Source organism: Hoplias malabaricus, chromosome 4, assembly GCF_029633855.1.
Source record: "Hoplias malabaricus isolate fHopMal1 chromosome 4, fHopMal1.hap1, whole genome shotgun sequence".
NCBI lineage: Eukaryota > Metazoa > Chordata > Actinopteri > Characiformes > Erythrinidae > Hoplias > Hoplias malabaricus.
In genome coordinates this window covers 41,782,050-41,854,138 of record NC_089803.1, presented here as the reverse complement: position 1 = coordinate 41,854,138, position 72,089 = coordinate 41,782,050, and the positions used below count along the sequence as shown (strand labels likewise).

General features: G+C 41.6%; 1 pseudogene; it reads right to left on the bottom strand.

Moving 5' to 3' along the window:
* Positions 1–18,785: 18,785 nt before the first annotated feature.
* On the bottom strand, positions 18,786–22,613 carry LOC136695027 (uncharacterized; annotated as a pseudogene).
* Between the last annotated feature and the right edge of the window lie 49,476 nt (positions 22,614–72,089).

Here is a 72,089-nt window from a genome sequence, read left to right as displayed (position 1 = left end):
GAAGTGTGTCCGCCTGTGAGTGCTTTGTGACGGTGGAAGGGCTCAGCAGCACCCGCTGGACAGAAACTGCGATAGAAGTCAGAAAGAGTGATAGAAGTCAGTCTCCAAACACAAGCAGCTACAAAAAACCCACCAGAAATAGGAGCTCGATTTGTTGCTAGTCGTTTTTAACAAAGAAAATGCCGCTAAGAGGTTTAAGAAAGTCTCCGGTTCAACTCAGAAAAGAATGAAAATGTAATGCTCCCTCGGATCTTTACACCAAAGGATCGCTGATTCGCTCATTTCGCTGTCAATCAAAAAGGGATTCAGCCTCAGACAGATCATCCAATCATCATGCAGAAGCTGAGCGTCCGGGCCAGCCGAGGCCAGCCCACTGCCCCATAGATCCCCAGAGACGCTGAGTGTCCGATGGGCGGGACAAAGCCCAGCATTTATCCAATCACTCGTCTCGTTTCCCTGCACTTCGCTGCTTCTCCATTGAACTCCGTGGACGTCCACACTGTTTAAATCACTGCGGGAATGATTGAGAGGAAAGCCTCGTCTTTACCAGTTATAAGAAGCTGATTCTGAACAAAAGTTGAGCGCGTTGTTGTGCATATTAATTCAATTACATGTACACACAACAGTATATATTTGATCACTTATTTTTCGACGTTTTAGGGGAAGCTGAGGTTCCCTTGCAGTCTTAGAGCAATCGCCTCTATATATATATATATATCCCAAAGGCTCATTTAAACTCCCTTCATGCACGTAAATTAATGCATGTATATAATGTAATATACACTCCAGTGTACAGGAGGCCTAGAAGAATGTGGGCAGTCATGGTTGAACCATTATCTCCTAAAATACATGAAGGGAGCATAAATGAGCCTTTGGGATGTATGAAAGAGAGTTACAAGCTAGTTCAGTGATGCACTTCTACATTTTTTTTTTTGCTACACCTATAAAGTATTATCATAGGATGTCAAGAAAGCTACATTTTCACGTCTTGCTTTTGTCTTTGTTTTACATACATGTTTTTTTTTCTGTTATAGCAAAAATTAGCATATAGATGCATTTGTTAAGTTGACTATACAGTTTATTAACTTACATCTGCACAGTAAATCAACTGAAAGGGAACACTACTGAAAAACAGATTACTACAAGAAGGTTTCAAAGGGGGTCACACCAGGTATTAGGGGTGGTGGTGGTGGTGGGGGGGGGGGGTTCCACTACTGAAAACTGGAAAGATTTCCCTATGGCATGAGTAGATATTTTGACTATTTTCAAAGTGAATATCTTTTGAAATTTAAATTCTGGTTTCTTCTGCATGGCAAGGTTATAACTATAACGCAATGTGGAACTTTAGAGATATTCAAATTTTCCCCCTCTTCTCTCCTGTGAACAATTTCTGCATGCGTGCATGTTTTTACATGCAGATTTCAGTGACGATGGTGCTCTCAATAACTAGCTAGCTAGCTTCTGGGCATAACATCTAATCCTAGCTGAGCATAGCAGCAGCAGTGAGAAATAATGCTCCTGACCAGACATTTAGCAAATATCATGTGTCCTTGTTCATGCTTCACATGTAAAACATTTACCAGAATCAAGATTAGAATGAGCAGCAGCAATCCTCTCACAAAACCATGCAGTTTCTAAAATGACCCCTAATGTCCCACCTGTGCCTATAGGCCAGTGCACTATACCATTCCATATAGAATATTAAGCTATTGTAATGGGGCAGCAAGGTGGCACAGCAGGTAGTGTCACAGTCACACAGGGACCGCTCTGGGTGACTGTCTGTGAGGAGTTTAGTGTTCTCCCTGTGTCCGCATGGGTTTCCTCCAGGTGCTCCCATGGTCCAAAAACACACACTGATAGGTGGATTGCCGACTCAAAAAAATTCCAGGTAGGCTCCGGACCCACCGGGAACCTGAACTGGATAATCGGTTACAGACAATGAATGAACGAATAAATAATACTATAATGGCCACTAGAGGTCCTGCAGAAAAAGGCTTTAGCTCAAAGCTATAGATAAGCATTTATATATTTTGTAGCTTCACTATGATACAAAATGTCTATAGATTGGAATGATTTCAAAAGGATTTAAAAAATATTGGCCAATGGTTGGCATTGGAAAATAATAGATGGTGCATCCTGGAATGTATTATTTATGTTCTGTGGTATTGTCTTTGTGGGCGGCACAGTGGCGCAGCAGGTTGTGTCGCAGTCACACAGCTCCAGGGGCCTGGAGGTTGTGGGTTTGATTCCCGCTCCGGGTCACTGTCTGTGAGGAGTTGGTGTGTTCTCCCCGTGTCCGCGTCAGTTTCCTCCGGGTGCTCCGGTTTCCTCCCACAGTCCAAAAACACACATTGCAGGTGGATTGGTGACTCAAAATTGTGTGTGTGTGTGTGTTGCCCTGTGAAGGACTGGCGCCCCCTCCAGGGTGTATTCCTGCCTTGCGCCCAATGATTCCAGGTAGGCTCTGGACCCACCGCGACCCTGAATTGGATAAGGGCTTACAGATAATGAATGAATGAATAGTATTGTCTTTGTTAAATGGAATGAAAACCACTAAGAACAGGTCAATGGACTTTATCTTGTCTTATTTCTTAGTGAAATCAGTGTGGGTATTGGCTGTGATGTGATGTATGTATTTTAATCATGGACTCGATTCAATACCAACCTGACCTGCAGTGCTTGATTTTTCTCCTTCTCTGATTAAGGCATCTACTGGCCTTTGTATCCTCTCAATGGGGCATGTTTCAAACAGACAGTGTATGCTGTAGGTTGTATCTACCCAAGCACGACATCTCTGCCCTGGCCTTTTTTTACACAAGATGGGCGAAAGCAACGCTTTGACGCCCAAACACGGAATGGCGGTTTCTGAAAGTTCCTGGCATTTGAGTGAATGTGCGAACTTGAAAGAACAACTTAACAAGCTCCAAATGCCAAGAGAGATGTCACATGCCGTTATTGGCAGCCAGAGCGCCCTCAGTTTGATTGAAATGGACTAAAAGCAATAACTGTCTGAGCCTTTTCCTTATTTCTCTCTCTCTCTCTCTCTCTCTCTCTCTCTCTCTCTTTCTCTCTCTCTCTCTCTCACGATCTCTACACTTCCTTCTCTCTGCAATGCGCTGTACGCTTATTTCTGCTTGCTTGGACTGCCATGGCAACAGGAGGACTGTGATATGGAGGGTTCAAGGATTGCTCTTGTTCCTGCGGCTTTTTAATTATGCCGGGCTACTGTGGAACAGATGCATTCAGGAGCTGTACTGACACCCACAAGCCTGGAGGAGTTCATCTCCTCCTCCTCCACTTTCTCTCTCTCTCTCTCTCTCTCTCTCTCTCTCTCTCTCTCTGTCCCCCTTCTGTGTCTTATCTCCAGTTAGATGATTATTAATTGGGTAAATATGCCTCCATAAAAGAGCCCAAGATAGAGAGATGGAGGGGGCAGCAATTGAGGCAAGCAAAATTAAAGGATTAAAAAATAATAAAAAAGTAATGACGGAGTGAAAACAAGGCTAGAGCAAAGAGAAAGCATGTAGAGAGAGAGAGAGAGAGAGAGTGTTTTGGGGTGGGGTGGCTACAGACAGTAGCAAGCAGACAGTAGCACCTGCAACCAAGCCACTGAGAAAATCTCTCCTTGTGATAACGTGTGAGAAGTGATTACTGCTCATTAGCAGCTCTTAGACTCAAACAGTGCAGGCACAGGAGAGTGATGAATACACTTGGTGAAACCTCAAAGATACAATCACAAACAGCAAAATTTTATTCATTTTTCATAAAGAAAATGAGCAAGGAATGCTGATTCTACCCGATATGTCCAGTGATGTAGCTGTCTCAATAAAATATTGCAGTATATTTTGAAACATCAACAGGCATACCAAGCTCACTTCCAATTGAAGTATTCTATAAGCAAAACTTTACTCCACCTTTAATGGAAAAGGCCCACTAGTAATTGGTTACATGCAGTTTGTTTTCTTATGACCACATGATCACAGTCAGTTATACTTTTTGCTACTACCAGGTCAGTGTCACTGGATTGTTAAGAACTGGGGTCCTATGATGGTCACTTTCCACAGATTGGCTATATTCAGCTGCTGTTATTTACCAAACATATGCTTGTTTTTTCACTTAGTGAAGCCTTTGTGGGCCATTATGCTTTCTAGTTATAAACAGGTGGGTTGTGATGTAGAAAAGGGTTGATAATCCCTGTTCTATTGTGTATGCATGCAGCATACTGTGATATGGGAATCTTGGGCTTGTGGTTATATCCATTCATGTGTTGATGCAGAAAAATTTCTTAAATGTAGGAATAAGAAAGAGTTATGTAAAGTTGGGTATATAGCCAAACTTCTTTTGAGAAAATCTCTGGTGGTGCTGATAATCCTGTTGATATGGTGCATCCCTACTAAAAGTTTTAGATAAACCTCTACTCCTTCTCTGTAAGGTTGTTATTCTGTCAGATGTGTTTAATGAGGCTGAACGCTAAACTCTGCAGAGCTGTGGCCTGGAAGGGATTCAGTTTGACACCCCTGTTATAAATATAGAAGATGTGTTCAGTAAAGCACAGTTAGTCTTGAGTGTACATCATATAATTTATGCCCACGTTCAGTATGGATCTCTAAAGTGCACGTAAGGATTTGAACATAAGGTGAAAGACTGTAGTAGATGGATTAGTCTTTTTCGGAAGAGTATGGAATATGGCATACATCTGTTAATGGTTTGACAAGAATGGCATGTTTACAGCTGCATATTTACCCTGCATTCAATGAGATCAAAGCCCCTAGCCTAGTGAAACAATACGTTAGGCAATGATCTTTTTCATTATGCGTTTGTATGTGTTCAAACTTCTCACACATGTATTTTTTTACCTATACAACTCATCCTCTGAGAGCATTGTGCACATAAATTCATAATGACACACATTCTCTTGCTTGCTTTCACATAGCTAAATCCATTTTTAGAAGCCATTTTAAATAGCCGATAGCTAACATATGTCTATTCTATGTGCCATGTAATGGATTATTACTCATAAACATGCAATTGGCTGTAACCATTCACACAAACTGCATCCATTTTTATGGTAAAGCCCCTATTTTTCTTCCTGTACCTCAGCTATTATTCTTAGTAGACTCAATACTGCTGAAACAGAGGAAACCTCCCATTATGCCATTAATGTGCAATACAAGTGACAGCCTTGCGCATCACTTGCTGTTGTATTCGCTTTCAGCAGAAGATTATGTCAGGATTAATCGTCTATTCTATGCACACACAATATGAATGCTAATGTCTGTTTTATGCAGCATAAAATGGAATACATAAAGACAGCAGGTGCTGGGTTTATATAAGGGATCATCTGTAGCATTGGTATTAGTGTAGTCCTTCATATGTGAACTGAGTCTGGATGCTTGGCACCTTGTCTTAGTGTAGGACTAGCTTTTCCCCTAGGCACTGCTGTTTTAAATGGGGATCAGGCTTCTCCTGCCTCTTCCATCGACGTATGTGTGGAGCTGCTACGTCTCAGACATAAACCATTTTCTCTAAGGCTGTCTGTCTGAGAAAAGGGCATGCTATTAAACAGAAAGACCAAAAGTAAGACTCTCTCTCTCTCTCTCCTCAAAACCATCAGAAAAATGTACACTACACTAGGGTCCCACTGAGTCACTGAAACATTAAAAGAACACTGTGTAGTATGTTGCCCTTACATTTTCAGTTTCAAAGTTATTTGTCACTGACCAGTAATAGGAAGAATAAAGCCTCTGTCATTGTCACTTCATTCTGAGCACTTTAGTAACCTCTGCAGCAGGGTAGTGACACTGACATGGTGTTGTGTATGTGTTGTGTGTTGGCATAAGTGGATCAGACACAGCAGCGCTGCTCAAGTTTTTAAACCCCTCAGTGTCACTGTTGGACTGAGAATAGTCCACCAACCAATAATATAAAGCCAACAGTGTCCTGTGTCCCCAATGAAGGACTAGAGGATGACTAACACAATCTGTGCCTCAACAGATGAGCTGCTGTTTCTGACTTTGCATGTACAAGGTGGACCAATGAGGAAGGAGTGTCTAAGTGGACAGTGAGTGTTTCTAACCCCAGCAGCACTGCTGTGTCTGCACTGAGAATGACCCACCACCCAAATCATACCTGTTCTGCGGTGGTTTTGTAGAGGTCATTATCATTGAAGAGCAGGGTACAAGGGAGCATATGTATGCAGTATGCAGAGCAAGAGAAGGACTACAGTCTGTAATTATAGAACCACAATGTTCTCCTGTTTACAGTGGAGCTGAGAAAATGGATAGAGAGTGTAGAAAGCAGGTGGTGGTCATAATGTTCCACATAATGTTCTGGTTGGTCGGTGTATAATGTTCTACAGAAATCCAGAACTACACTTGAGAAACACGAGGGCAAAATATCTGACCCCAGACTTGCTCATTGGTGTCTCATTGCAATTCCATCCATCCATCCATCCATTTTCCAACACTTATCCGGGTCGGGGTCGCGGGGGCAGCAGTCAGAGTAAAGAAAACCAAACCTCCCTCTCCCCAGCCACTTCTTCCAGCTCGTCCGATACTGAGGTGTTCCCAGGCCAGTCGAGACACGTAGTCTCTTGTGTTGTTCCTCCACTTGAGGCAGGATCTCACTTCCAACCTGGAGAGAGCACTCCACCCTTTTCTGACTGAGTACCATGGACTCAGATTTTGAGGTGCTGACCCTCATCCCTGCCACTTCACACTCGGCTGCAAACTGGTCCAGCAAGAGTTGGAGGTCCTGGCTTGATGAAGCCAACAAAACCACATCATCCGCAAAAAGCAGACATGGAATCCTGAGACCACTAAACCGCACTTGGCTACGGCGAGAAATTTTGTCCATAAAAATTATGAACAGAACCAGTGACAACAGGAAACCAGTTGGACTTACTGCCAGCCATACAAACCAGACTCTCTCTTTATACAGGGACTGGATGGCTCGTAGCAAAGAGCCCAGTACTCCATACTCCCAGAGCACCCCCCACAGAATATCCCGAGGGAAATGGCTGAATGCCTTCTCCAGATCCACAAAACACATGTAGACTGGTTGTGCAAACTCTCATGCACCCTCCAGGATCCTAGCGAGGGTAAAGAGCTGGTCCTGTGTTCCACGACTGGGGCGGAATCCACATTGTTTCTCCTGGATCTGAGGTTCAACTATCAGTCTGGCTCTCTTCTCCAGTACCCCCGCATAGACCTTACCGGGGAGGCTGAGGAGTGTGATCCCCCTTTAGTTGGAACACACCCTCCGATCCCCCTTCTTAAAAAGGGGAAACACCACCCCAGTCTGCCAGTCCAGAGGCACTGCCCCCGATGTCCATGCGATGTTGCAAAGACGTGTCAGCCAGGACAGCCCCACAACATCCAGAGCCTTGAGGAACCCGGGGCAAACCTCATCCACCCCCAGGGCCCTACCACCAAGGAGTTTTCCTACCACCTCGGCCACCTCAGCCCCAGTGATAGATGAGCCCTCCCCAGGATCCCAAACTCTACTTCCTCTGTGGAAGACGTGCTGGTGGGATTGAAAAGATCCTAGAAGTATTCCTTCCACCGCCTAATGATGTCCACAGCCGAGGTCAACAGCTCCCCACCCCCACCATATGCAGTGTTGGTGGAAAACCGCTTTCCCCTCCTGAGTCGCCTGATGGTTTGTCAGAATCTTTTTGGAGCCGACCGAAAGTCGTTTTCCATGTCCTCACCAAACTCCTCCCACACCCAAGTTTTGCCTCAGTGACAGCTGAAGCCACGAGCTGCTTGGCTCTTCGGTACCTGTCAGCTGCCTCCGGAGTCCCCTGAGCCAACCAGGCTTGATAGGACTCTTTCTTCAGCTTGACAGCTTCCCTCACCCGGAACATATGGCCGCAGGTCTGATGATACCACTATAAAGTCGATCATCGAAATGCGGCGTAGGGTATCCTGATGCCAGGTGTACTTATGGACACCCTTATGTTCGAAAATGGTGTTCGTAATGGATAAACTGTGATGGGCACAGAAATCCAATAACTGAACACCACTTCGGTTCAGATCAGCGGGGCCATTCCTCCTAATCACGCCCCTCCAGGTCTCACTGTCATTACCCACGTGAGCATTGAAGTCCCCCAGCAGAACAATGGAGTCCCCAGAATGAGTACTCTCCAGCACCCCCTCTAGGGTCCCCTGGTACTCAAAAGTGCTGTTCGGTGTATAAACACAAACAACCGTCAGAGCTCTTTCCCCAACCCAAAGGCGCAGGGAAATTACCGTCTCGTCCACTGGGGTAAACCCCAGCATGCAGGCACTAAGCCATGGGGCTATGAGTAAGCCCACTCCTGCCTTATGCCTCTCACCCTGGGCAACTCCAGAGTGAAAGAGCATCCAGCCCCTCTCAAGGAGATTGGTTCCAGAGCACATACTGTGTGTCGAGGTGAGCCCAACTATATCTACCTCTCAACCTCACGCACCAGCTCAGGCTCTTTCCCCACCACAGAGGTTACATTCCATGTTCCAAGGGCCAGTTTCAGTAACTGAGGATCAGAACGCCAAGGCCTTCGCCCTCGGCTGCCACCTGATCCACAATGCACTAGGCCGGGATTACTACTTCTCCCAAAGGTGGTTGACCCATGGAAGAGTGGGCTCATGTTGCTCCTTCTGGCTGAGACCGGCAGGACCGCATGAGTGAAAGTCAGACCACCAGGCGCTCGCCAAGGAGCCCCTCCCCCAGGCCTGGCTCCAGGGTGGGACTCCGGTAACCCTACTCCGGGTGAGGGAAGCTGAGTCTATGTTTTTACTCTGTTCATCTGGGTCTTTATGGATCACTCTTTGTCTGGCCCATTACCTAGGACCAATTTGGCTTGGGAGACCCTACCAGGGGCTGTTACCCCCGACAACATAGCTCCTAGACTCACGCAGGCATGCAAACCCCTCCACCACTTTAAGGCATTAATCCAGGGAGGGGGTTGCAACTCATTGCAATTTATCCACCACTAAAAACTGTGCAAATGATGCTGGAACAGACAGCACTTTAAATGTGAATGCATGCAAATGTAGGTATTTGTGCTTAAACTGGAACCTCAGTGAACCCCTTGGAATCTGGAGGATGATTTTTAACATTTTATTTGTACTTCAGCTATTAAACAGTTTGGAAATGAAAAAATCAAATACAGTGCATGTTTTGGTAACTAGATTGGCTGTACAATGTACAATTAGCATGGTCCTTGCTCTATTCAATTTAGCTCTACTCTGTTTATTTTACTTTTCCATCAGACTAATTTAGTATCTGATACCTGAAACAAGGTGCTTTTTTTATTTCCAGCTTTACTCGTGGTTACAAGTGAGCCAAGTAGGGATTAAACTGTGATGTGTAAACCTTGCTGATTGGTCATCATAACAAAATGCAGGGCAGCACAGTGGTGCAGCAGGTAGTGTGGGTTCGATTCCCGCTCCGGGTGACTGTCTGCGAGGAGTTGGTGTGTTCTCCCCCTGTCCGGGTGGGTTTCCTCCGGGTGCTCCGGTTTCCTCTCACAGTCCAAAAACACACGTTGGTAGGTGGATTGGCGACTCAAAGTGACCGTAGGTGTGAGTGAATGTGTGGGTGAGTGTGTGTTGCCCTGTGAAGGACTGGCGTCCCCTCCAGGGTGTATTCCCGCCTTGCGCCCAATGATTCCAGGTAGGCTCTGGACCCACCGTGACCCTGAATTGGATAAGCGGTTACAGATAATGAATGAATGAATGAATGAACAAAATGCAGACATCCAGCACAAACTAGCCATTTGTAAAATCTCCAGGTTACAGTACAGTTTGTTTTTAATCGACAGTGGCAGCACATAAATTCGGCTGTGGTGTTTTGAATGAAACACTCGGTGAAATGGCAGGTGGATAGTGCAACAAGGAACGGTAAAGCTATAATGATCTTTCAGAACTGTTGCTATGTTGAGTCCCAAAAGCAAAGACAATACTTAAATACACAATGAGTAAACAGTGCATGAGGCGAGTTGAGTGGGACAGCACCTTCTGGTGTGCTGTAGTGAAGATACCTGAGAATCTTTTGCTGGACTGACTCTCTGAATTCACTGACAAATGGCTCTTGGATATATCCATCAGAATAAAGTGTCTATTCAGGGCAAGCACTGTAAGAACAACTATGCTGATTGTAAGGATGAACAGAGGGGTCTTGCAGCAACCTGAGTGGTTGGCAGAGAAGAAACTTTGGACTGGAGAGAATGCAGTGAAAACACACACAAACACAATCAAGACATCATTGGTCATAACACTGTTAGCATCACTGAGAAGTATCTAAAGAGACAGCCCAACAGAGCTGTAGTGAGGAAGAGAGGGAATACTATGTTTTTAATTCTGGTTTTCGTTATGGATTTAGCAGATTGGCTTTCTTTTCCACCGTGTATAAATAAATAGCCTGAAGGCCAAACTATCCCTGCTTCTGGCATCCTCCCTCCTGGGGAGGCACGGTCATTGTCACAATTCTGTAAAATTTCAAGAATAGAAAAAGGCTCTCACAGCTGCATCCACTCTCTTGTTGTGAGAATAACATTCTCAGAGTCTGCAGAGCACATCTCTTAGTTGAAGGGCTAGACACATGAGCTGCTACTCCCAGATAAGATCTCAGCATGCAATCTGACCATATGTCAGTAAATACAGAGATATATCTGTGATCTGCTTGACTGGATTTGATAGCATTTTTGACTCTAGCTGAGTTACATGCTTGTAGGTTATGTGTGATCTTGCAGCAGAGAGAGACCTCTCATGATCTGTAGATGGTATCATATGTCTCTCTTAAATGCCAATATACACCTTCACACATAGTTGCCCATGCTATTGGTACAGATGCACCACAGCAAAGTTAGCTTTTACAACTTTTCCAGCTGGGTGGCACGGTGGCGCAGAAGGTAGTGCCACTGATATAATGTTACTGTAATCGGAGTTATGTAATAACATAATTTTGGGGGTAGGACCACAGGCAAACTCCTCCCCTCAGTCCAATATATACCCCCTGCAAACTCAAGTAATTTTGGCATAGGACAAACTATTACACCGACCTCCACCCTTTTCTCACAAATATCTATTCAATGGGGATCCGGCTTCATATGCATTCATAAGCCACCCTGAACTCTTCCCAAAAAACTTTGCCTTCCTGTTTCCCTATTTTAGGGGCAGGTCTTTTCTTGCAAATAGTTTCGTAATGCAATTACATTCCTTTCGGTGGCGCAGCAGGTAGTGTCACACAGCTCCAGGGACCTGGAGGTTGTGGGTTCGATTCCCACTCCGGGTGACTGTCTGTGAGGAGTTTGTGTGTTCTCCCCGTGTCCACATGGGTTTCCTCCCGGTGCTCCGGTTTCCTCCCACAGTCCAAAAAAACACACGTTGGTAGGTTGATTGGCGACAAAACAAAGTAACCATAGGTCTGAGTGTGTATATTGCCCTGTGAAGGACTGGCGCCCCCTACAGGGTGTATTCCCGCCTTATGCCCAATGATTCCAGGTAGGCTCTGGACCCACAGTGACCCTGAATTGGATAAGCGGTTACAGATAATGGATGGAAAAATACAATGAATTACTAAAAATATAATTATAAAGACTATTCAGGCATTTGAATTGGAATATAAAAATTGTTTAAATATCCTAAACACATAAAACCACAATTTTCAAACCTCAGACACCAAAGAAAAAGTACTTGACCTTTTTATTGTTCTCGAAGCTGAATGCAATTAAACCTTGCAGCAAAGATCCAACATCCCTTCCCAGGTAAGAGGTTGTTACTGAGGTAAATGTAGATAAACTTCTTATTCTTTGCTTTCCATATATATATATATATATATATATATATATATATATATATATATACTGGATGAGCCTGTGGCCATATCAGTACATCTGCTGCGGTACTAGCTAAGAAAATTCTTAGCTTCAGTAGTCTATCCATATTCTGTTGTCCCCAAAGATTTACAATCTCCATTAAACCCATCACTTTGATTATCATTTGATAGTCTCTGTTTCTTTAATGAGCATTTCATTATCGACCAAGGAGTCTTTTAACAGCCTCTAGACTTGCAACCTTGAGTCAGAGCCGCTCGTTGGGTCTGTATGACTATCAAAACTCCAATCAAACATTGAGAGGCAAGAATGGGGATTTGATTATCAGTGATAGCCCTGGGCCTGATCCCTATTGAACCTCTGAAAAAGCCTTGTTAGAGTTAATCACTCCAAAAAGCACTGAGCATGATACAGATTAAACCGTTTTAAAAGAGGTAGAGCCAATAACAGGCAAGTATAGCCTGCCCAGAGCACGGGAACAGTAGTGGGTTATTGACGTTGTATATTAATATACTTCTTTATATATATATAACTTTTTAAAGAGGCAAAAGGTACTCAACTTTATCCAAGTGCACTTTCATGATTTCAAAATTGTAGGATCTTTGACAAAATCTCCCAGCCTGGTGACAGTATCTTGAACTCTCCGCTGGCAACTGCAGAATTAGCAAAGAATTATATGAATAATTATAATAAAAAAAAAAACTACAGCATATGTTTCGAGTCTCCAGCTTGGTATGTAATACACACATTTCCAACTCATTCTAGAGGCACTGAATGGATTCCCATCACTCCAGAGAAAGATGCTCTCCACAGTCCAACACTTCATAGATTTATAGCTTTCTATTTGATGCAAGCATTGGGCATGGTGACCATAAACGCATGTGTAGTTGCTTCAGAGCATCCCACTTCAATTCATGCTTGGGTATAATATAAGCTGTGTGTTTGCAATTGGACATCTGTATCCAAAATGAGTGTACATTAAAGTACGCACATTCACATATTTTTCGAGCTGTCAAATATTTGGATATGTAGTACAGTCAACAATTAATTTAACACTTTTCTGTGAATTAGAGGAAATTATAATTCCTCACAATAATGTCAGCTAGTGCACATGGGTTGTAAGCTACCTTTTGCATTGCACTGTGGGATTGTTTGAATGCACTGAAAATGGTCCACTATATTTTCAGGCATTTCTACAAAATGGGGGCGGCACGGTGGCGCAGCAGATAGTGTCAACGCAACTCCTGGGACCTGGAGGTTGTGGGTTCGAGTCCCGCTCCGGGTGACTGTCTATGAGGAGTTGGTGTGTTCTCCCCATGTCTGCGTGGGTTTCCTCCGGGTGCTCTGGTTTCCTCCCACAGTCTAAAAGCACATGTTGGTAGGTGGATTGGCGACTCAAAGTGTCCGTAGGTGTGAGTATGTGTGTGTTGCCCTGTGAAGGACTGGTCCCCCCTCCAGGGTGTATTCCTGCCTTGCGCCCAATGATTCCAGGTAGGCTCTGGACACACCGCGACCCTGAACTGGATAAACGGTTACAGATAATGAATGAATACTACAAAATGGCTGAACTCCAAAATAGTGCATTATATAGTGGATAGGGCACAGTTTCAGACACACCGTTTGTACCTGGCAAGAGGACACAAGCAAGGTTTTAAGATACTAACTAATTTTAATTTAATTTGGGTTCATTTTGAATCTTTAGTAAAGTCATGAAGAGTCAATGAGAGTGAAGTGACAAAAATAATAAGCCTCGAATCTCTGAACTCTCTCGCTGTCTCTCTCACACATACACACACAATGGGACATAGACATTTATTCATATTTTAGAGTTTTACACTCACCATAACCAAAACTTCTACTGCTCTGTCCTAACCATATCCCCCTTAACACATCTTCACCATAAAATTTAATTTACCTCAGAAGTACTAGATTTTTGTCCCTATAAGGAAAATGAGTCCCCAAAAAGAGAACACATACACACACACTCCAGGCTATCATAAATCTCTCAACAGCAATTACAATAATGAATACTACAAGCAGCATCTATCCTGAGAGGAACCAGCAATCAAATATTCATCCTAATTAAGGGTAAAGTCTTCCAGAAGAGCAGGTGATGATCCTGATGTGTGAAATTTTATTACAGAAGATGGTGTAATATAATTATTGAAGATCATCATTGCTAGTGCACTGTTGACGTTGTTATTAACCTAAGTGTTATTAACCTAAGACCCGTCCTGAGCAGCAAAGCACTATCTGGAAGCTGGAATATTAACTCCGTTTTATTTTGCTTTATTACTTTATTATCGTCTTAGAAAAAATCTACACCCCACCGCCGCCCCCATCTTGACGATTGATACAGACCATGCTCGCATGTGCAGTCACTCCAGAGCTGCGCGTGAGCAGCTGAGCATGTCGAAATGTGTTAAGTATTTCTAGATTATCAGCAGTAGCTTGAGGAACTTCAGCAGTTGTGAAAACACATGATTAAGTGTGTGGATATACTGACAACCACTTTGTCCCAGCTTGACACATTCTGTAGCTAACTGTGAATGCTTAAAGGCAATGTGTGTGGTTTTAATCCATTACAATTTGGGTAAGATTTAGAGGATGTTTCCTCACAATTTGCTGGATCTCCAATCTCTTTTCATACTATTCAACATTCTGAAGTCTCTATATGTTCCAGGAGACTTTTCCAGCATGCAAAGAGATGAAGATGTTGCTCTTTCTGCTCCATAGTTGATAATACTTACTTTGTTTATTTTTTCTTTCTTATTCTTCAGATGTATTACTTAAGGTGCAAAAAATATAAACGTGCTACAAAATTAAAGAATAATCTATGTTGCTTTTAACAGCTAATCAAATGTCTGGAAAACCATGATATGTAATTTCAAATACTCCAGTTAGCTTTGGTAAGGGGTCTCATTTTTTTAAAGCATCATACAGTAGTGATGTTTTAAATATTCATAAATATAAATCCATAATAATGTAGTTATTTATAAAAAAATCTGATATTAAAAAAAAAGTTTTTTTCAAGTTTTCAATCTGACTTAGGAATGGCAGCAGCCATGTATTGCAATGCAGATATCTTAACCATAGAGTCAAGATCTTTTCTTGAAGGAATATTGGAACATTTAGGAACAATGCGTTTTTTTTTGTTTTTTTTTGTTATGAGGCACAAGTTCTCAAGGTCACGAGTACAGGTCAAATTCAGGCTTCAATTTCATGCCCTTGCAGACCTCTGTATATCCGCACAGAGTACTAGAATAGCCTCTGGTTTGTAAGAAAAGTGAAGCAAAAGCATAAAAAGGCTGGTCAGAGATGTTACATAAGCATGCTGCTCTTAGCTAGTGTCAGGGCCACTCTGTGTGACTTCTCCCTTTTTCCCTTTCCCTTCTCCTGCTGAAAGAGAATAGCAGGCCTGAGGGGTGGAGACTCACTGCTCTCAGCCCATTTGGAGAAAAGCTGCAAGGTACCGCGAGTAGAAAAGAGGCCAGAGAAAAGAAAAGCACTTTAGCCCCCTAGTGAGGAGATGGCGAGAGGAGCGCAGGCACTCATGCTAATGTCACATTACTCACAGAAGACAAATGGAGTCTGGCAGTGCACTCTACTGGGGCTGAGAGGACAGAGAAACAGCCAGAGGAAGGTTGAGGCAATCTGAAATTCCTTCCAGGGCTTTCGTCACTGGACGCTGTGATCCGATTTGAGAGCCTCTTTGGCAAGAGGAATGACCCTTGACAGTTACAGATTATTTAAACTTCTCTGTGCGTTTATGGGTGTGTGTGGGGGGGGGGGCCCATTTTAAGCAGACAACAGCAGACAGGTCAGAGCTTAAACAGTTTACTGCAGAGGACTGACATAAACTTAATGTTGTGGGCTTTTCATGCCTCTGTCTGACTTTTTACATTGAACATGGAGCACCCAGAGGAATCCCACGTGGACATGTGGAGAACACACCAAACTTCTCACAGACAGTAAGCCAGAGAGGGACTCGAACCCGGGAGCGGTGTGACTGCGACACTACCTGCTGCACCACTGTGCCACCCAACTTGCCTATTCAGTATTATTTAATAACTCACTGTTTTATTCCTTAATGAGTATCAAATGCTAGTGATCTGCTCGCTCTCACAATGGACTATCAATAGATGAGCTTTGTTGGAGAGTTTGTTAGGTTAATAAAAACAACTGCAAAACTGATTTTCACTTATGACAAGCTCCCAGATCTTCTCATTATCACATTTTAAATACTAATTTATGAATATGATGTATTTTTGTTATGCTGATTTTGCTTTTCTAAAAGTGTTTTTAAAACACTGTCCACTCACTGTCTAATATAAACTAATATAAACTTCTGTCAGGTTGGCCCATATTGTACATTCTTAAAAAGGAAGTTGTTCTTCTGTGGCATTGCTCAAAGAACCTTTTGTAGCACCTTTATTTTGAAGCATGTAGATGTAACGTCAGAGACAGTAGCTCATCTATTGCTGCAGTTTGTGTTGGTCGCCCTCTTGACAATCAGTGGTTACTAGTTGCTGCTATCTGGGAAATTTTGAGTTGGTGGACTGTTCTCTGTCCTGCAGAGATACAGCGGGGTTTAAAAATTCTGACAGAACTACAGTTATTGTTTTGGCTGATTGGATTGTGGCTGTATATATGTGTATGTACAGTATACATGTATCTTTTGATGGATGGCTGGAAAATAAGTGGTAATAAAATCATCTTTGCACTTCAAACTGACACATTTCTCAAACCTTATCAAGTGTGTAGACATACAAAAGACATGGAACTGTACAATGTGTGACTTCTTTGAAAGTCAATCCACTCACTCTACGTGGCTTCAGTATGGTATGAGGGAGATTACCTACTTTTTATGAAGTAATAACCTTATATAAAAGCCTATGCTGAGTGACTGTACACATTTCTTGCACAATTATTACAATTAGAATTGCAATTACAACTAAAATGACATTTTCATTTTCAGGCAGCACATCAGTCTGAAAGTCTGGTTCATCTTTATAATTGAGATCATTTCATTATGGACTTAATCCCTGTCAAAAATCCATCAGTCCTGGGCTGTTACTGAGGACCTCTAAATGGAGCTAAATGGTATAAGGACAAATATTATAAGAGCACGGGCAGCACGGTGGCGCAGCAGGTAGTGTCGCAGTCACACAGCTCCAGGGAACTGGAGGTTGTGGGTTCGATTCCCGCTCCGGGTGACTGTCTGTGAGGAGTTGGTGTGTTCTCCCCGTGTCCGCGTGGGTTTCCTCCGGGTGCTCCGGTTTCCTCCCACAGTCCAAAAACACACGTTGCAGGTGGATTGGCGACTCGAAAGTGTCCGTAGGTGTGAGTGTGTGAGTGAATGTGTGTATGTCTGTGTTGCCCTGTGAAGGACTGGCGTCCCCTCCAGGGTGTATTCCCGCCTTGCGCCCAATGATTCCAGGTAGGCTCTGGACCCACCGCGACCCTAAATTGGATAAGCGGTTACAGATAATGGATGGATGGATTATAAGAACACAGTAATATAGATTTTCTGATATCTAAAAACGTTAGGTTATGCATATAACCACTGTTCCCTGAAGAAGAGGAACGAGGTACAACACAAGCTGTATGGGATATTATGCCTCTTCCATATCTGGCTGAAGACACCTCTAATCACGCCTGTAAGGCAGATGACGCATAGTGACGAGGGTAGGTGGGCCCGCCCCTCACCTATAACCTCTGGACACTAGCGTCTCTCTTCAGTTCAAGATGCTGATCTTCACCGAGCTAATAGTGAAGCGGGGCAGCCCGTGTTGTACCTCGTTCCTCTTCTTCAGGGAACAGTGGTTATATGCATAACCTAACGTTCCCTATCAGTCGATTCACTCGGTACAACACAAGCTGTATGGGATCTAAATTCACGCCCCGAGAAACAGACACCGAACCAAGAAAGCAGCCTAGTGCATGTTAGACCCTATAGAAAGGACAGCATGAGCTACTGAAGGGGCCAGCACATCCAGGCGATAAAAACGAACAAATGTATGAGGTGATGCCCAGCTAGCAGCGGCACAGATGTCTCCAACTGGGACACCCTTAAAAAGAGCCCAGGATGTAGCTATTCCTCTTGTGGAATGAGCCCTCACCCCCTCTGGTAAATCCATACCTTTGCTGCTGTAAGCTATAGAAATAGCTTCTAAAACCCAGTGAGAGAGACGTTGTTTAGACAAAGCCCTGCCACGAACTGGTTTAGCAAAACAGACGAAAAGCTGGTCACACCTACGGAAATCCTGAGTACGATTAATGTATGTGCGCAGTGCCCGCACGGGGCAGAGCATGTGTAGTCTTTGCTGCACCTCAGATGTAAATGGAGGAGGAGAGAAAGAATTTAACTCAAAAGCCAGTGAGCTATAAGACATAGGCAACACCTTTGGCACATATGTTGCATTAGGACACAGAGTCACCTTAGTGTCCCCTGGTGCAAACTGGGTACAAGAAGGGTGCACTGACAGTGCGTGGAGGTCACCCACCCGTTTTGCAGATGCTAAAGCTAGGAGTAGAGCAGTCTTATATGAAACGAACTTGATGTCCACAGACTCCAGTGGCTCAAAGGGAGGTGCACATAGTGCACCAAGTACCATACACAGGTCCCAGGGAGGAACAGTGGGCCTAAATACAGGCTTTAGGCGCCTCACTCCCTTCATGAAACGTGTGGTTAGGGGGTGTGCTCCTGGTGACAACCCACCAAAGCCCTCATGACAGGCTGATATAGCTGCCAGATAGACTTTTATTGTTGAAAAAGAGAGCCCTCGTTCAAATAACTCCTGAAGGAAAGTTAAAATATCAACAATGGAACATTGGAAAGGGACCAATTCCCTCTCCTGACACCAAAGCTCAAATGCATGCCATTTAAATGCATACAGACCTCTTGTAGAGGCTGCTCTTGCACTCTGAATAGTGGCAACTACATTGGAGGGTAAGCCACGAGCCATTAACATTGACCTTTCAGTGGGTAAGCGTGGAGACACCACAACTCCGGTCGAGGGTGAACTATTTCTCCACCTGCCTGAGACAGGAGGTTCTTGTGAAGAGGGAGAGGCCAAGGGTCCCCTGCAAGAAGACTGATTATCTCTGCGTACCATGGTTTCGATGGCCAGCAGGGGGCTACCAGAATTAGGGAAAGGTTTCCCTGGCGCACCCTCTCCAGTGTTGGCAATATAAGAGCTACTGGAGGAAACGCATAGAGAAGAGTGTTGGGCCACGGGTGTGCCAGCGCATCCACTCCCAGGGGTGCGCTGTGGTCCGTTAGAGAGAAAAACAGAGGACAATGCGCGTTTTCTCTGGATGCGAAGAGATCTACGTTGGCCCTGCCAAACCGATCCCATATCTGCATTGCCACCAGAGGACTGATTCTCCATTCCCGTGCTGAAGGGCCCCCTCTGGACAGGAGGTCTGCCCCCAGGTTCAGGTGACCTGGTATATGCGTCGCCCTGAGTGACAGAAGGTGGAGACTGCTCCACAACAGAAGGGTCTGGGACAGCTTCAACAGAGGAAGGGAACGTGTCCCCCCTTGCCTGTTTATATAAGACACCACAGTGGTGTTGTCTGTCCTGACCAGGACATGCTGCCCACACAGAACGGGGAGAAAGTGCTTTAAGGCTAGATGAACCGCCAGTAGCTCCAAGCAATTGATGTGATGTGAGCGTTGAGCCAGAGACCACGCCCCCTTCACCGCAACCTGGTTGCACACTGCCCCCCAACCCGTTAGGGACGCGTCCGTCGACACCACTTTGCGAAACAGAACTCTGCCTATCGGCGAGCCCTGACACAATAGGCGGGACTCCCTCCAAGGGGACAACGCTGTCATGCATGCTCTTGTCACAACTATTCTTTTCCCCAATTGACGCGAGGCAATCAAGCGATGGAATAAGAGCCAGCGCTGAAATGCCCGCATTAGAAGTAAACCTAGCGGAACTACCGCTATTGCAGAAGCCATCTGGCCCAACAGCTGGAGAAACTGGCGGACGCGCAGTTTGTGTCCCAGCTGAAACTGAGCGAGGCCGTCGCGAAGCGCACATATTCTGCGCTCTGACAGACATGCTCGGCCGGAGAGCGAGCATATTTCTAACCCCAGAAAAGAAAGTTTCTGACTTTTTTTCTTCTTTAAATTGACCGATAAGCCCAGCCGCTTCAAATGAGAAAGCACAGCGTTTGTATCTGTCCGAGCTTTCACTTTCGACCGTGCTATTATAGCGAGGTCGTCCAAATACGTCCAGCGGGGCGAGAGCTGCTTCCATACACTTCGTAAAAGTGCGAGGAGCTAGAGAAAGCCCGAACGGGAGAACGAGCCACTCGTACGCCACTCCCTCGAATGCAAACCTCAGATACTTTCTGTGATCTGGATGGATTGCTATATGAAAATATGCGTCTGTGAGATCTATGGACGTGAACCAGTCCCCCGGGCCAATCGAGCGAAGGAACTGGCGCAGAGTTAGCATTTTGAAAGTGAAGACTCTCAAATGCTTGTTTAGCACTCTCAGATCCAAAATTGGACGAGCCCCTCCGTCCTTTTTCGGCACAACAAAGTAACGGCTGTACCAGCCCTTTCGTGATTCGGTCTGAGGCACCACTCTTATTGCCTCTTTGCTGAGGAGATTTCTTATCTCCTCCTTGAGCACCGCTGCAGCACTGCCCGATACTCGGGTGAACACCACGCTGGAAAAGCGGGGAGGGGGAATTCGGAATTGTAAACGGTACCCTACACACACTGTCCTTTCTACCCAAGGAGAGACTGCGCATGCGCGCCACTCTGCTGCATGCGCTGCGAGTCGGCCGTGATAACAGCCTGTTTGTGGGGAAATGAGGCCCTCCTGTGGCTGAGCTGGGGAGCGTACAGAATGCTTCCTCAGGCTCACTAACGCCAGATCGTTTATTGTTTTGCTTGAAACAGACACCTTTATTTCCTGATGTACAAAATGAGACTTTATTAAGGCACATCGAGGAACATAATGCTCTTTTATTGCACCCAAACTGGGGGCTTGTAAACACTGTGGGAAACCCACCCACCCCTGAGAACTGGGAAAGAATTGAGGGGATGTTTGTGCACACGTGTCTGGGCAGAACAGGTGCTTTGTGAACAATACTGGGGTAGAACGTGTCCTTTTTGGACTGGGCCCCGGTACGGGAGAAGGGTGGCACCTCTTGAGGGGCCTGAGGGGAGAGGCTGCGGTGTCTCCGAGCCTCGGAGACCTCTCCCACACTGAACTGAAGGTTAGGATGAATTAGGCTTCTTCCTCCTCACCGCTGAATCCTTCAGAGGTCCAGGTGGGGGACCCCTGCTCCAGGCGGAGTGCCGCGGGGCCTGTTTTTGTGGTTGCTGCTTAGGAGGGGGGTTCCCCGGAAGAACTGCCGGTGCAGACCTCTTTACAGCGAGAAATGGAGTGGCAGGCTTACGAGCGACCCACGCTGGCTTCTGCTTAGCCTCCCTTCTTGGCAGAATAGAGCGCAGTGCCTCTGTCTGCTTTTTCCTGATCTCAAATTTAGCCTGAATGGCTTCGAGAGAGTGACCAAACAAACCTGCAGATGAAACGGGTTCGTCCAAATAGGACACTCGGTCTCTTTCCGACATATCGGACATAGTCAGCCACAAGTGGCGCTGAGCCACCACCGTTGACGCCATTCCTCTGCCCAGCGACAGTGCAGCGCAGCGGGACATGCGCAGGATGTAATCTGAGGCAATTCTGACCTCGTTAAGCAAGGCGGTTAAAGGGCTCTCCGCCGGCAGTTGCTCTCCGAGCTCGGCCAGACACATCGCCTGATATGTTTGGAGAAGAGTGACCGAATTCATAGCCCTAGCTGTGCCTGCCTGAGCGCGGTAAACTTTATCCAGCTGCAAGGAGGAAAAACGGCAGGGCTTAGAGGGAAGCACGGCTGGTCCTGCTACCCCTAGGTTGTGTGATGGGGCGAGATAAGCTGCTAATGACGGCTCCATGGGAGGGGGGTTCAGCAGACCTGTCTCATCCGCCCCCTCTATGTCGAGAAATGGCGCGAAACCCGGAACCGCCGTACGGGTCGACAGTGGTTTAGCCCATGAGGACTTTAGCTCGGCGATGAAGTCCGGAAACAGCGGGAGACGGTGTTTCACCGCTGTCGGGACCGGGGGAAGGAAAAACCCAGAGAATCTCGTAGCCGCTTTGGTTGTGTGAGGAGCGGGCCACTGGACGTCCAGTTTCTGAGCAGCACGGCGATAAAGGGAGATAAAGGACGTGTCCGCCTCGTCCTGTTTCCCCCCTGAAGCCGCTGCAACGAGAGGAGCCGGAAGGTCCTCCTGCTCGTCCTCGGAGAGACCGTGCTCATCTAACCCGAGATCGAAAGGGTCGTCGTCCTCTAGTTCAGCTGCGGGCTCGGGGATCCGGGGCTTCATTAGGAGAGCAGGTGACTGCGAACCCATTTCACACACGTCCCCCAGACTCTCCATGTGCTCAGCCCAATTAATACACGGCTCACCCACTGACTCAGCCTCTTCAGCGTCCGAGTGAGAAGGCTCACCTTGTTCGGAAAACAGGGGATGCTCACGGTCCAACGCTGCTTGTCCGAGAATTTTTTCAACAAACGACACCCTGCGCTCCAGGGTAGAACGTCTGAGCCGGTGACAGAACTCGCACGCCTCAGGCTGCAGTAAGGCCCTCCTAGCATGAACGATTCCCAGGCAAACTGGGCACGCATCATGTAGGTCCTTCTCATGAATAGCGAACCCACACCCTTGAGGACAAGGGCGGGGGACTTTCCTGCCATGGCGGGTAGCTGCTTGCGAGCTCATTTAGATAGCCGTTAGCAAAACTAAACGGGCTAGCACCGAGACTAGGCAAAGCGAGCTCAAAAGAAGAATGCAAAAGACGTTCCAAAACAGCGCTCCGCGGAAAGACGACTCACCAACGTGAGGTTGTTGCCGTTCTTTCCTATTGGAACAGTAAGCTATTTGTAGTGTCTTTGCTAAGGAAAAGAGCTAACTAGCTAGCTAGATTAGCAGAGAAGTGTAAGGTGTTCTTAGCGAGGTGAAGAGCATAAGAACTGAAGAGAGACGCTAGTGTCCAGAGGTTATAGGTGAGGGGCGGGCCCACCTACCCTCGTCACTATGCGTCATCTGCCTTACAGGCGTGATTAGAGGTGTCTTCAGCCAGATATGGAAGAGGCATAATATCCCATACAGCTTGTGTTGTACCGAGTGAATCGACTGATAGGGAACCCTGTTTCCAGAATGTAATAATGCACAGATCATTTAAACATTATATTTCTTTGAAAACAGTGAAAAGACAACATCTTAAATATTCAAACTGAGAACTTCTAATGCTTTTTTTGGAAAAAAAAAAGTTTGTCTATTTTAAATTTGATGCCAGCAACACGTTCCAAAAAAAAAAGTGGGACAGAAACATTTCAAAATCCGCTGACTGCAAACACAATTCATTACTGCGTCCACAATGTGCAAAGAAGAAACTATTATATAAGCAGGATCCCAAAATACTGCCAGCTTCTCTGGGCCTGAGCTCTTTTAAGATGGACTGAGACCAAGTTGAAACTGTCCTGTCGTCAGTCAAAAAAATTATTACATTTCTTATAAGCACACAGTTCAAAAGGCCATATCCGTGATGATATGGGGGTGTGTTAGTGGACATGGCATGGGTGACCTGCACATCTGTGACAGCACCATTAATGCTGAACTATATATATACAGATTTGTTGCAACATGCAGTCATCTAGACAATGTCTTTTTCAGGGAATGCCTGACTTATTTACTGACTTACCAAGATGATGCTACTCAGTATTCAGCTTGAATTACAACAGCAATGTCCTGTAGGTGCTAAACATTTTCAGACCCACTGGAAATATAAGTATGAAACAGAATAAAATAATATAACAGGGAGAAGAAGTATTGAGCAGCTGAAATCCTATAACAAACAAGAATGGGACCACATTTCCCTTTCCAAACTAGTTCCCAAACATTTACAGAGTGTTGTTAAAAGAAGGGGTGAAGCAAACATACCACTGTCCCAACTTTTTTGGAATGTGTTGCTGGCTTCAATTTTTTTTTTATTTTTTGAACAGATAAGCAAATTAACTTAGGTTCAACATTCAAAGTATTGTATTTGTACTCTTCAGTGTAATATAGAGCTTTCTTTCACATTTTTCCCAGTGCCACAACTTCTGAATATATATATATATTATTTACCAGATCATATATATCTCAGCGTCTCACCAAGCTTCCGTTTCTCATCTTGCACTGTACATTGCTTGTCCAATTAGATCAATGATGAGTCACCGCATCATTCCGGCAGAAGTTTGCTAAAGTGAGCCCTATAAATACTAGCTTTTATTCATCTGCACAGTGCTCATTAACATCTGTTTACCAAGCTGCTCAGCCTAGAGGGATAATAAACCTATGATTTTCATCTGCGATATTAAAAGAATTTGTCTAAACCTAGACCTGAGATAACCTCCCCACCAACATCACCCCTGAAATAAGGAAGAAAAAAAAACATGTCAAAAGCAGATAAACACATAATAAATCACCTCTGGTGGTAATCTTTGACTGTGTAGACACAGATCCGATTTGGAGCTAACGTTACTGCACCGGTGTCAAGCAGCACCTTTTTTCACTTTTTCCCGCCACTCTATCTCTCCATCAGCAATTTTTCCCCCATTATGTAATGGCAAATAAACTGCCTTTGATCTGGCAACCTTTGATCTGCAGGGAGGGTCATTTTTTCACAGAGGGCACAAATTGTACCATCGCACTAAAGCTCATGAGCCTGTTTTGCAGGAATAGAGCCTATTGGCTCATCAGAAAAAGGCTATAGTACAGATATGTGTTCATCATGATACAAAAAGTGAACAGTGGAAATTTACCACTAATGGTGCAAATGTTTTCTTAGGGTCAAGTTGTGTATCTTAAGGAAGCAATTATGCATTTTCCAATGATTGTTCTCCACATTATAAAACAGCCTTTACACTGACATCTTCTGGATTTGAGATGTCAGAGATTTGGTAGTAAACCTGTTTCAAAAACACATGAACATGAACTGGCTCTAGGGAGCACAAAGCAGTTTTATTCTTCATTCTGTGGGTGTAACAATTGATATGAGAATATTAAATATTAATATATGATCACTTTTATGAATTTAATTTGCTACTTTGTTTGCTAGTGATTCTGGAAATTACCAATTGTTCTTTTGTGCATTTACTTTCCCAGCGGAGATCATGTATATTTGTAAGTTTGCTTTATTTAAGTTTGCATACTCTCAGGCCCTGTCCACATTGATCAGTTTATTTTTAAAAACTGAGATTTTCCTCTCTATGTTTTTGAAAATATCCCCCATCCAGATGAATATGGAAATGGCAGCATTGTCATGCCAGTCCTTTAGGAGGCCACGGTAACAAAGAGAGGTGAAAAAACACCACGATGTCCAGATCTGCTATGCCACCAGACAGATGCAGAACCAGAGACAGCAAGGCCAATTTTGTGCTTTGTTTTTATGTTTTAACTTAATAGAATTAATTAAACCCCTTAAGGTAAAGACTTCCTTTGAGGAAACCACCCCTGTGACAGTTTGGTTCTGTTTTTCTGAGAGTGCTGATGTCAGAGAGGAAGAGGATGATGAAGGTGAAGAGCCTGAAATCTCTGGCACGTGTACCGGCTGTATCCGCCTCTAGGAATCACCAGACAAGCTATCAGATTTCAATAAATTCAGCACAGCCACTCGAGAGAGAGGCGCATATCTAATGGTATATCAATTAAAGCCTGATTAGCATAAAATGTGCATTGCAAATGGGGAGGAATAAATTAAAGCATAAAATACATCATCACGTCACTCCAGTGGATCTCAGCTTCCAAAGCTACGAAACCAACCCTTTGCTCTATTTTCGTCTCCTCTTCTTTGTTTCTTTTTTCACCTATTCTATGAAATTAAATCCTTTTTTTTATTTTGCCTTGCCCTCTATTTTATCCTCCTCTGTTCTTCCTTCTTTTGCACTTCCTTCATTTTTCTCATCCTCTTCCCCTTCTTTCCTTTCATCATGCGTTTTTCTCAACATCCCGCTCTTCTGTTCTTTTCCATGCTCTTTATTTCCTTCCCTCTTTGCCCTTTCCTTTTATTTTCTTTTTCTTCTCCTCTCTATACCAGTTATCCTCTTTTATCTTTGGTTCTCTTCTAATTTCAGCTACATTTTCTTCTGTTTTATTGTCACCATTTGTAAACTGTTAATTTTCCCTTCTCTACCTTTGTTTCTCACTACTCCTACACTACTCCTTTTGAAGTGAAATGGGGATATTGTGTGTGTGTGTGTGTGTGTGTGTGTGAGATGAGTATTGCATTGTGAGTGATAGTGTTACTGCAGTGAGGAAGTAGAGGGAGTATGTGTGAATGATGTGCCTGTTTTCCACGGAGAGTAACCGTTCCGGTGGCTTATATAAAAATAAGAAACCGCTCAAATACAAACCGGATTCCAAAAAAGTTGGGACACTAAACAAATTGTGAATAAAAACTGAATGCAATGATGGAGGTGCCAACATCTAATATTTTATTCAGAATAGAACACAAATCACAGATCAAAAGTTTAAACTGAGAGAATGTATCATTTTAAGGGAAAAATGTTGTTTCAAAATTTCATGGCGTCAACAAATCCCAAAAAAGTTGGGACAAGGCCATTTTTTACCACTGTGTGGCATCCCCCCTTCTTCTTACAACACTCAACAGTTGTCTGGGGACAGAGGAGACCAGTTTCTCAAGTTTAGAAATAGGAATGCTCTCCCATTCATGTCTAATACAGGCATCTAACTGTTCAATCGTCTTGGGCCTTCTTTGTCGCACCTTCCTCTTTATGATGCGCCAAATGCTCTCTATAGGTGAAAGATCTGGACTGCAGGCTGGCCATTTCAGTACCCGGATCTTTCTCCTACGTAGCCATGATGTTGTGATTGCTGCAGAATGTGGTCTGGCATTATCTTGTTGAAAAATGCAGGGTCTTCCCTGAAAGAGATAACGTCTAGATGGGTGCATATGTTGTTCTAGAACCTGAACATAGTTCTCTGCATTAATGGTGCCTTTCCAGACATGCAAACTGCCCATGCCACAAGCACTCATGCAACCCCATACCATCAGTGATGCAGGCTTCTGAACGGAGCGTTGATAACAACTTGGGTTATCCTTGTCCTCCCTGGTCCGGATGACATGTCGTCCCAGTGTTTCATAAAGAACTTCAAATCGTGACTCATCTGACCACAGAACAGTCTTCCATTTTGCCACACTCCATTTTAAAAGACCCCTGGCCCAGTGCAAATGTCTGAGCTTGTGGAGCTTGCTTAGAAATGGCTTCCTCTTTGGACTGTAGAGATTCAGCTGGCAACGGCGGATGGCATGGTGGATTGTGTTCACTGACAATGCTTTCTGGAAGTATTCCTGAGCCCATTCTGTTATTTCTTTGACAGTGGCATTCCTATTTGAGGTGCAGTGACGTTTAAGGGCCCGGACATCACGAGCATCCAGTAGAGTTTTACGGCTTTGACCCTTACGCACAGCAATTGTTCCAGATTCTCTGAATCTTTTGATGATGTTATGCACGGTTGATGATGATAACTTAAAGGTCTTTGCTATTTTACGCTGGGTAACACCATTCTGGTATTGCTGCACAACAATGGTGGAATTGGTGATCCTCTTAGCATCTTGGCTTCAGAGAGACACTGACACTCTGAGAAGCTCTTTTTATACCCAGTCATGTTGTCAATTGACCTAATTAGTGTTAATTGGTCTTCCAGCTGTTCGTTATATGCTCAATTTCCTTTTTCCAGCCACTTATTGCTACTTGTCCCACCTTTTTTGGGATTTGTTGACACTGTGAAATTTGAATCAACATATTTTTTCCTTTAAAATGTTACATTTACTCAGATTAAACTTTTGATCTGTCATCTATGTTCTATTACGAATAAAATATTGACATTTGCCATCTCCACATCATTGCATTCAGTTTTTTTCACAATTTGTTTAGTGTCCCAACTTTTTTGGAATCCGGTTTGTAAGTTAGTCTGCAAACTAATATTCATACAGCTCATTAAAAAAGTACAACCTCTTTCTAATTATTTTTAAATGTATGTGCTTTATAAGATGTGCTAGGAGCTATAACTACGAGTCCTCCTGATGGCTACATTACTTGCAGGCATCCACAAGTAGGGCCCCTTATTTTTGCCGCCATGGTTCCATATTCACAAGGTGAAGTCTGCTGTTTTGTACAAAAAAAAGATGTATGAAAACAATAAAAAATATGTATCAGACCAACTCACATAAATATTACAAACGTCATACACTTCCTGCTTCTGATTTAGCAATGGAAAAAAGTAACTGGGCAAATCGGTCCACAGGGACGACCAAAAGGTACAGAACAGTGGAAAAGACGCAAGTGTTAGAGTATTGCAGTATGAATTAGTGTTGCTGCAGTGATGATATTGAGGGTGTGTGTGTGTGAATGACGCTGAGTGTGAGGGTATGGCAGTGTGAATGAGAGTGGTAATGCAATGAGGATATAGTGTTGATGCAGCTGAGTGTGAAAGAGCGCAGAGGAGACAGCCGTCACAGTCTTCAGCTGCAAGGAAGGTGTTTGTGCAGTGCTTTTTTCCTCCCTTTGTAGCACAGCTTGTACCTTGCTTTTAGTGTCTGCTGCTTTTTAAGAGCCAAATATTCTTACTCTGCCTGATATTAGAGAGCAATAGATAGGGAGTGATGGGCAGACAGTAAGAGGTTTAGAGCAAGACACAGAGGAGGGAAGAAAGACGTGAGGAGGTTGGGACAGAAATAGGGAGAGTGATAGGATGAGATAGAAATTAGGACGCAGAGAGAAGGAGAGAGAGGTGAACAAATGATGGGGAGAGAATGTGATTCAGAGAGATGGAAAGATTGGAGAAGAATAAGATGAGGAGGGCGAGATTGATAGGAGAAAGACAGAAGGAGGCAAAGGAGGTGGTGACAGAGAAACTCTCAGAAAAAGCTGACTGTCACTAGGGTAGTACTTTTAACTGTAATAATGGGATGCTTTTCACTGTCGGTGGTATATTTCACTGTCACTGACACATTTTTCATTGTCAACTGAGGTATTACCGTTTATTGCAATAGATTCCATATCCATAGAATCCATAGATTCATTGGGTTAGTAATTTCACTGTAACGAGGGTGGGGCCTTTCACTGTCACTTAGGTGGTACCTTTTGCTGTCACCATGGTGCTCCATTTCACATGTGGTGTGTTTTGTTTAACATCCCCTTCCTTCTCTCTGCTCTTTTTATTTCCCTTTGCTTGGTTCTGTTCCTGTTTCTTTTCTGTCTCCAGTCGGCGAGGTCCACATGTTTTTTTTTTTTTGTTTTCTTTTGTTGACACTAGCATTTTCCCAAGTGTTTTCCCATCCTTATGTTCACTTAGCCACACCCCTGTCACATTCTTTCATTATGTCTCCTCATCTGACTTTCTTCTCTTCAGGTGCCCTTGTGGGTTATTGTGTGCTTTTTGATGTTAATGTTTGTTGGTGTTGGTATCTTTAATGATCTCTATGCAGTCTTTAGTTTATTAATCAAAGTGCATTTCCTGTTTACCGTGTTTATTAAATAATTACTCACCTCAGCACATGCTTTCACGTCTTGCATATTTGCATAGCATTACAGTTACTATATTTTCACTTTAAACTGGGTACATTTCCCTGTCACTAGGGTTGTATATTTAATGCTGTATATACATTACCTTTAGTTAGGGTTGTGGTTGCCAAATTAATACGCAACGAATGTGACTTGTAATGATTCCAGTGTTAAGGTGATTTGGTGGGAAAATATTCTTATCTACAAAAGTTGGGCATTGTATAAATATTTTGAGAACCAGTATGCTAGGGAATATAAATGTAACATCAACAGCTTTAAAAAAAATCTAAATGATTACAATGTCACTGTAATGGTATCGGGCACTGTTTAGCTACACAACCTCCAGATTCTCTGTCCAACTTCCTTGGTCCTGTGGACATGGCCATTCAAACAAATTGAGGGTGGTTCTAGTAGCGGATTGGTAACAGAAGGAGAAAAACTGCGTGTTTTGAATATACAGAAAATGTATGTTTTCAGTGCTTTGTTTTCTGTCGTTGTACAATACACAGCATTGAACACAGGATTATGTCAGAGGTTAAAGTGTAAATGAGAGCAGCCAAATATGTGCAGGAGTGCAATATGAAGAACATATAAGAGTATTATACGTTCTGGACTATGTTCAATTTGACGCACATCCTTTCATTCCTTTAAATTTTTTTGGGCAAATGTCCCTGATACTGGCACAAAGAGCTGTTTTCTGTGTTATGACCTCATCGCTACCCTCTGTGAAACTAAATATTCCACTGGGTGAAAATACATTCAATGTTTTTATTGAGATTTTAAAAAAGAAAAAAAATGATAAAAGAGAAGGTCTGTGACCCTTTACTTTCCCACAGCTTGCTTTGGAACCTGGAGTGATCAGCCAGTGGTCATCATTTAAAATGCAATGTAGAAAAGAGTCTAGGAATACTAATGTTCACACTGAGTTTGGCTTTCAGAATTTTGGCTTTGTCAGAAGTTTGTATTTCAGAACCAGTACAATTAGGCTTCAATCTTTATCAGTATCTGAGCTAATGCTAAAGCTTGAAGTACAGATCAGAAGGAGGAGAGTGTCTGATATGGAGCTATAGAGTCTCTGGCTCAGAGTCTCAATCTCAGGTGGAACAGATCACGGCAGGAAACTTGCAATCTCTCCAACACTAAAGTCACATAGTTAGCAGCCAATACCTCACTGATTATTTTCATGTATCATTTGAAAATTTGAGAATAGCTACACCTTCTAGAATATATATGAGAGAGAGAGAGAGAGAGAGTGGTCAAGTCAGAGTGAGACAGAGGGAGGGAGACTGAGAGACGAGGAAATATAAAAAAAGAAAACAGATAAGGTAAACCAGTGAATGGAGGAACTGTTGCAATGGAGAGAGGCAGAGTGAAAGGATAAAAAGGGGAGGGAGAACAGAGAGAGAAAAGAGATGGATAAAATGTGACAAGAAAGGAAGTTTAAAGGAATAAAAGAGACAAGCAGGACACAGGTAAGTTTGAGACAGGCCACCAAAATTCATCTGCCAAGTGTGAAGTGTTATTGATAAGGCTGCTTCTGGACAGATTACCAGAACTACAGTTACATTTCTAAACATTGCATCTCTGATACAACACTGATGCAATCTAAAGAAAGTGGGGAATCAGTAATGTGACATGGATAAAGGCTGGCCCACAGTACACTGTACGGCTAAAAGTCTGCTCCTCTAGTTGTTCTTCTAAACTGAAAGTTATTATTAGGATGCTTAATCTCCTTTTAATGCAATAACAGCTTTAGAACATTGCTGTGAAGATTTGATTGAAGTTTTTTTTTTTTTTTTGATGGAGATATATAAATTGTGTGCATACAGTAATCTCACTGGTGAATCATTAATCTCTCTCTCTCTCTGTCTGTACAAAATTATATGGAATACATTCATTCATTGTCTTAAACCACTTGTCCAGTTCAGGAGTTTGGTGTGTTCTCCCTGTGTCCGCCTGGGTTTCCTCCGGGTGCTCCGGTTTCCTCCCAGGGTTCAAAAACACACGTTGGTAGATGGATTGTCTACTCAAGAGTGTCCATAGGAGAGTGTGTGTGTGTGTGTGTCGCCCTGTGAAGGACTGGTGCCCCCTCCAGGGGTTTTCCCGCCTTGCGCCCAATGATTCCATTTAGGCTCTGGACCCACTGCGACCCTGAACTGGATTTCTCATTAAAAACTCTTTGAAAAGCAGTGTAGCAATGCCTGCACTAATGTGGCAGAACAGTTTTAGCCTCTACTCATCACTAGAGTTGTACATCACAATAAATAAATATGTATACTCTAAGGCTGTGCCATATTGTTTTGTTCATCGTAATATTGTCAAAAAAACTATATTGTGATAATAGTGATATTCTGAATTGTCTGCATAATAACTCAGCACAACAACTATTGTGTTTGTTTTGTTATTTACTGTGAAGCTTTAAGGTTATTTTGGCAAACTACATGTTCTGCACTTTAGTGGTGTGGTATATTTTTATGCTACATTATTTTATACAGAATCAGAATCTTGGTAAATTATTGTTGTTTACAAAATTTATTTTGTCGCTTCTTTATATTTGATTATTTTGTACTGTTTTCTGTACATTTGTAGTAAAATAGAATTTTTAAATAAATAAAACCATTTAATGCTAATGATTTTATATATATATATTTATTATTTATAATATAATATATATATATAATATAGTGTAATTAATATTAATATAACATTGATTTTGTTGCATTAGTGTGTTCTTGAAATTAATGAAAGTACTTTTCAGTGTTTTATTCATATCACCAAGAATATCATTATCACAAAAACACCCTGAAATATTGTGATATTATTTCAGGGCCATATAGCCTGCCCCTAGTATACACATGTAAGATCAGCCACAATAATAGACACGCTGAGAGATGACATATGCAATGGTATGTTTCAAGGAATGGCATGAAGTAATGCAAGGCAGAACACATGGGGTCTCATTTGGACTCCTGGAAGGATGTGGTAGCAAATCGTACACTAATCAGCCAAAACATTAAAAATTTGTGCCTACACTCTACACTCAGGTCATAAAACTAATTTAATATAAGGTAAACATGGATAAACACAAAATGTATCTTTTAAATGGTAATTTATTAGAAATAAATTTGTATTTTATATTGTTAAAACTTTTTTACCAGTTTGAGAAAAGAATGGCCCCTAAATCTAATCATATTTTGCAGTAACTGTACAGTAAGGCTTTAACATTGCTGCACAATTTCAGCCCACACTTTTGTGTAACTATTTTAGTTCGGGTACACTTTCGAATGTAAACTGCCTTATTAACGTCTTGCCACTGCATCTCAATGGGCTTTTATACACATCCAGTTAAAGCTTGACATAAAGCATGGTGACACTGGGCTCATTTACAATTGCTCCATTTCATTGCATACTTTTTTTTAATAGAGACTGTACAAATGATGTGCGTGTGTAATTGAAAGTCTTCAAGGTCCATAGTGGCTGCACTTTGTATATAGATTGCATTGGGGAAAAAAAAATAATTCAGGTTATAAAAAATGATTTTTGACATTGCAGCGTTAACTAAAGTGATGGGTGTATTCCCATTCATCTGCTCTAAGCAGAGATTCATAAGAACACTCTTTGGAGGACCATGTTCCTTTGATCTTAAAATAAGTGTGAAAACACTAACAGACGAGAGCTTAAAAGAGGGACGCAGCCACTCTTTGCCCCTCTGAAAGGGAACAATCGATCATAGATCTCAGAAGAAAGTCGCCTCCTGTTCTGATGCTAAATTGCAAACAAATGAGTTCTTGTTAACCATGTGCTCAGGGCTGTGTCCTTCAGTAGTTTCCACATGTCTTTGATCTTTAACTCACCACAAATCAGCCATGCCATTTCAGTCCTTTTCTGTTTCTCTCCATCTTTCCCTCTATTTCTCTCGCTCCCCTTCCTACTCCTGACCCCACCCTTCTTCTCTCACTTTCATTTATCTCCCATCCCACTTAATTCTCTCTATCTTTATCTCCATTAGACACCTTCCTCTCTCACATTCCTTCTTCCCCCCCCCCCACTCTCTCTCTCTCTCTCTCTCTCTCTCTTACACAAACACACACACACACACACACACACACACAGGCAAGCGCACACACACACTATGCCTCAAACTGACTTGAGGCAATTAGGCTACTTCTAGTAAGACTCATTGGGATTATTCTGAAGGGTAAGTGAGTCTTCAGAACAGTCACAGTTGGCAACCGTCAAACTGCCCAGTGCTGCTCTCTGTCCACTCTTCTCTGACGGCAGCTCTGGGAGCCCAGAGGGTTTCTCGTCTCACTGATGAGCACTTCTAGATGTCTAACCAATTCCATTCTGTTAGCTTTGACCATTACAAGAGTGTAATACAAAGGTCAGACCTGAAGGAGGGATGTACTCTTTGAAGCCCCTCACTGGAATTCCGCTACATGGGATGTCTGAAAATATTAGGTATAATACAAGAGTTAGAATTTTCTTATTTCATTTTTATAAACCAAGGTCCAAGACAAAACTAGTGTATTTTTGCTGTGACCAAAATACATGCATTTTCAAATTATTAACTGTCATGTGGGAGGCATTGAGGTAGGATGCAAGTACAAAGTATTAATGAGGTCAGTAACTGATTTTGGAGGATTATTTGTGGATCAGAAACACCAACTAATATCTCCCAAATGTGTTGAATGGGGCTTAATTACTCCAGACAACAGAGGTCTGCTGCTCTGCTCCACAGCTCAATACTTTGGGTGAGGGGGGCTTTATACAGTTCTAGCACATGCCTGGCATTGAGTCTTGGGCTGAAGAAGCAGAGCTGCTCCTTTCCCTTGGCAATCATAGAAATGTGTGTGCGCATAATTGAACATCTGTGTTCAGAATGGATGTACATTAAATTCACTATTTAGAAGTTGCATCCAAAATGTTTAGGCAATATATAGCTTTGTTCGTTATTCATCAACAGATAAACTGAGACCAGGCAGATACAACTAAGCGATGAAGTTTCTGTGGTGAAGTTTGTGTTGTTCCTTCTATATCTAGTTTCCAATGGGGCTTGTAGAGCACTGAATGTTAAAGATAATGTGGTTATACAGTGTGTATTTTTAGCGTTTCCACTAGATTTTGAATTGCAAATGTGGTGTTAGCCAAAGGCAACAATTATCACACAAACTGAACTTCTTTCCTAGATACCAAAAATAGATGTAGCTACACAGACAAAGTGACAGCCTGAAACCTAAAACAAGGTTATCACTTGTTCAAGCCAAAATTGTAAAGGGGAGCACTGGGAAGTTGGCCTTACTCTTAAATTGAATCTTTTTGGCTGGGGTAAACCACAAATCTTCTAAATAAAATACAAATAAAATTTAAATAAAAATAAAATTTGTCAAATGTCTTTATAATGAGTGATTTATACTACTGTAAGGTGCACTCATTACTGACACATCTCTAATGGAATGGGACACTTTGAAGCAGTTGTACATGAGCCTAAATTCACCCTGCCCAATTCACTTTTTGGACTGTAGGAGTATAGATACCACCCTGAGTCATGGAGCTCCATCCATTACTTTTGGGATGAGGTAGAGTAGTATAAGTCCTGCTCATCTACTCTTTTTGAACTGCTGCTATCGTAATACCACTGAACCGCTTTACGTACCAAAGGTCCAGACAATCTGTGACATCAGCTGGATAGATGCTTGCATTAGCCAGCACTGCAGGGAGTGATTAAGATAGAGGGTCATTCTACCCACCCAGAGAACTCCCAGTCTTGGATAGCTGTGATAGGGCCAACACTTAGACTCCACTCTGACGCTTGTCTTTAGCGTGCATAGACATTTGATATTGAAAGGACCATTAGAAATGCTTAGGAATTAATTAGAAAAATATATTTACATTTAGCTGGTGTTAGAACTTAACTACGTTGTGGATTTTTGTGGTCTTCTGAAGAAACATGCAGGTTTTGGGAACAGTGACCATATGCTAATCATTCCCTATCCTCAAAGAAAATGAGACAATCATACTTGCACTTGATGGAAAAGCCGGATTCAAATCCAATATCATACTGATTTGGTGAGTTGAATTGGATCCTGCAATGCAATGGCACTGATAGTTTCTGAGGATTCAGATCCAGTGTGGAGAGCGAATCAAGATCATATTCCTGCAGAAGCCACACCATTTCATCCATGTCATCTTGATATCGCTGTTCCCAATTTTTTGGCCTAATTATTATACCGAAAGCATGCTGTAGGCCCATTGTTCCACCAGACATTCAGACAAAATCCCAGTAATAACCTCAACTAGGGAAAAAGAAACAGATCTTTAAAGAAGCAATTATTCATTGACTCTTCTTCACTTTATGAAATAGGGTTTATATTGACATATTTTGGCTTTTATGTGTCAAAAATTGTTAGAAATTTAAAGGAAGGTAGGTAAGATTTGGGATTTTTGCTTCTGGGGCTCCCCTTGTGTAATTCATTCTAACATAATTTTTACAGCACTGTACTGAAATCAGTGCAGAGGGGAGGGATGGGGTGGTTTGGTTTCCCAACCTCCAAAAGTTACATAGTGCAGTTTCTGCAGTGCTGAGCCAAAAGTAGCCACAAAAGAAGCTCTGTTCTTCCTATTAGAGCTCAGTGGAAGATCACAATATTGAAGCTGTAATTTTACAATAAAGACATCACATAGTGTTCCTTTTAATTTAAACATGGCCAACTGTGTGGGAACGCACACAGAGTATAAGCTTGTTCATTCAGGAACTACAAATCAATTTTATTTTTAACATGTTGGAATTACCAATTAAGAAAGAGAAAAATATTATTTATTATATTTGTGTTACTTTACTTTTGGTGTTAGAAATAATTCTGATGGCATCTTTAATTTATAGGACAAAATGTATACATCAGTAAAAGCATCAGGGCATTATGTGGTAATTCCAAGCAGCGTAAGAAGTGTGCAACAGCAGCCCCCAAAGCAAGGGATTAATAATGAGAGAAGATGAAGGACCACAAGCCCCAGGCTGATGGAGCAATGGAGGATCCCCCTCCTTTTGCATATGCTTCCAACTGCATCATGCATGAGGCGGCATGCCATTAAAGATTTAAAAAATCACAGACCCTCACTATCAAAGTCACGCCATGCTAATCCCGCCAGTTCCTCCCAGCAATCATGTCGCCACCATCTCAAAGGCAAAAGCATGAGAACAACAGCAACAACAACAACAAAAAAACTGGTTTTGCTTGCAATATTCATACTTTTTGTCCATTTTTGTCGGCAATTGCCTTCTGTTAGTGAGGACAGTGTGCCCCGTCCAGGGTGGCATTAAAAATGTGTCCACTAGAATGAGAATATGCTAATTCTAAAGCAAAGGGACGCTAATGAGCAGCAAGCTCAAAGAGAATGGAGGACTATAGGGTGAATATTAAGCAGCCGTTTTAATTGCTTTGAAAGTCAATTTATAGAGATCATTCCGTCACGTTCTCCGGTGTCCAGACGAGACGCCCATGAAGAAACTCCCTGCAAGAGAATCTCTAAATCTTCCCGCTGTAATTAGCATTTAACTCTGCAGACAAGGTTTTCCAATCCCATTCTGCCCCACTTTTCTTCCATTTACAAGCCTTTCCCAGTTATCAAAATGACATTTTTAGGACGTCCTAAAAACATTCTTTAAAGTTGCAAGGACGTTATTATGTTATTTAGCTGGGGCTCCTAGAAAATGTTCATAGGACATCTTTTCTTACATCATGTTATAACCAACATGGAACAATACTTGTCTTGTACAGATTTAATATGTTCCTAGAATGTCTTTTCGGCATAGATGTCCTTTTGCAAAAATACATTATGCAGTGAACCAAAACCACTGGACAACTTTGTAGAACAAAGCACACATTCAAGAAACATTCAAGCCATTTTTTGGCACCAAATATTAATTATTTAATATTTTCAAATACTTTTCTATAAAACTAACATTGAAGAACCCAAATTGCTTTGTAGTCCCTGAATAAACGAGTTTTTGTTCCATAGAATGGTTCTCACATGAGGGCAGGATAGGCATATATGATACCTCTGATACCTCCCAGCCACAACGTGTCAGTATAAAGGCTGTTTTATGACATGAAGAAGAATCACTGGAGAATATGTCTCATTGCAAAAGGAGCCCTATTCTCAAAATAGCTCTACTTTATTGACTAGAAATTGTCCTTCACTCTGGTGATAAATAAAATAAAATAAAATAAAAACAACACAATAAAGCCTCCCTTAGATCAGGACAAAGCAGATGTAACATGAGTGGGAGGCTATTGTTCCAAAATGGAGATTTTTAAAGTGAGGAAAGTTGTTTGGGATGTTAGCCATGAGTGCGCTGAAGTGCCAGTCATTTCCAGCAGTGGAGCTGGGTCACGTTCCTGCTGGCTCCCAAGGCTGAGATTAAACTCTCAGTCACTGGTGCACTCAAGCCTGAAGCTCTCCAGCCATCCAGCACCCAACGCTCCAATCGTCATTCCAATTAAGAGCCAGGCCCAAGGGGAGCACAGCTGACCCCCTGCCCTCCCTATTCTCCTCTCCCTTCTCCTCCTACTCACTCCTCTGCCAGGTCTGCTACAATGTTGCACATAAGCAAAAACCAAGCTAAGGGAAAACATGTTCAAACAAGACTCTATATAGGGCACACATCAACACTGATGAGAGCAGTTCACTGCGGTCAAACGCTCCAAGAAATAAAGTGCAGCATCAGAGTAAAGGGATGTCGGGTATAGCACAGTCATGGCATGCACAAAACAATGTAATCTGTATGGACTCTGATATTATGAAGCAAATAGTTGCTGTCATCTGAAGTTCAAAGTTTTAAGCCCCAATGATGCCACAGCATCCAGGTGTTCAAGACTCCATAAGTAGCTTAACCCTCTCAGCATATTTTCTCCGCAAATCTGTTAAAAAATAAAAAATAACTGGGCAGTTAGTGTACCCAGCAGCTGGTAGTGTCACAGTCACACAGCTCCAGGGGTCTGGAGGTTGTGGGTTCGATTCCCACTCCGGGTTACTGTCTCTGAGGGGTTGCTGTGTTCTCCCAGTGTCTGCATGGGTTTCCTCCGGGTGCTCCGGTTTCCTCCCACAGTCCAAAAAAACGTTGGTAGGTGGATTGGTGACTCAAAAGTGTCTGTGTGTGTGAGTGAATGTGGGTGTGAGTCTGTGTTGCCCTGTGAAGGACTGGCGCCCCCTCCAGGGTGTATTCCCGCCTTGTGCCCAATGATTCCAGGTAGGCTCTGGACCCACCGCGACCCTGAATTGGATAAGTGGTTACAGATAATGATCGAATGAATGAATGTAAACACACATGGCTGCTGTTGAGTTCAGAGTGGAGGTTACATTATATTCATTCATTGTCTGTAACTGCTCATTCAGTTCAGGGTCGCAGTGGGTCTGGAGCCTACCCGGAATCACTGGGCACAAGGCAGGAACACACCCTGGAAGGGGCACCAGTCCTTCACAAGGCAACACGCACATTCACACCTACAGACACTTTTGAGTCACAAATCCACCTACCAACGTGTGTTTTTGGACTGTGGGAAGAAACCGGAGCGGAACTCCTCACAGACAGTCACATGGAGCGGGACTCGAACCCACAACCTCAAGATTCCTGGAGCTGTGTGACTGTGACACTACCTGCTGAACCACTGTGCTGCTCGATGGCATTATATTTATGTTAAAATACTTTCAGTCCCCCCCCCCCTTCCTCTCTCTCTCATTCTCTTTCTCTCTCTCTCTCTCACACACACACATAAACACACACACACACACACACACTGGTGTTAATCTTTTACATTGATTCTTTTATTTTACGTTTAAAAATCCATTACGTAAAGCTTCAGTCTTAAGGACTATGCAATTAATCATGATTAATTGCAGCAAACTTTGCAATTAATTAGTGTAAATTCATGTTAATTGATATAAATTCATAGCATCTAAACATAAAAACATAAAAAGCTATGCAGGTTTGGGCCTGAATGGATTGACACGTAATGATGCCATTCCTTCAGATGACACACAAAACTCCTGACACAAAAAGGGCAGTGGTGTTAACCTGATGCCTCCTGCTAAGTCTCCTGTTGTAGCCATTTCTGGCTTCCTACTTCCAACTCATGCTCTGTGTGAAAGCTGATGTGTGGTGAACGCACTATCCCATCATCCAGGTGGATGCTGCACATTGGTGAAGTTCCCCTAAAGTCCCAAAATAAAGTAAACTCTCTCTGAGAGTCTACAAATGTGCTTTGTAAGTTTATGTCTTCCATTATTCATCATTCGGGGTTAATGTAATTAAATTAATTTGAATGATGTATGTTGGTGAATGTGGCATGACACCTCTAAACCTGCCACTGGTGCCCTCAGTAATAATCTTTTGTGTACTGTGCGTACAATTCTTTTTTTGAATGGTTTTTGTTCAATTTTTAAAACATTTTTTTAAATAAAATTGTAACACAGCAGATCAGTTGAATTTTTATTGAATAATTTGCTTGAGAATGAGATGCGATTTTGGCTGTGTATGCTGTGTGCTCAATGTGAACCCTCCCCCACCCCTCGCTGAGTGTATTCATTCAGTATTCATCTCGCCATCTTTTTTATTATAGGCTGTGTATTTTTTAAATATACTGCTTTAATAAATAACTATTTGCTAAATTGCATTGTATTTTTATAGCATTCTAGTAAATGGAGTATGGCTGCATTTTTATTTGTAATTATCTGTCCTTCTTGATTGAGACACAGTTCTGTTGAGTCAGATCTCGAGCTGGAGAACGAGGGAGACAAGGGGAACGTGAGGGAGGTGAGTAATGCTTAAATACGGCAGGTGGTATACAATGCGCACTTGTGCATACTATGAAGTTTGATCCTGTTAGTGCCCCTGAAACCAGCAGCTCATTTTCAAATATAGTGCAAACAACAATAAAAGGAAAAAATGAAGTTACATGGGTTTGTGTTGACAGCGACAAAATTGAAGTAAAGGAGTGATATACAGTCATAGAGGAGTCAGACGAAGAAGCTAGTTTTTCTGGAAACAGCTCTCTTGTACAGTATGTGCGTGGTTTTCCAGGAAATGTAGCACATACAAACTAACATGCCTTATTCAAAAGCCTCTTTTTTTCTGCAAGTGTTCATTTTCTTTCAAAACGAGCCCCATTCCATTCACCTTCAGTCAATCTCTGCTCCTTCGACAACTGGACAATTACAATATTTATGAGGCCTTCACTTGACAGAGAAGCCTATTTCACCTCTCTGTCCTTCACTCTTTCTTTCTACCTCTCTCTCTCTTTCTATTTCTCTCTTTCCCTCATTGTCAGACCCCCCCTTCTTATTTCTCCTCTTTTATTCTCTTCTTTCTCCTTCCTGCTTTTGGATGGATTTATTTTAATGAAAAGCACACCAGAGAATCATTCAACCATTTGCCACTGTAATTTCTATAACACAATGACATGAATAACTATGAGTTGACTGCAGGGAAAGTGCTGATGGCTCTGGGAATAAATACATTTATAAAGCCCAGACCTCTCCTCCTGCAGCTCCACACATTTACAATAAATCACTCTAATTGATTGAAAAATAAAACGTCCAGTGGGCTGACCTTAGAGAACGGAGGGATGAGGAAGGAAGACTGAACGAAGGTTGAAGGGAGCAGGAGAAGAACCGGCGGCCAATCTTTCCAATCGGACATCTAATCAAATATTTCTGCCAATAGTTAACAGCTCTGCGTGACATTGTGACCTATGCTGAAGCAGTAGTCCACACCTCAGCGCTCTCATTACCTTATTACCATCTGCATGGAGATAGCGGTGGAATAGCAATAACTACAGGAGCACCATCAAGACGTCAATTATTAGCTTTAGCAGCACGTAGTGGAGGGATGATTCATTCACTGAGTGCAGGCTGCTGCTGGAAGATTTACCTGTTTCTCTTTAGCCATCATTTTCCCTTCCCTTTCCCCAAGGGCATCTGCATCCTATGCAGACGCAGCCCTCCTGCAGAGGAAAGCAACAATTTAAGGTCAGCTCTCCCAAGATTTAGATTAAATTTGCCTACAAAATCTGGAGGATGCGTGCTGATGTTTAAAGTCATTTACAATAGTGTGGTCCTACATATAAAATTACACGTTCAGCCACAAGATTAAAACCACAGAGATGTGAATAACATTGATTATATCATTACAATACCACTTAGCAAGGAGTGGGCCATGTTAGACAGCGTGTGTTCAGCCAGTTCTTGAGTTTGTGCTGGAAGCAAAATGGGTGAGCGTAAGGAACAGTGCAAAAGTTTACAGGGGCCACATTGTGATGGTTAATATATTTTAGTCAGAACATCTCCAAAATGGCAATTATGTGATGTATTCCAAGTATTCAGTTGTGTTCCAGTATAACAGCGGAATGTCCTTGCTTTGATAGAATTTAAAACTTTAGTTTTTTTTGTTTGTTTTCTCTGCAGTCACTTCATGCAATCATTAGGCAATTGCCCTTCATTAGGCAATTATGTGAAGCCTTTAAATACATCATGGATGATTGTTTTCAATCATATTATCAATGAGAGAATATGACAATGAACATCATTTCAAGTGCCCAGCAGGGGCATAGTCACGGGTGGAATTGGTTGGACTATGGTAATTCCCCATGTGAGTGTTCATGAGAGTGTAACGACTAACCTTCCTGACTGTTCCATGCACATTTCCAGAACAGCTGGTTACACTTCCCCACAGTTTCTAGTAGTACTGGTCTGGTTACTCTGTATCTACAAGCTTTCAGATGCAGAAATACAGACATAATAAAGTACAGACAGAAAGCTCTATGTGTAGTCCTATTTGTATTTAACATTGACTATGAATAAGCCTTTAGTCAAGGTTTGTCAACATTATGCTAGCTTACAAGTCAGGGAATGAAAAGTATGAAACCCCCAAGTATTAATACTAGAAAATGTGTTTTCACACATGAAAATCTGAACCAAAGTTCATGTTTTGTTTTAATGTGTACAATTTTGTTTCTGGCAATTTTTGGTCATCATCACCTTTATGCTGCATCTCCCCATACTTAAAGGGAACATTTACAATTGTGGGCAATCACACTTCTCTCTGGTTGTTTACATTCTGAAGCAAAGCTTCTTTTAATGTGGAACGGTGTGTTTTGGGGGGACGACAAATGTTTGTACATGGATGGATTTAAATTGTCTGTAAATTTGTATCCGTTATTTGAATTACCACAGAGACTCATTTGTAACTTTAGTTTAGTTTAATTTTGTAACATTTATGGTAATACAGTTAGAAATTTGGAGACATTTCCACCTTAAGTGATCCAAAACAGCAAAAATAAGTATATTTTACCAACCTATGGAGTAAAAATAGAGCTATATCCTCAATTATGTTATCCCTCCGTTGTCTAAAATATTCCAGATGCCTCTGCTTTGAGCAGAGAGAGATTGAAAGAGAGGAAGACTAGCATATCGGACTAAGCAAGTTTGTCTTTTCACTCATTTACAGACACTGGGGCTTCATTAATCCCCTATTACTGACTTCCAGCACACTGGACTGGGGAGCTAGCAAGGAGACACCTTCTGAATTTTATAAAAAGTGTTTTGTGATTACAATCCTGAACTTTGCCTTTAACACAAATTAATTATATATGGGACATGTATGGTTTCATATGTATTATTTACCATTTAGTACTGCTAATTATTTTGCTCAAATAAACATTTATGTCTTATGTAAGGCACAAACATGTACATATCTTACTTTTACACTTTCTACTTTTTAGCAGCTCCTTATTCGAAGTTATCATTCCAAATGAAGTGGCTGAACTCTTGGCACAGGCTGATTAATGCTGTGCCCCAAACTACACAAGCCTGCACTTTAACTTTTATACAACAAGTGCCAATCTAGTAATTATGCAGTATGTTTTATATCCTGTGTGCTAGTGTACAGTTTGGGTTAAAGCAGAAGTAACAGGGTCGGAATTTAAGTTGTTTAAATTTTAGTTGTTATTTATATATTATAAGGTAGGTATTGCAGGTGGGGTGCGAGGAATCTGAAGAAATTACCTTTTTTTATGCCTGTCTTTATTAATGCCTTTCTGTTTTGCCAATAAAGCTTACTCAATAAAAATCACCCACTCACAATGGATTCATTAATATACTAAAATAACATTAGATAGAAGACCAAAAAAATGTAACTTGCCTGGAAAGAAAATATGCTTTTTTTCACAAACTTTTATTTTGAAAATGCGCCACCGAGATTGCCGTGTTTTGGCAGCAAGTCAGACACAGGGTGGATCTTCTTTTAGCCTTTATTAAGGCACCTGTTCAGATATATAGCTGCTCCAAACATCAGCTTCACTGGCCTCCGTTTCACCATCAGAGTCTGGTTTATAAAGTTTATAAAGTGTTTACCAGCTCTGGACTTGAGGTCAGTAACGAGAGCATAACAGATAACAATGTCGCATAATTACAGTTATGAAACAGCTTGTATTTAACTATTAGGGAAACAGAGGAAGATCTGAGAGTTAGTGAGCGTTAATATCAGCTGTGTTCAGGTGGTGAGAAAGCACTCTAAACATTTTCTGTATTTCTGAACATTGTTGTTAATGTTGTATCTGGTGTTATAATGTTAAGCTACTGATTTAGAGACAGAAGTTTCTGTTATGTAAATGAATTAGAAATTTGTAAATTTGCATGTGTATTTTATTACAAATTTTTGGGGGCGATATGGTACAGGTGGGGCGTGGAAATTCCCCTTTCATCTTAGGTGGGGAATGATAAAAAAGTTTGAGAACCACTGGTTGAAAGTCCGGACCAAGCAAGGCATGTGTGAAAGCACCATCAGTCTAATAACAGATGTATGACTGCAAGAGCTAAGCAGGAGAGAAGATTGTGTTCTATATTGCAAAGATTCCCAACTACCAGGCTGCTGCCTGTGTATTCTTTGATAACAGGACACAACAAGCAGTGGGAGGTATTAATCTAACTGCTGAAATCCACTATTTTATTACTTTATAAAACATTTCCCATAAATATTATTACAGCACAACCACATGGCACAAAAAGCAATTAAGGGAAATACACTCCAAGAGAGTCGCCATGTAATGCATGCAGACAGACCCTCAAGGTAGGCTTTTATACTGTGTTCTCAAAGTTTTTTATTCATTTTTTCAGCTTCTCATATGTATAATAATGAGTTTAGTCGGGCATGATGACTGTTTGATGGGCCTGCAGAGACTAACCATCCTCCCCTAACAGCTCTCTTACTGGTCAGTGAAGGATTGTGCAACGTTAATCGTAAATGTGATGTGTGAATGTGAATAACTGAGTGAAGAATATTTTTGTGATTGGATGGAGAACCTCCACACAATGTTCTAGAAGAGAACCAGTAGGGATCATTTACACTATATACATTTTGAACCACACACACACACACACTTCTTTCTGGCACAAAGTTTTTTTCAGAGTGTTAAAATCAGAGGGTGGCAAAAACCTCCAACCCTGAATTATTTTTATTATTATTATTATTATTATTATTATTATTAAAATGTGCTTTCAGTTTGAACTTATAACCATGAATCATATTCCTAGTAACGGCCCACTATTTAGGGGGTACCTAATAATAACCCATAATTATGTACTCTATCTAATTAAGGTTAGCTAGACATGTTATGGCAAATCAGTTTCAGTTACAGTGTCATGTAAATAAAAATCTCAAAAAAAAAAAAAAAAAAAACTAAGCTCCACTTTTTAGGGATCTATCTTTAATATGAAATAGAATATGTTTTAGCCGGACTTGTGTAAAGTTGTGTCAGAGCAGAGCCCAGCTGTAATGGGAGTAGAGTGCTGCAGCCTCATGGGACACTCACACATTTCATGGGTGAGGATTCCGGCCGTTCCGGAGTGTGTGTCCAGATCGATTCGCACGCACTCCCTCATTCTCTATCCACACCCCCCCCCCCCCACCACCACCACCACACTCCCTTCAGGGATTTCACGCTTGTGTCTGTGACTATGTGTTTGATTGGAGAGCACACCTCGACAGTCTCCAGGCTCACAGTTCTGGGCATGTTCAAGATCTACAAGAAGAGGGAAAGCCAGAAAGTGACTTTGCGTTTTTAGTTCCCTAAAGTTGGAGTTTTTAAAAGTCTTTTGCAGACATGATTGCCGGCTTGTATGCCTACCACTCAAACACCTGCCCCTACAAACGCCCCTGCAAATGCTAACAGGGGTCATGATTTAATGCAACAGAAGTGGTAACAAAAGAACACATTATTCCTTTCTCACTTGTAATTCACTGAAACAAGTGGTGAAATTCTCAAGGTCACCAGTAAATGGGATCAGTAATCCAACAAGAAGCCAAATCATGGCTGTGATACTCAACTCAAAAAGGTACTTTACAGCGGACATATTAAAAATCAAAAAGTAAAATCACTCTTTTTCAGTGCATTAATTTGTGGCTCTTGAACTCCTAAGAAACCAAAAACAGTCAAGTCAGACTCAAAAAGTCAGAAATTATGGAATAAAATGAGCTTTTCTGACTTTGTGTCTTGAATAGATGAAAAGCAATTCCTCACCTGATGGTGCTTTTCCACTGTATAGTATCGACTCCACTCAGCACTGCTTGACATGCTTTTACATGGTTGCTTTTGGCACTACCACAGCTCCCCCACAAAATGTAGCCAGTGCTCTGCAGGGTTCAAATATCACATTTACTCCCTACTTGGCTCGCTTCTTCTCGGGTGCAAGCAGGGACTTAAAAGTACCCAGTTCCAGGGACCAGGTACCAGATTTGGGCAGTCCAAAAGGAAAAGAGCAGAGTCAGGTCGAGAAGGGTCCATGCAGTGGATAAGCGTTATGAGTCTCTCCAATCACAGCACAGGAACTGTGTTTATGGGAGCGTGCAAAGTTAAACAGAGCAAAAAAAAATAAATAAAAATAACTGCAGAGAAATGTGTCCTGAGTAAATATGGCATAAATGATAATGCAAAATGGCAAAAAAAAAAAGCACATCTGCTCCTCATGCATCACATCTGGCTGTGTAGACAGTGGAAGAATGATGCTGTGCTGTGGGATGTTTGTGTTATTTTGACCAAAACTTCTCACCAACATTTGATTAATACCTAAGGAACTGTTTGAAATTAATATTTCCCTTTTAAAACAGGATGGTCATTGATCCAAAGCAATAAATAAAGACAATTTATTAGAAGCATAATCATGTTGTTAAGTGTGTGTGAGTGAATGAGGGATTGCATTATGTTCTTTTGTTTTACACAGTTCTATAATGAAAGATTACAAATATTCACGTCTCCTTCTGGAGAAGAGAATGTACTGTACCTTTAGGGAACACAAGAAGATGCTAACACCTCTTTTGTACCTTTTAAAGGTGCATAAATACTGTTTTTACTTTTGGTGACCAATAGTGTACCTCTACCATACCATCTTTTTTCTGAGAGCGTGGGGAATATTATTAAGTACTCACATCAGATTACAAATAGAGCATAGCAACACATCATAGAAAACATCAATAATGTAGATTATGCAATCCAATGTTCCTAATGTGTCCGTTACAAAAACCTCAGAATGATACCCATCTTCAGAGCTCTATTACTGGGACACTCAGTTTTATTTGCAGACACTCTCTCAAGCAGTGCTGTGCTGTGGTGAGTATAAACAAGTGGGCGAAATGTTTGCTGTAAGCTTAACAACAGTTCACCAAGTGTATGCATTCACCCCCCCCCCCCCCACACACACACACACACACCTCATTTAAGCTATTCTCGATTTAACCTTTTTAAAAAATCTCTATCCAGTTCCATCAAAGCCCCCAAGAACAGGCCCTTATCATTAGCTCATGATGTACTTGGGTAATTACATTTTAATAGTACAGCAAACCAATTCTAATTCTACACAGCCTACATTATTCCTGTCTGGAAAGCCAGGTACTGCACCCAATGTACCTCTCTGTTTCTCAACACCCACGACTCTGCTGTCAGAACTCAGAGCCACATGGGTCTAACCTGGATGGAAAGTTAACAGAAATGCTGAGTTTAGCCTCAGGCTTGTACAGTTAGGAGACATAACGCAATAGTGAGCTTAAGGACCGTAACCTTTGGTTTCAGATGTTTTAGTTCCAACACTGAAAATGTGGCTAATGTGAACTCAGTCTGCTAAAGCAAACATTTGGACAGAATGTAAGAAGCCATTTTTGTGTGTGGTTTATCTGGGGACAGTGTGGCCCAATGGCATGTTTTGACAGACCTCTGCAACACCTAAGGGTGTGTGTGTGTGTGAGAGAGAGAGAGAGAGAGAGAGAGAGAGAGAGAGAAAGAGAGATTCCTCTGCTAGGAAAATGAGAGGCAGTTTCTTTTATCTTTTAATCTGGATCTGCTAAAAAAAAAAACAAAAAAAAAAACACCACTTTCTAGGACAAAGAGAAACATTTTGTCCTCAGATGATTCCTCCTGCATTTACGCTGCAGCCTCATGAAAAAATTACATTAGCCACAAACAAACAAATTTGTGTGTATGTGCACACACACTTGAAAATGTGTCAACAGTAGTTTATTCATGACTGTGTGCACAGGGTTGGGTAGTTACAAATATTGGAGTATTGATGTACTTAAATGTACTTTTAAATATAAGAAAATATCTGGCTTCAGACATCATTTTACAAATGTGTCATACACATGCCAATTTAAAATGTCATACATACATACATAATGCCTTATAAAAACACTTCATAACGTTCATGAATGCACCCTGTGATTCCAGGTAGGCTCCGGATCCTGAACTGGAGCATTTACAGACAATTAATTAATTTATTTATGTATTTTGAAGTTTGAACTTCTCCTTTCTACTCTGTATTTCTTATTTATTCATATATTTTATTTTATTTATTTATTTATTTTATTTTTTTTGGTGCCAGAGGGTTCATTCAGTAGTCTATAGGTTGATAAGGATAACTTTATTACTGCATTAGCATAATCTGTGAAGTGCACTATATATGGCAATGTTCCATTGTATGGACTTAACCAAGTCTAGTAAGGTCGAGCCGATGCCATGCAGTGGAAAAGCCTCATTAGGGAGTAGCATGCTATTTGGGATTGACCATGTGACACCAGTCAGAAAAGAAACTAGTGCTCTGGTTTCATCCAGCCTAAATTTTGTTAAGTGATGTCTTATTCTGTGATATTTTTCTCCATGCTTGCACTATGCATGCTTGTGGGGTGGGCTCTAAGCAGTCAGGTAAGCCACCTATTAGTTTTGTTCTGTAGAGTTTTTACAGTCCTGTGGTATATGATATATAGTCAGAGCATTTATTTTACTGACTGTTATCGGTATGTAAAGAGCATGTCAAGAAATATTCGATACTCTTTAAGAAAAATCACATACCCTAACTTTAATCATTTTTTTATTATTGCATTACTTCAAAGTATAGTCATGTTAAAGCTGCCATTCTGTGGTGTCCCTCTGACTGTCCTCGCTCATGGTGCAGGTCATTTTGAGGGGCATGTTTTAAACATAATTTTTTATTACTTTGCATTTACCTAAAATAGATGGAAGCAACATTAACCAAACTGAAATGCATGTTATGTGGATCTTTAAAATGAATTCAAGTCCCAGGACCGTGCTAAGTTTCAGACATCAAAAGATGGCCTGTAGCATATTTATGAGTAATTTGCTGTCCATATATTAAAGTGACATGCAAAGCAATGTACATAAGTGATTCATAGCATTTTTAAGATGTGTTCATACACCATTTAGGGACACTTAAAGGAAACATCTATGATTGTGGGGAAACATTGTGTGGTTGTTAACACTCTTCTCAAATGTTAATGTGGAATGATGTGTCTGAAGGAAAAAGGACTGTTGTTTGTATGTGGCTGAGATTTACCCTCTCTGTAAGTTTTTATTCACTGTTTGAATTATCACAGAAACTCATGTGTAACTCCAGTATTGTAGCACTTTCGCTAATGTAGTTAGCCATCTCCTGAATCTCCTGAAAAGGATGAGGTGGTTAGAGAATATAATAAATGGATGATCTCCATGCTTCAATTTACATTTGATAATATTTAATAAACATTTTAGAGCTTTGTTTCAAAACTGGCTTAATACAGAAAAATACTTCTAAGTATGTCTTCGACTACTTTAAAGCCCTTAGGAGGTCCACATTTCTCCAGTTTGATAACTCTGCTCTCATATCTGTTTTATATAGTACATTTTCAGAAGTGCAGAATTTCCCAGTAGGCACAGTACCTGGAAAGAAAAGCCTGGTGTGCTGATTGTTTGAAGTCTCTGATTGAGAAGCTCTGTTGGAATACTATAAGCATAGCCAATGCAATTGTACCTGCAAACATTCTCTCTGGCAAATCCATTTCACACTGGTGCTTTGAGTGAACAAAAGAAGAGAGCGGTTCAAAATAAAGCAAGTGGCGAAACCATTAGGAAGGCGACCCCTGTTGGCACAGGGCTTGCAGGAATAGCTCTTTAATTAGATATGATCTGCAGGCTTTCTTTGAGCTGCCCACATTTCGCCCCGCCATTCTTCAAGCATTTTGAAAAACAAAATACTGAGCACAGAACAGATAGAGGCCTTTACTTAATCAAACCCACCAGCAGGGCTTGACTAATGGTCTATGGTGAATAGACCATAGTGTAATTTTTGTAACACATTTCTTCATGGGTCCTTTCAGTGAAGGTCATGGTTGTAGAATCATAGACACTCAAAGAGCCATTTGAACGTATAAAGGGTTCTTGGACTATTTAAATAGTTAAATAGTTTTTCTCTATGTTGTAAATGTTTTTTAATTGTTTTTTAAAAGGTTCTATACAGTAAGTTCAAGGTTTTTCACCACGCTATAGAACCCTTTAGTTAAGAGTGAAGTCCAGGTCTAGACGTTATCATCATCATGAAGTATGTCTATTTTCTAAGAAGGTTATTCTTCACCAGTTGTCCAAAGCTTGCTCAGTAGTGGCCTAGATTCAGATCTTTCTAAAGTTGCTTTGTTTGTTGTTTTCTAGTATTGATATTTGCTGTAAATATTACTGTAAATACACTATAATGAAATTAACTTTATTAATAATCATAGATGGGTGGTAGGGTGGTACAACTGGTAGTGGTGCTGTCACACAGCTCCAGGGTCCTGAGGGTGACTGATTGTGAGGAGTTTGGTGTCTTATCTGCATGAGTTTCCTCCCAGGGACCAATCCACCTACCAATATCTATGAGTGAACGTGTGAGTGTGTTGCACTGTGAAGGACTGCCGCCTCCTCCAGGGTGTTTTCCCGCCTTGCACTCAATGATTCCGGATAGGCTCCGGACCGACCGTAACTCTGAACTAGATAAGCGGTTCTACTGTTCTACAGTATAATTGTATGTGGCTGTATTACTTTAGCTGAAGCTTGGCATTGGGCATAAAGCTTTAGGTGCATGTGTGGCTGCTTCTGAATTCGTATTCCACCAATAATGTCTTTCTTCTCAGATTATATTAACTCTGCAACTGAGCTCCTGTGTAAACAGTGGGTACACATAAAAATAGCTGAATCCTCTCATAAGTGTACACATATAGTGTATACAGAGAATGATGTGTTAAGCTTAAAGTGCCTGGGTTCATGTCCAGCACAGTAAGCAATGTTTTAGCAGCTGTGTCCTCAGAGGATGGTCAGTAAAGTTCTTAATGATGTTCTAAACTCCAGCCCAATTCACTCTCACTTTCAGTGAACACCAAAATGGCCCTGGCTCAGCAGCAGAGGGGAGCTAATGCTAATACACAACAGCATGGCATAGTGTATCCGGGGGCAACAGTGACTCAAAGTCACCTTTATTTAATTCATGTCTCAGACTGTGTGTGTTCTTTCTGCATAATTGTTCTGCAAATGCACCTGAGGACCACTATATTTACTGTGATCAAATCACTACAGACAAAATCACGTAGGCTTACAAAAACACTCTGGTGTATTCTGAATAAGGTAGATGAAAGGGTGGTATCAGTTGTGAAAGAACTGTTAACAGATACTGACATAATCAGCAAACCTCTATTTTCCTGTGAGAGCAGCCATTAAAGGAAATGTTTGAAAAAATTTAGAAAACACACTTGATACATAATTCAGGGAATGTTTGCTCAATATTTACTATTTCTCCAATCTGTTTCCATGTTGGAAAAAAAGCTCCGGTCTTTGCATGTGGCCCTAGCACAGTACATTGTGTGTTTTCTATGTCCATCAATGGCTGAGCCGCAGCCAAAAGACAATATCAGGACGATGCTTTTTTTCTGATCCACCTGTTACAGATTATTTAAGGAGGAACTGACTCCAAAGAAGAAATTAGACATAGACTCTTTTGCTACAAAAAAAAAAAAAAACTTAATCGCACAAGATACAAATGAGTTTCTCTCGTAATTTAAACAGTGTAAGAAATCTTAAAGGCATATTAAAAATCAAACTCGAACAAGCTAGTCTGCTTCTTACTTAAATATACTGTTCTTCCTTGAAAGACGTGGAGGTGGGAAACAAAAAAAAACATGAGAGGGAGATTATTTTGCTGCGAGAACAGAAGTTACCCATAATGGACCAGAATGGTCCCAGTGTTTTACTGCGAAAAATTGGGTCCTTTCAAAGTGTTCCTGGATGGTCTGTTGAGCAGACAGAATGGACAGTGAGTGCAAACACAAGGTGATGCTCATTTATGGCTGGTCAGTGTTTGCACTAGTTCTTTAGTCATTTGTCTGTTCGCTGTTTGTGTAGAGGAGTGATTAAGCTGCACTGTAGAGCGTTTAAGTTCACTAAACGTATATATACATTCACACTGAAAGCTCACTGGATTATCAACACTCATCTTCCACTTTATCAGCTCCACTGATCATACAGAAGCACTTTCATTTTCATTCATTCATTGAATGTAAGCACTTATCTAGTTCAGGGTTGCGGTGGGTCCAGAGCCTACCCGGAATCATTGGGTGCAAGGCAGGAAAACACCCTGGAGTGGGCGCCAGTCCTTCACAGGGCAACACACATACACACACCTACGGACACTTTTGAGTTGCCAATCCACCTACCAACATGTGTTTTTGGACAGTGGGAGGAAACTGGAGCACCTGGAGGAAACCCACTGGGGAGAACACACCAAACTCCTCACAGACAGTCACCCGGAGCGGGACTTGAACCCACAATCTCCAGGTCCCTGGAGCTGTGTGACTGCGATACTACCTGCTGCACCACAGTGCCTCCCCACAGGAGCACTTTGTAGTTCTACAATTAAATTACAGATTATAGTCAATATGTTCATACTTTCTTATCCCTATTTCACCCTGCTCTTCAATGGTCAGGACCATCACAGAGCAGGTATGATTTGGGTGGTGTTTTTTCAGCACTGCAATGACACAGAAGTGGTAGAGGTGTGTTAGTGTGTGTGTTTTGCTGGTACGAGCGGATCAGACACAGCAGTGGCTGCAGGAGTTTTTAAACCCTTCTGTGTCACTGCTTGACTGAGAAAATTCCACAAAATGGAAAGTGAGTGGACTTTTAAAAACTCAAGTAGCAAATCATACCTGCTCTGTGGTGGTGAAATGGACTTCAGTCTGTAATTGTAGAACTACAAAGTGCTCCTGTGTGGTCAGTAGAGCTGATAAAATGGACAGTGAGTGTAGATATGAGATAATGAGGTAATCCATCGATCAGTGTGTGTGTATAAAAACACATTTTGAAATATATACAATATATGAGGTTGTTAATAATTGATGGTTTGATTAGTTTCATCATTACATATATATTTTCTTTAAAATTTAAGTAACTTGCATTTAATAATAATTGCCATTTTTTCTGGAAGTTATAATGTCACGACTTAGTTTTGCACTGTATGAAAGTCAGAGGCCATTCCACAGAACATGTTCCATCACAGTTCTATTAATAAAGTTAATCAGCCCTTTTTTCTCAAAACAAATAAATTCAAGATTCTGTACTTGTGTGAACAGAATACTAAATATAGTTTTTGGTATTTTGCAGAATGATGTTTTCAGTTAGTTTTAATGGGAACCCTGTAGAACATATTCATGTTTACATCTGCAGCGATGACGCACTGACATTTAACGAGCTGAAAATAGGACCACAATCATTAACTTCTCCAAACACAAAGAATGTTTACACTTGAGGATAAAGACTATAATTATTTTCACATTCATGCAACTGATTGTGCTATTTCACCATTTCAACGAAAAGAAGCTGTTAAATTTCCTTCCAAAATGAAGAAACCATTTCATGAACTAAAATAGGGCTCTGAATATATTTTGAAACCTCCTGCATGATTACAGTATTTTATGATCAGTTTGCCAGGTCCTGTTTTGCTAGTGTACTGTGTTTATTGCTTTATTGCAATACTATCACAGGAGTGGTGTCCACATATAGCAAAGGAGAACAAAGACTTCAGTTTTAAGTGCCTGGGCTCATGTCCAGCACAGTAAGCAATGTTTTAGCAGCTTTGTCCCCAGAGGATGGTCACTAAAGTTCCCAATGATTTTCTAAACTCCAGCCCAACTCACTCCACAAAAACTGGTGCTTATTGTGTTTAATTGAAAGCTTTCAGAGTTGTTTGAAAGTAATAGCCATTTGTGGCTATTGGTTAAATTGAATTAGAACTGATTAAGCTCAAGGTGCATGCAACTCAAGGCAGTTCATTTGCATTCCATAAAGGCCCAACTGTTTTCTGTCCACAGAAAGATAATTACTACGACGGTTTTCTGGGGGGAAGCCATGGCTTAAAGGCTAGAGAAGTCGGCTTTCGACTGAAGGGTGGCCTGTTTGATTCCTATGACCAGTAGGAAAATTGGGGGCTAAGGGGAGGGAAAGACCAGTACTTTCTCCTTCCTCAGTATCCATGACAGAAGTGCCTTTGAGCAAGTGAACTTGACCAAGCCCCATAATACCAACTGCTCCCTCAGCTAATTGCCCTCGGTTTTGGGTGTGAGTGTGCAAAGATTGCTTGCAGGTGGGTTTATGTGTTTGTTGTCCCACTCAGCTTCCTTCAGGCAACACTATTTTACAGCTAAAATATTGTGAGGATTTGATTGCATACGTCCAGAAGAACAGCAGGCACTGATGTTGGATGATTTTAATTGGGTCACTAATACCACTCCAAATAATCCCAGGTGTATGAGATTTTACGCCATCAATTCAGTGTTTTAGAGCTTGACGCCTTTTCGCCCCTCTGTCTGATGTTTGCCATTGGCCCTCGTGCAATTGGTCTCTAATGTAGCTGTTAGGTGTTTGCGCACATGAATAACTTTGTCAGCAATATGTGTACCTTATATTAGCTGAAATCATTGTTGGACATTATAATAAATAAAAAAAATACGTAAATTCAGTAAAGGGATGGAAAATAATGCCACTGAATTTACGTTTATTTATTTATTTATTTATTGTATTACGTCAAAGGTTTTAATTAAATGAAATCATCTATGTCCAGATATATAACTTGAAAATGAGTACATATTACTCAAATTATATATCTGGATGTAGATTATTTCATTTTATGCAACCCTTTGGGGTGTATGTAGGGGCAGTGCAGGAACTGAATGAACAAGTCAGCCACTAAAACCATAATCGAATTCTGTGATTAGATAGATACAAAAAATATTTCTTTTTACATTATGCACTGGCGTTTATAGACTACAGCCTCAATGCTTTTTGATAAAGAGCTCAAACTGAATTGGGTTATTTTTTTTTTTTTTTATGTTTGATGCCAGCTGCATTAATTCAGAGGAGGAAGGAGTGAGAGAAAGAAAATACAGAAAATAACACCCAAGTCTAGAGCTGTGTTTGCCTCTGATATAAAGCCCCATCGATCCCTCTGTGCTGTTAATTTGGCAGTGAAGGTGAGTGCTGTGAATGGAGCTGACATTAGTGTGTGTGTGTGTGTGTGTGGGCCCACTGAGGGCAGGGAGGACTACATTGCCCTTCAACTAGTCACAGGAGGTGAAGGCCTCAGTCTCAGAGCAGAATACACCAAAGTTACTGGCAGTGTAGGGAGAATAAGAGAAGAGAGAGCGAGAGATGGAGTAAACATAAAAAAGGCTGAGTCAGAATGAAGTGGCCCCAAGTGGTGCATCAGCTTAATCGTCTGCCCTGTTGTTGGAAGTTCACTGCCTGGTTCCACTGAGATGCCTTAGCCATCTGAGGCCAGGAGTCCAAGAGAGCACAACTGGCCTCACTCTCCATGGTATGTCTTACTCGGCAATGACCTACTGCTGTGCATAAGGCTTATTACCAATAAGAGAGAGACAGAGACAGAGAGAGGTATGCAGTATATGATCCTTACACACAAACACTCACATGCACATCCATACACACACACAAAAGGTCGAAAGAAAGAGTCGTCAGGTGGCTGCTGGTGCTCTGACAGTGTTTTGAACAGGGTGTCACTGGCTCTCTCTCTCACCATGGCAACTTAGCCTGTTTGTTTCTTATGATTGGAAGTGCTGCTTGCTGTTACATCTGTTCACTTCAACCGGGGACAGAGACAGTGGAGGCCAAACATGTCAAAGTCTCTCTCTCTCTCTCTCTCTCTCTTTCTGTTTATACCAATGAACCAAAAGAATTCATTATGACTTCCTGCCTAATATGCAGCTGATGAAGGGAGAATGAAACACACAGTCTGGATGTTCATGTGGATGCCATCTGTGACGTGCTTTATGATAAATTTACAACTCAGAGGGGATTGCTCTAAGACTGCAAGGGAAGCTCAGCTTCCCCTAAAATGTCAAAAAATAAGTGATGAAATATATACTGTTGTGTGTACATGTCATTGAATAAATATGCACTACAAGGCCTCGGCTGGTCCGGACACTCATCTTCGGCATCTCCTTTTTTGATTGACAGCGAAATGAGCGAATCAGTGATCCTTTGGTGTAAAGATCCGTGGGAGCATTACATTTTCATTCTGTTCTGAGTTGAACCGGAGACTTTCTTAATCCTCTTAACGGCATTTTCTTTGTTAAAAATGACTAGCGACAAATCGAGCTCCTATTTCTGGTGGGGTTTTTTGTAGCTGCTTGTGTTTGGAGACTGACTTCTATCACTCTTTCTGACTTCTATCGCAGTTTCTGTCCAGCGGGTGCTGCTGAGCCACCTGTCACAAAGCACTCACAGGCGGACACACTTCACATGGGCCAAGGCCGTGGAAGCAGCCTAGCTCTGCTGGCCATTGAGAGGACACTAGTCAAGTCCCTGGAAAAGACGCCTTGTTGGTACGACAGGGTCACAGATCATTTTGTTGAAAAGGAACGGAGGGTAGAATTTACGTATAAATAAACAGACACATTTTATGATGTAGGCCGAAATTGAGCTTCTCCTCCTTGAAAGACCAGCATCCGCCACTGTTACAACTGTATAACAAAATGTGACCTTTGAATTTAACCCATCCAGGGCAGTGAACACATACATGCACATTAGTGATTAGAGGCCATGAACACACACACACACCTGGAGCAGCAGACAGCCATCCTCTGCGCTCAGGGAGTGTTTTGGAGGTTTGGTTCTTTGCTCAAGAACACTTCAGCCATGGCGGAACCAATGACCTTCCAATTCCAAGCCTGGGTCTCTCTCTCTCTCTCTCTCTCTCACACTCTCTCTCTCACTCTCTCAATCTCTCCCCATCTAATTAGCTTATGGTGCTAGTCTCAAAACAATGTATAGCTTTTGCAGGAAAATCGGCTGTAGCTCCTATTATCTCTGAGTGGATTATAGCTGTATTGTGTTCTTTGCATTGCACTGGTGTGGGTCTTTTCACTGCTTATGCGTGGAAGTGAATTACGCTGAAACACTGTGGCAGAGCCAGCTGCTGAGAAAACCATGCCCAGGCTGAAGGAGGTATCCGGGTAACGTAATCCAACACCACACACTTCAATGTTCGACTAAATGTGCTGTTCAATGGAATTTTCAAACACAAAATTAACATATATCACAGTTAGGTAAGAAAGAATTTTACATCTAAACTTGATGTGATTAAGTTTAGACTTAGAATGTCCTGCAATATCTATTACGCCAAGAGAGTTATGCTGCATGACACTGGAACAGCTTCGCATGAGTTTAAGGTCGCTGTGCTCAATGATATATATAGACTAAAGAGGTCTAAAAACCCCAGCACTGAGCATGACACAGTGCAACTGTGACGGAATGTCATCCCATATGAGGTTATACTAAGTTGGACTGGCATTTGTGAGCCAAAATTAATCAACCAACCTCTGTACTTGACCTTGTTAATGTTCTCATGGCTGAATGCCATCCTTGAAAGTATAGACATGGACCACCCTATATGCTCAGTTGCTTAGGGCCTTGCCAAATTAATGAAGGCCCCCCTTTTATTCTGTCTAGTTTAAACTACCCCAAAAACACTCTGAAAGTTCCTTACTATTCCATTCCACCTTAAAAAGTAAAGTAGTTAATTCCAAGTGCTAAGGTAAGTGCTTCAGTTTCAGTTTCAGCTTTAAGGTGACGTTCATGATTTGAAACAAATAACACTTTTTATACAATTCTGATGATATTTCCTTATCACACTTTTAAAATGAAAGATGCTACAAAGGTTTCTTTGAGTGATGCAATAGAAGAACCGCTTTAGGTCCCATAAAGAAATGTGTGAGTATGAGGAACCTTTTAAAGGTTTAAAAAATCCATCACACAGTTTCAAGGTTCTTTTGCCATTTAAACAAATTAGGAACAATGATTCTTTATGGAACCAAAGTGGTTCTTGTAGTGCATCACTTAAAGAACCCTTTGTGTTACACTACCTGTTACACTTACACTGTGCCACCTATGTTAAAATGTTGACATGTGAAATTTCAGCCACATAAACACAGACCTTTTTCCCCTCCTCAAACACATCTTTCCACCTTAAAAGCTGCCTGATCGTGCTGCTGCTTTATTCACACAATCACACTAACATGGGCTTATTTGACAGTTTTTGTAACACCTTAAACAGTGAAGCCATTTAATCATTTAAGGTGACACAAAGCAGGAAACTGGAAAATAAACTGCTTAGTTGGCTTCTTTTTCCTCTTTTCTTCCTTAAAAACTGCAGCTGCTATAGAATTGGTGTTGAGTGTGTTACACCTTAAAAAATGGAGGAGTTAAATTCAGGTGCTACAATTTTCTTTTTTAGGTTAGTTATTTCACCTTAAATACTAAATATACATTGTTTAATGCATTCGTTTTAATACTCTTACAGAAAATGAAACTCTGGCACTTTAAAGCATTAACCACTGTGAGGACTAGTCTACAGAAAATATACGAATGCAATCGGTGATTATACTCTTCCTATATCGTTTTGAAACAAGGTAATGGTTTCCCAGCCTCTCAGGATAACCCGTTATATGTCTGTGTATTCTCAAACCAGCAAAGGAGGGAGAATAGTAGTGGAGTGTAGCACAGCTGTCAAAAAAAAAAAAAAATTGTCACATTTTGTCTCACAGAATTCAGGTAGGAGGGCCCCATATCAGAATTTTGCTTAGGGCCCCAAGGAAGTCCAGATTAGCTCTGATCTAGTGTAAAGTTCTCCAGAAGTGTAGAAGCTGTTACTGTAGCAAATAAGATGAAACTACTTACTAATACCCTTGACTTCTAAAGAAGTCAAACCTTTGGCAATACAGTGTAAGTAATGAACTTTTCATCTGTCTTGTAAACCACATGAACCCACACATCAGCTGAACAAGTTTATCCTCTGAGAAAATTACCACTTGAATTGCACTCAGCGCAGCATGAGGCAAATATAAGACCATGGCTTTGCTGGTTGTCCTGCGTTAACGTATTTGTTTATCATGTAGGATGGCTGGCTTTAATCCATCATTAAACAAGTGTAAATTAAAGTGATTATGCAGTGCAGCTTTAATTGTTTGCTCGCAGGTTTTATAGTCACAGACTGTAAAAGCACTGCACATTTCTGAGAGCACGGCATCAAGAGATCAGAGTGAGCTCTTTCTTCTGTTCACAGGTAAATCCTCACTATGATGAGACGATACACAAACCTCGTCCAGCAGCAGCTTGGAGCAAATACGGTCCTTGCTTCATTGGCTATGTTTACATGCAATGTTTTTCACATATCTCAATTAATTTATTGCAATTGTAAATTCCAACTGAACTGTTTGCATGCACACTCTGCTCGACAGTCTGATGAAAATCTCTATATACATGCACATTACAAGTAATAAGTTTGAAAATTACATTATTGTATGTGTAATTTAGTGTAAAATTTTCAAGATACACTACAGTCCAGTGTCAGGCTGAGTCTCAAATCGCTTCTTATTCCCTATAAATGTTATGAAACTGTGGCCTCCGTGTTTAAACCATGCTCTATATGGAGGTTAAAAGGGCTGGGAGTTATTCATATATAAAGTGTTTCATAATGGTGCAGCAGTGTTCATAAATTACATAATGCAAAGTATACTAATAAAAGTGATTACATAGTACAAAGTTTAGTGTATGATCACAAGTACATTAAGTGTGTTATGTAAGGCATAAGATAACATAAGTGCAGAGAATTTAAAGGCTTTGATAGTTGAAGTATGTGGTTATTACCAGATATTTTACAAATAAGACGAATACTTTCCTATAACTTGCTCTTACGTACAATGTAATATAGACAGTGTGAAATGTAAATTGTAGTGTAACTTTGTAACTTCTACAAATGCAGATGACAAACATCCATTTAATCAATAGTCAGCTTTGTCCATATAATGCTTCATTGCATAGATTAAATCATGTGTAAATTATCCAGGACATACTCGATAAAAATAATTGTGGCCAGTCACATCTCCAGAATTTATTTTAGCTTGCTGTGGCTGCGCAGCACCTGCATGAAGTGCCACTCGTGCTTGTAATGAAAACAGCTGGCCATATGTCTTTCCCTCGATGTGCACTGTAAGTAATTTTAAGGGATCTATATTTATGTGTAGAAGTATAATGTATCTACAATAGCAGTTGTGATCTTTATCACAAAGATACATTAGTTAATTACTCAGTAATTATGGCTTACGGAACATGCTAACAGTTTGTGATTCATAATGTAATCAGATACTGAGATGTACTCATTTTTTTCAATCAGAAATTTCACAAAAATTGGACTCGTTTCCATTTAAGTTTAGATCATTTTCAGTCAGATTATGAATACATTATCTAATTTCATATAAACGTAGCCCCTAACAGGACTGTAAAAGACACTCACTACACATACAATCCTAGGATCCAAGGTTAGTTTCCTAAATCAGTAAACTAAAGATGTGAACAGTGAACACTGAATTTCTTACACCTCATGAGATGAGGCTTCCATGTTCAGTCAAACTCTGAAATCTTGGTACATGAGCACAGTGGCTGTATTTTGCCAAATAGGAAACCGTGATTAATGTTGCAAAACTCCAGCGAGATATGAATGTATCAAAGTTCATTTACTTTCTTGATTCTAGAAGCACTCAAATCAGTGGATACCTAACCTAAAACTTTACCACTGTTTTTCTGCAATATACATTACAGGAGACACTAATAATAATGGCATGTAAATTTCAATATGGTGCATGTGTCCAATACTGTCAAATTGTGTTTTGTAAAGTAAGCAAAGTACATTTATTATTAAAAATAAGCAAAATCCTTCTGCACTTACTTGTAACATCAAAAGGTTGACCACTCTCAATAAAAAAATGCATTTTATTAAAGTTTCTTTTCATTATAGAGACCCATGTTTATAATTTCTGATCATTCATATTTAAAAATAAATGTTATTGACCCTGGCAATACAGTTTGCATATGATTTTAACATAGTAATATGCACCAATTAATTAAGTAAACTAATAAAGAACCACTGGAAGAACTTGCTGCTAGGCATTTTGTCTTGGGATGTTTTGTTAAAGTGTGATTACCTAGAGTAGATACGGCTAACTTTAATATATTATATTTAAATAGAACAGGACACATTTAACAGTCAGTGTTCCCTTTAAAATGGTTGCCAGCATTATACATAATTACATTATACATACATTCTGATAGTGTATTTATAGCATTGATTCAGATAATGCAAATACAATGTCAATGCAGTTCTCTGCTAAGGCTGGAACACTATGTCTACAGTGTGTGTGTGTGTGTGTGTGTGTGTGTGTGTGTGTGTGTGTGTGTATTGGAATGCGTCACTGTTTTTCCTTCACTATTTGAGAGTGACTGTAAGTTCATTAGGGTGTGAGCAGAGGTGACCATCTTTCATGCAGTGATGCATCTATTTGGACAGGGTGTTAGTCGAGGCATGCCAAGGCCGGCGAGCAGACTAGAGGTAAACAAGGGCCATTTAACTGGCTACCTCCTCCACACCTATCACATCCTTTACTGATTCACTGACCAGCCACAGTTAGACTGTCTCTTCTGATAAGAACAAACATAACACACTTGCTTCGATGCTGCTTGACTCCAGCACAAAGAGGGAATAAATTAACCACAGTGGACATCCTACACTTTAAATGGAAAAAGCAAACCCCTTTAATGTTACTTTACTGTAGCCCACAACTGCACAAAGTGCATATTTGTACATGGCAGTCTGTTCCAGTGCATCTTGTACAGTTGTTTATACCAAAGCCATTTACAGTAACTATTCACATCAAACTGAAATATGCTTTAATATCATTTCTACTGTCTTATTGAATTCTGTTTATTTCTGACATGTGTACATTCATCTTGTTGATTTTTAGTTATCTACATCATTTGGACACACTGTGTGTGTCATTCATGTTGTGTGAAAAAGTCATAATGAATGGACCAATAGAAATGCTCAAAAATTACTTGGGATACAATCTTTATACATTGACTTCCATTGTTAAGAAAGATTTTTTCCTTCTCCTATAAATATACTTCTCATGCCTGTTGATGTTTGTGCTCACCAAAACAAATTTAGATTCTTGCATCAGGCAACCATGCTACTATACTAATAAGAGTCCTTGGGCAAGACTTCCAATGCTACATTCACTTACATCTGTAACATGATTCAAATTGCAAGTCACTCTGGATAAGTAGATCTGGCGAAAGTGAATATGGTGAATTCTGATTAATGTCTTGTACACACACCTATCTCAGAGCATCGCACAGAAGGCCCTACGTCCCCTCCGAGTCCCAGCAATTTGGCAAAGATAAATGTCTGACATTAGAATCAAAGCTCCACTCATAGTTGAACCCAGCAGCACCTCTCCTCCTGGCTGGTTGAGCACTCAGACATTCATAACAACCTGCTATCCATCAAACTATATCAATGTTACATTAGACCAGGGCCTTAACAAGCCTACACATTCACTCTTATTACTGTTCCAGTGAGATGTAGAGTTTTCCTCATGATGTGAAACTAATAAGGACAGTTCATAACCATTGTTAAAGGAACACTATGTAAGATTTAAAAGTAAGATTTTTTTTGCTCCTGGGGCTCCCCCAAGTGTAATTCATTTTTACAGCAATTTACTCAAATCAGTGGGGAAGGGGAGGAAGGGTGGGTTCCTATCCTCCTAGTGCAACTTTTTAAGGTAAAAATATTATACACTGCCCAGTGATTCTGGGTAGGCTCTGGACCAACTGTGACACTGAACTGGATAAGCGGTATTCAGACAATGGATGAATGAATTATACTGTTCTTAGATTTCTTCGTTTTCTCTACAAAAAAAATGTGTGTAGCTCCTGTATTTTGTATCTGTGTTTGTTATTTGACAAAAATCACAGTGAATCACTGCAAAATTGTAAATATACAGTACTTTTTTTTTACAAATTCATGAAATGGTCCCTGGAGGCACACATTGGATTAGAAAACCACAACACTGGTGGTAATGTTAGTAGATGCTGTTTACTAATTGTGTATTCACATGTTGTTTTTGTTTTCTGGACTGAACACACTTCCACACACCAGTTCTCAATGATCAGATTTCCATGTTGCACGTTTGGCTTTCTTTGGAGATTTTTGTTGGCAACCAACCCAAGGAGCGTTTGAACCTCTTCAAAACACCTCAGGGTAATATTACAAGCTGCCTTTGTGAGTCAGATAAAAACAAATGTGAAAGATGCAGTAACTTCAGCAGCTAGTTTGTGCTGGCACTCCGCATTCTGTGGTGATTGAAAGGTCTCTCTAGCCAATCAAAGCTCTGTAGGGTTTACATGTCACGATTTAGTACTTACTCAGTTCGGCTGGAACCATAAACAATCAGGGACTAGTGGGAGCCAGTGGAGAAGCAAAAGAACTGAGTTGTGTAGGTTCCATGCAGTGGATAAGCATCAAGGAAATTGTTATATGAAGCATTGATATTGACAAATGGTACAAACATGGCTTAAGTGTATATACAGTGTATATAAAGTGCAGAGTTGCCTATGTTTTACAGTTCTTCACTGATAATACACACATCGGCTGTAGGTTCACATGTATATGCACATCCAGGTTTCACATATGCAAATGTCCAGGATGAGGAAGAAAGGCCTGTGTAGTTTATTTTCTCAGTTCAGATCAAAGTGTGGAGTTGCCGCCCCCACTTTGAGATCAGACTGAGACGAGAGACAGCCGTCTGATCCACACGGAGGATCTAGTCAGTTCAGGGCTGCTGGGAAGGGGGAGTTTAGGGGACACAAGGGCTCCTCTCTCACTCTGAATCTCTCTCACTCTGAATCACTCTCTCTTTCATACACTCACTCACACACCCACACATGCTGGTATTTCCCCTCAAATGTCAGCAGGGTGCCTTTGATTCTGTATGTCGAAGATGAGAGAGAAGAAACCTTTTGATTCTGTCTGGACAATCCGACCGGACACATGGGAACAAAACAGGTAGAGGCAGAGGTGAGAAGAAGAAGGAAGAGTGGTCCAAGAAAGCATAACAAGGATGGAAGAGTAATGTGTCATACTTATTCCTTCATTCTTTCATACCCCAATACTGTAAAGTTATCATACAATACAGTATAGGAAAGTATTAAAAATGCCGGGGATACAGAATGCAGTGATTAATACATTCTGTTTAATTACAAAAACAGGTCCTTTGATGTTTTTTGTAAAATATTTACAATTTTTGTAGAGAAATAAAACATAATGCAAAGATAAACCAAGACTATAACAGAGTAAGTAAACTGAGAACTAAAGGGACACTAGACTAGGACAAATTACAATACAGTTAAGCAAGAATAAACTGAGATAGTCAGAACCAAATATGACCACGAGGTGAACACAATACGAACACAAGAGTAGCACAAGATGAGAGGAATGCAAAAGGTAGAAAAAACACAAAGAACACTAAGGGGATAACAACAAGTAAATTAAACAGGGTACTGAGGAGATAGAAGACAAAGGAATTCTTAAGAAGACAAACACAGGGCAAACCTGAATGACAGACAGCAAGGGAAGTAGAACACAAACTATAACTGGACACAAGGAACATGAGGGCAGGGGTCACACTCAACACAGGGATCACAAGTGAGTAACTACTGTAGTGGAGTATGAGCCAAATATGAATATCGGACAATCAAGAAATGAAAAGTTTTGAATTAAAACTTTTCCAGTCTGCAGAAGACTTTTCGTCTGCAACATAGCAGCCCCCACACACACACAACCAATCTAAAGACATCAAAAGAACCCTTTTAAGTAACACATGGCCCCAACACCCCCCTTCTCTCTTTTAACTAACAGGAACTGTCGAGATAACTAACTTAAAGAGACAGGAACCTCAAACAAAGAAGAGAGCTTTTACGGCCCGTTTTTATGACAATGGCACCTAAATGTCTAATCCTTATCTTTCACGGAGATCAACAGATGTTCAAACCAAAGTGACCTCGAGTGAACTCCCGTGAACCAACAGCTGAAACACGGATTAACAACGACACCAAATGGACACTGGCGGAACTACACCTCGCTCGGAGTCGCCGCAAGACAATAGCGAAAATAGTCGATCTCTGAGTTATTTGTGTATAAACGAACGTATGAATGTCACTTTCTGTACCCTCAGATGAATGCCTACCTTCTAATGAAATGATGTATAATGCCGATTGTTTCTATTACAAAGATCAGTTTTGTCTCTGAATGAGAGAAAATGGATTAATGTTTTATTTTTCAGCGTATCATCACGAATTGGACGTGAACAATGTACTCAAGATGGGACCTTATGTAAATGTCTGATATTAATAGTCCAATGTACTCATTGTTATAGGTTGATAACAGGTATAAGAATTTTGATACGAGAAACTCATATTCCTTATGTATGAATCACAGAGTCAAACCCCCTCCTCCTACTCTCTCTCTCTCTCTCTCCCTCACGAGAGTCACGTGAGTCTGGACTCGCGTCCAATCAGAAAGAGGACGCCTCCCATTAGGGCGTGACCGCGCCAGCCTTGAAAAGGCCAAACAGCAAGACAGACAATGAGTTCGAAGTTTGAAGAGTCGCGAGGACTCTGCAGAAGTAACGGACCACGAAAGGAACTGGAAAACAGAGGACGCCAGACAACAAACAAAGGAACCCTCTCAGAGACTTCAGAAAAGCTTACGAGAGACGTCTCGAAATTAGCTAAGAGTATGAAGTTTAACTAATAAGTCGAATAATTTGAATATCTTTCTTTTCCTTTAATCTTGTTTATGTTTATTACCTATCGAAGTGTGATCTCACGAATGATCAAGGCGGGTGAAACTTATTTGTGGCCAAAGTAAGGTATCAACCGTTTGAGTAATCGATAACAGATATATTAACGTTATAAGCTGATTCCTGAAGACATCAATCCTGGAAAACTGAACAACGAGACTAGCTAATACTCTGAAAAAGCCTTTCCACTACGGTGGAAAACCAGCTACGCCTGTGAAAAACCGAAGAAGGGAAATCTCGATCGACGCAGCTCAGCTCGGAATCGAGGGTCTTCAAATCGACTGTAAAGAGATCCTCCATAAGCGGGCCTGCTTCTCACCACGTGGGAACGACGAGAACACCCCGGGACACGGAGATTAAACAACAGGACGCGACGGCTCGGTGAAACGGCGAACGAGTAAGCTAGCGTATTTAACACCTTTTCAGTAGCTGATGTCTAAACAAACCCTCTTTATAATTTACCATTTAATTAAACCTTAGTTAGTAACCTTAGTCACAAGTTAAAAGTGCCTAGCTCACCTTAAGGTCAAAATCAGTTCCCCCTGCCGGACACCGTGAGATTACAAGGTTGTGCTATGTTAACTAAATATCTTCTTTTTATTAATAAAACTCTCATTATTTGAAGTCACAGTGTTTGCAAGTTATTCATTAGAATTTCTGAAAATCCTGAAGAACTCATTTAGCATGATTATTATTCATTCTCAAACTAATTATTAATGTTCTAATTGCTTAAACCAATTATAAATCTTAATTAATATCATTAAGTCAAATATCAGAGGTTGGAGGAGTTTGAATAAGGTCAAGGCTATAAAACAAATTATAAAATTATATATATATGTATCGGGGTGTATGACCAACATCCACTACATATAAAATATATATATTTTATTGGCGCCCAACGTGGGGCCAGGAAAAAGGCTTTTTAATGAGCAAACTGCAAAACACTGAATATCAGCTTGGGTTTATGAAATACTTTCCGCTGTTTGTGTTGCTGAATAACGATTGAGATTCAAAGCTTGATGTGGGTAATTTCGTGTTGTGTTTGTTACTGCTGAAAAACTGTTCTGTGATATATACCGGGTAGAAAATAAGCTTGGTTGTTTTTGAAAGAACGCGGCTCTGCGCCATTTTGCATGCATTAAATTGAGGCCTGGGCACGTCTGAACTGCGCGAAATTCCGCTGTGAGACTTTGCCGTCGGATTCGACCTCCCGCCGCGAAATCCCGGCGAAGAGAGACCACCGAACCGAATACCCCCGTTCGTTTTAAACTGGGTCGCTACCAGCGTTAATAACGAGATCGCGCGCTAGGCGATTGGGAGGTTATTAGACAGCCGAAAATACGGCTTGTGTGAAGAGCTATCTGCTCTCGTCAGCTGTTCCTGTTAAACTGAACGCGTATTCAGAAAGGAACGAACCCCTTTTAAGGGGCGGAGCTGAAACTAAGGAGGGAAATTCAAAACGCCCCCAAAACAGAGGAAGACAAATTCCCTCTTGTGGTATAAGTGCGTAATTGCAGGGAAAAATACTTCATAACTAGCGTCTATTGAAGCGTGTCCTCCCTTGCTCCTCCTTGTGGTCAAGTGGTGCTACCCTTGACGTTTGATTCCCGTACACCCTCTAGTGGTTGGGAGGTTGTCCGCCGAGACAACATAAGTGTTTAGCAGCCCTCTGGTGTTAAAAAGTTGTCATTACAGATGAAATTCTTTTAAAATACCTTAGTGTAAAATCTCTGTTCCCCTTTTAAAATTTTAATTTTTATTTTTTTGATAGAGTATCTGAGCGTTTAAAATCTTTATCCCATTTTAGATTTTAATCTGATAACGCCCTCTAGTGTTGAAACTTCCCGCTACAGTGGAAATTCCCATTTGTGTTAGTGTATCTGCTGGTACCGTGTCTATTGGGACTCTCACCAGCGCCGACTGGTGTCCATTGCTGCTATTGCATTGTAACTTGCTTGTCGCCCTCTGGTGTCCTAGTCTGGTATTACAATTTAAGTTCAACTTAAATACTGAAGCTCGCTGTTGCCATTCAGACTTACCTTCAGTACCCTCTGGTGGAGAAAACTTGCTATCGCAATTGAAATTGTCGACCAGTTCACACTGATAAGACCTGGTATCACAGCTCTAGTGGCTGTCTCTAAACTCTGCACATCTGAATAATTACAAGTAAAGGCTTGGAAGCATAATAAGTTGATACAACTACAGCAGACAGTGTGCAGTAATTAGAGATTGACACTTTAACTTGATACCAGATCACAAACGCAGTTAAAAGAGAGAGTCTTTTAATCTCGCTATTCTTAATAATTCTGTAATTCGGAAAATTCTTTTACTTTCATAATTCCTTAATTGGAAATTATATCTAATAATAAAACTCACTTAATATTAAAATTCCTTCATCCAAATTTTTCGACAATTCTTTAATTCAAAATTTTTAATAATTTTAATTATTGAAAAAAAAAAAATTTTTTTTTTCTCTTTCTCTCTTCTTTTATTCACTCGCGCATAGCAACTTTCACTCCACCCTCTCCTACTAACAGACTTCCCTTAGAGATTCACAAGTGAACTCTAACACCATACATACTAGCAGTTACTCTTAGAGCACTCGGTACAAGTGAATTTAGTTCAGATTTAGTTAGAGAAGGGATTAACGGAATTAATCCTAACTAAATAGAAGTAAGTTACACCTCGCAGTTAAAACACAGCTAACATGGCAGAAGGGACTTTTTCTTCGGAAGTATATGTAGAAGGTTTGTGGGATGAGGCATTCTCTGTTCTGACCAGCATCACCAGTGATGTGATGCCGGGACTCGCAGAAACTGTGCAGAAAACCTCACAGGCGCATCGTGACCACATGGTGGCTAAGTGGGTAGAGAACCACTTAACCAACATCCTCAAGGGCAAGCCCCTAACTGAGGCATTAGGTCAGATAGCCCTCCTCGCTGTAGTACAGCTCAGAGCCAGCGAACGTGAGCTTGAGGTATCAAGGCGACAGCAGGCAAAGGTAGAGGCAGAGCTAAGTCGACTTCAAAGCGAAATAGCTGAAGGGAACACGCTGCCCCAGGTCACACCCGATGTGCCACCTAGTGCCGCTACAGAAAGACAAGGCCAGCAGGAAGATAGTGAGGATCAGGAACCAGACTCAGGGACCGTAACCTTTAGAGCTGCTGCAGCACCTCCTCTGGTATCAACGGGTATTTCCCCTTCCCCTGTGTCTCCTGTCAGTCGTCCCTTACAACGCCCTGCTAGACCCAGAGCACTGCAACCCAGTGTCTGGTCCCCTCAACCTTTACCCTCTCATGGTCCCTCATACAAGGACCTAGATAAAATCGCGCGTAATATAACCCGCTTTGATCCCAAACCTGACGGTTCTAATGATATCTTTTCCTACCTAAAAGATATTGACTTCTACCTCCAAAGGTTCCCCGGGATCACCATAGATGACAGACTATATGTGATTAAACTGACCTCCAACCGAGACGTCAGTAACTTCATTGAACGTCAGCCAGACTATGTAAAAGCGCGATATGATGTGCTGTGCCAAGCATTGGAGGAAGAATTCTCCAATCACCTGTCACAGACCGGACTGGCCGCTGCTTTGAACATAAAACAGCAACGCCAGGAATCCCCTCAGCAATATTATAATCGACTCAGACAGGCGTACTTCGGACCTAGAAATGACTCCGGAATGGAGGAAGAGTTAAATTTCAAATCACTATTTATCCAAAACCTCCATCCCCACACCAGTCACCAGTTGGGAGTCTCAGCTTGCCCTCGCACCCTGTCTAGCAGGCAGCTGCGTGATTTAGCACTCAGAGGTTTCCTCAAAACCCAACAAATTCCCAACAGGCGGTCCGAAACACCCCAAGTCTTCAATGTCGACTCCAGTTCCCCACATTTAGAGTTAGAAGGCGCCACCCAGGCCGATCCACCAAGATCCGCCCTGAACCCTTCCTCCACTCCGTGGACCAGTGAGGGCCCGAAACCTCATCCGCCCTCACACCAATACAAGCGCTACCCTCCTCGCAGGCCAGACAGAAATCACGACAAAGATTTCTGGAACCCTCGGGACAGGGCTGGGTATGGTCGTGACTATTACCCTGTAGAAAACCGCGGTGCGGGCCGTGGAAAACCATCACATCCCCATAAGGGATATGAGCGAACAGCTCCGAACCAGCTTTCTGATTCCTATAGAGAAAAGAAAGAGAAATACTGGTATCAAAATAAAGAAAATCACACTAAAGACAAGCTTAAAGGCACGGAACTCAGCTCTAAGGAGTTAGAGGACATCCGCCGAATGCTTGCAATGATTTGCAAAGAGAAAAAGAAAAAACCTGACGTTCTTTCTATCACCTCTTCGCGGTCTAACCCAAAGCCATCCTCTAACACCCCAGAAATGTTAGAAAGTTATGTAGGAGAAGTGACAAGCGAAGCTCCGTCTTCTAGCGCACCGTGCAATCTCCTCGTGACCCAAACAAACACTGAAAACCCGATGATACAGGGGGGTGACTCGCAACCACCCTCCAGTGCTGTTTTAGTTGTTCAGTTAGACGGTAAAGAAGGTTTAACGCCAAATGACCCTTCAGTCATTGAAGGCGACACACCCGTCCGACAATTCATGGGACACCTAACGGAAAAGGGGGTTGCACGCAAATTCTACTTGTCCACCATTGTGGAAAGAAGGCTAGTACATGAGGCCCTATTGGACACTGCATCAGATGTCACGCTCATGTCTTCCGCCTTGTTCCACCAGGTTCGAGCCATTGCGCGGCGTGAAAATCGCGAGATACAGCTCCAAAACTGTTCTCTTAAAATTCAGCCGTATTCACATGCAGGCCTCACTATCCAGTCTATGGCACTAATACACTTAGCCATTGGACCAATGACCTTAGTGCATCCAGTGTCTCCTCTCGAAACAATTCCCTTCCTCATCGGCAAAGATCTCCTTAATCGCTTCGAACCACTGATTGACTTCAAAAGGTCAAAGATCTGGGCACAAGTGCGTGAGCCTTTACCCATCTGCACCCCACACCACCGGGAAGCTCAGTGTTGCCGTCTCGAAATCCGGCCTGAATCAATAGGAGATCCACCAAGTCAGATCCCTCACTTCGAGGAAGAGGAAACTGAGCCCATGGCAGCCACACCAGAGACAGCAGTCTCTCCCTGGCCCCCTAGTGCCATGTTAGAACAACGGAACACATTCCTGTGCACTTTCACACAGCCGTCCACAACAGACGCTCCAGGCCTTCCCATCGTGAATGGTCTCACAATGCAGGACTATCGTGTAGACAATGCAGTTCTGGCTCTATGGACCGACCAGTCCGCCATAAGCCAAACCCTCTTTAACACTCTGCGCCTCACTCAACCAAATATTCCTTTGGTGAGCAGTCCTTGTCGCTTTCCTCTTAACCTGGCATCAAAAGCAATGTCACCTACTGATGGAATTTGCGCTTTAACCGTCCAGTGGAACAAAAGGGTAATCACCCATTATTTCTTAGTCGTCCCTAACTTGCCGCACGACGTTTACATTGGAAGTGACTTCTTGGTGCGCCTCGACGTCCACGTAGACACCCTCAATAGTGTACTGTGGTCTTTGACTGATGTTTCAACGGAAACCTGGTCCTCTGATCTCAGCAACCTAGGCTCAGGACAAACTATTCCCGAGGTATGTCAGGTCACTAACCAAGGTGCACTTGTGGTACCTGCGAACGCAGCAAATGTACCCATCCGCTTAGTCATGCGACCTGGCCAACACTTAAGCCACGCGCATGCACTTTTCCAACCGTCACCTCAGTTCTTCGAACTAGGCCTCACCCTCGAAGCCACACCTTTGGTGGAGACGCGAGCAAGATCCACCTATCTATTCGTACGGAACGAAACCACTCAACCCTTGACGATCCCTCACTCATCTCCTCTGGGTTGGTTAGTCAGTACGAAATTCCATGACTTCGAGTTGCGAATTCCGATCATAGGACCAATGCCTGAATCCCTGCTTCTTGATCATGCAGAATCAAAGGTGTTCTACAC